At 39.5% G+C, this 72089-nt stretch overlaps 1 protein-coding gene across 1 annotated transcript; it reads left to right on the top strand.

The window, feature by feature from the left end:
• Positions 1-27215: 27215 nt before the first annotated feature.
• On the top strand, positions 27216-70730 carry rgmb (repulsive guidance molecule BMP co-receptor b). Its single transcript, XM_028805742.2, has 3 exons — positions 27216-27817; positions 52063-52580; positions 69254-70730. Exons 1-3 carry the CDS (start codon positions 27706-27708, stop codon positions 69962-69964), a joined length of 1341 nt encoding a protein of 446 aa, XP_028661575.1. The 5' UTR covers positions 27216-27705; the 3' UTR covers positions 69965-70730.
• Positions 70731-72089: the final 1359 nt, after the last annotated feature.

The following is a 72089-nucleotide window of genomic DNA, read 5'->3' as shown; positions in this document are numbered from 1 at the left end:
AATACATCTATTGAAACCAAATCAAATTAACTTAAACTACATTCTGATACTAGAAAAATAAATATAGAGTTAGATAAATGTCGATAAAAGTTAAGTAGGTATAATAAAATATGCATCTATGATATATCATTAATTTAAAAAGAACAAATTTGTATTAGTGGGCTCCTTTCAAAAAAACGTTAGGGGGGGCGCGATTAAAACTGTTATGAAAACTCGGGTCGCAAATACTTAAAGGCTGAGAAACGCTGCATCAGACCACGAAGGAGCCGATGCTTGATGGTTTTAATCTCGCTTTAATTCTGATTTTCAATCTCACAGATTTAAAGGATTATTTATTTATTGAACTTTTTTTTGCACTGCACTATTTATTTGGACACTGTTTGTTTTTGATTTGTTTTAATAAAAGCAGTAGCACTGTTTCACCTTCCCCTTGTTATGTTTGTGTGTTGTGTCCTCATCTGCTGGCTCATCCTTGAGTGTTTTATCAGTGGTGACGGATGGCTCCAGGATGCAACTGGTAGCATGGAGCTGACCCACACTGTCACATATGTCAGATGTCTTAACAGCAGATTGCAGGAGCCAAATGTAGACATTAAGACGTTCCATCACAGAATACACTTATTTGCGGTACCTGAAGTGCAGACACATATGTGCTGCTACTTTCTGCAATTTTATGCTCCTCCTATTTTGTTGGAAATTTCACACATTTTCTTAATCAAGGGGGAATCCTCCTCTGAGTTTCAAGCAAAATGATTTATGTAAGTTATATTGGACAGCAAGGCAGAGTGGGGACCCTTTGGAGTTTCAATCACAGTGATAATCGTACATTGTAGCACAGAGTGTTGGGGAGGTCCCCCTTGGAGTTTCCATCAGGATTACTAACGTACTTTATATCAGTGAACTGCGGGTGCTTCAATTACTTTTATGCATACACATTAGACTGCCGAGTGGTGGGGCTCTTTGAGTTTTAATCAGGTTGATATATGAATATTAGATTAGGAAGGGATTTTCCTTTGAATTTTGATTGGGATCATATTCATACATTTGATAAGACAGCTGGAGGGTGTCAGAGTAGGACATGCCAGTACACAACCATTTACTACTGGTTCACTACCGCTAAAAGTGGAATAATAATAATTCATTACATTTATATAGCGCTTTTCTCAGTACTCAAAGCGCTATCCACACAGGGAGGAACCGGGAAGCGAACCCACAATCTTCCACAGTCTCCTTACTGCAAAGCAGCAGCACTACCACTGCTGGTGAGGCCTACTTGAAGCCCTGCTTATTCACTATCAGCCAGTTTAGTGTTAGATATGAGCCTAACAAATTAGATTAGATAAACTTTATTAATCCCAAGGGTAAATTTAGATACATACATACAGTAGCAGAAATGTAAAAAAACAAGGACAGGACCATTAATGCAACCAATCAATATATAGATATATAAATAAATTAATTAAATACATTGCAAAAAGAACTTAAAAAGTATAAACATTTAGTCTGAGATTGTCAGGAGGAAGCATTTGGATTGCCTGAGAGCAGCAAGACCCCAAGAGGTGCTTCTTAGCACACCATGGTGGAATGAGCCTGTTACTAAAAGTGCTCCAAAAGAGCGCATCCTGAAGGGGATGGAGGGGATTCTTCATGATGACATCTAATTTTTCCAGCATTCTCTTTTACACAACAGCTTAATGTGTGTCCTTGGTGGTCCTGTGATGGAGTAAGTTTTCCTGATAAGTTTGTTCAGGCATTGTTTGTCTTTTGAGTTACATCCCCAGGAGACCACAGTGTAGAACCACATGCTCTCTACTGTGGACTGATAGAACATTTCCAGCAGTTTGCTGCACACATCAAAAGATAGGAATCTCCTCAGGAAGTTCAGTCTGCTCTGACTCTTCTTGTACAGCCCCTCTGTGTTATCAGACCAGTTCAGTTTATGCAGACCACCAGGTATGTGTAGCTAATGTGGTAGAGAGCCACAGTACATGGATGGATCTCACATGAGCAAACTTCACTCATGTGAACTGGAGTCTTAAGTGCAGTAGAAATACTACCTGCTGGAACACAATTCTATCCTTGTCTTTGCATAACTTAACATTCTCAAAATTACTTCATACATTCGTGGGTTCTGGGAAACCAGAACTTATCCTGGCAGTATCTCACTCAGGACAGAAGCCAGCCGTAGACTGGGCACCAGTCCATTGCAGGGCCCACTCATGCATAAACTCACTGGGGGACAATTTGGAAACACCAATGGAGCATATGGAGATGTGGGAAGACAATCCACACAGAAAAGGAAAGAATGTTCAAACTTCATACAGAAAACAGCCAGGTACTGGAACCGAATCATAGATTCTTTATTCATCAGGCAGTAATGCTAATTTCTGTATCACTCCCATGTCTATATATTATATCTTACAAGGAAACTTTGAAAGGAGCTGCAGTAGTTAAATAGAAATAACAGATACTGATGGGTATTGTGATTCACTTTACAGATTTGGTTCTTTTGAAATACCAGTTTGAGTGAATCAATTCATTTGCACTGGTTAAAGTAGTAAATGATTTGCAGATTAATGCTGACAGAGGCCGTATATCTATTCTTGATCTCTAGATATGTGGGCAGTATTTGACACCATTGACTAGAGTATTCTTATAAATTGCCTTAGACAAAGGGTGGGCTTCTCTGCCAATGTCTTAAATTGGAGTGTTTCCCTTAACATGTAGAAAATTCTCTGTTAGTTGTGGTGATTGTAGTTCAGAGACCCATGATAATTTATATGGTGTACCATAAGAATCTATTCTGGGTCTGCTGCTTTTTTCAATCTACTTGCTTTCATTAGGGCAGATTATCTTAAAGCACAAGGTGAGGTACCACAGCTATGAAGATGACACACAGCTTTATTTATCGATAGCGCCTGATGACCCCGATGCTCTTGGCTCTCTGATCCAATATCTTAGCAGTATTTCCAATTGAATGAGTGGAAATATTCTCAAACTAAATAAGAAAAAAATTAGAAGTCTTTGTGACTGGCAAATATGGAAATAATGAGGGTAGTAGAAATAAACTTAATCACATAGGCTTAAAAGTCAAGAATTTAGGGGTAGTCATAGCTTTTTGACTGAAATAACATAGAGAAGAAAATTATGTAAAACATCAGCAAAATACAGTATGTTCGTAGCTGCCGCTCAAAATCTGATGATTGTATGAAGTTAATGTGCTGTCTTAAGACTGATGGTGTGCCAGAACATTTCAGCTGAAGCAAATCTGGTGTACTACTAACATGGGAATCATCTTTTGAGAGGACAAATGCTTCTCTTGGGAGTTAATGTCTGAGAGTCTGTGCTGATGTTAAATAGCACACTAGGTTCCTTCTCAATGGAACACGACTGTGCAACACCATCTGCTCCTGATTATCAAACACAGCTTAATGTAACTGTGATGCGATTTTATTTTATGTTTTTATTAATAACAATATGAACTATAAGTTTAAAGCCACATCTAATGCTGTGTGTTACATGACAGGAGCTTAATAAGTTATACAACAAAATGAAAAAAACTTTTGAAACAGTACGAAGATAAATGGTCACTAGCAGTGTCAGTTTGTAATGCGGGGCATTTCTGTGCCACAAAATATTTTACAGATTCTACTTAAATTAGGTAAATGCAAAATAATTATGAAATAAATTTGTTTATTTTCACCAATTGGCTGGTGTCAAAACATATCAAAATCTATTAACAATTGGTTTTGACTTGCATTTGTTTAAATTCTGTGTGACTACTTATACTTCCTGAGTGAAGGCCACTGGCCAAATCAGAGTCAGTGTATGTCTTTGAACTTTTGGCAAGCAGGTAACTTGAGGCTCCACTTTAATTGGTTGTTTTCAGATTTTTCCAGAGATGCAGCTCTCTTCATTCCGGACACTCCCACATTTATTAGCAGCGAAATAGTGTTGTTTTATGTTTTTTTAATCTAATGTGATTGGACAGTCTTTAACATACTATTTCAGTTCACGTCAGTGGTTCACAGTTCACTCTTGCTATTGAGGAGCGAAAGCGACTTTACAGCAATGGCAACTTCAAGTGGAACTTCAGAAGTCAATCAGAATTTGGTTATTTCTTTAATAAAACACCTCTTCATAAATGGTGATCGAGGACAAGCTTACATGTTGACTTTTTCCTGCTCTTGTTATGACAAACGGAGTTGGCTAACTGGGCGTGATATAAGTAATGCTTTTCTTTTTGCTTTCCCTGTTTGCTGTTTCAAAATGTTGTTACTGAAGCATTGTGGACAACGATGGGGATACAAGACCAAAAACATCTTTCTGAAATTTACAAGCAGCATGAAAGTAGCCGCAGACATCTAGACTAAACTCAGACTAAGTTTTTGGCAGACTTACTATTGCTGAGCAGCTAGATGAAGGCTGCAGGATTGGCATAAGAAGGCACAACAAAGAGGTGACCAAAAACCCTGTCCAGAATAATAGACTGTGTGAATTTTTGTAGAGTATTTGAATTGCTTTACATGGCCATGATGAGAGCAAGTGCTCCGATAAGCCTGGGATTTTCCATGGGTTGGTGGATTTTGTTGCCTCTCTCAATGGAGTGTTAAAAGAGCACCTTGAGAACATCACTGTATGTTTTGTCTTGGTAGAGTTCTATATTACTCTACTTTCCCCTTTCATATTATTAATATGTAGCCTTTGCCTCACATCTCACAGACTTACCACTGTTTATAAGGTATTGTACCATATAACTTCTCCCCACCTTCCCTTCTACATTTAAAACCTCAGACAATTAGGTGTAGTAAAGACAAGCTGGAGTTAAGTTACACTTTAAATAATGTATTATTGATAATATTCATAAATAATAACAATAAGCAAAATACATTTGAATATTGGCAACCATACAACCTGATAAATGGTGATGTGTAGCTTCAGGCAACTCACAGACTTGTTAGTTACTTAAAATGTCTCTAGTTAAGGCATCATTTTTGGTCAGCTTTCTTCAGAACAGGCCGCATGCCTGTCTCAATATGGCTGTTCGAGCTGTGCTCTCCATTGTGTTGTGCTTTTCAGTTCATGGTGTGTGAGATGCTCTTTCATCAGATGTTTCTAAGAGAGAGGGGGGGAGGGTAAAGCAAGTAAATTTATAGACTTTCTGTCCAACCCCTACAGCTAATAGGGTGACATGGTACTTAAAGGCTTCTGATATAAGCCAGTTCCAAACAGCCATACTTCAGACCAATGGGGCAGAGAATACCTTCACACCTGCCCCCAAAACCATTTGTTAAGGTGAAGCTTGCCAGGTTGGTAGATTGGCTTTCCTGTGGGGGTTGATTGAAAGAGTCCTGCAGAGAAACATTTGCCAAACTTGTTTGAGGCACTTTCCCCAATCCTGTCGTAAAATTGCAAAGAGACTCAATCCTTAAAGGGGTTCTTAACCATCTAACCATTGCTGCTCTTATCAATGATAGACATTAGTGTTATAAGTTGCAAATAAAGACATACAAAATATTTATCAGTTTATATGCAAAATTTCACACCACAACACTATTTAAGGGAACTTCAAAAACTGTACAGAACGAGCTTTTGGATTTCCCAGAACACTCGGCACCATGCATACATCTTCTAACTTAATTAAAAAAAATAGCATCTGTTCGGACTGGGGGCGGCACGGTGGCGCAGTGGTAGCGCTGCTGCCTCGCAGTTGGGACACCTGGGGACCTGGGTTCGCTTCCCGGGTCCTCCCTGCGTGGTGTTTGCATGTTCTCCCCGTGTCTGCATGGGTTTCCTCCGGGCGCTCCGGTTTCCTCCCACAGTCCAAAGACATGCAGGTTAGGTGGATTGGCGATTCTAAATTGGCCCTAGTGTGTGCTTGGTGTGTGGGTGTGTTTGTGTGTGTCCTGCGGTGGGTTGGCACCCTGCTCAGGATTGTTTCCTGCCTTGTGCCCTGTGTTGGCTGGGATTGGCTCCAGCAGACCCCCGTGACCCTGTGTTTGGATTCAGCGGGTTAGGAAATGGATGGATGGATGGATGGATGGATGTTCGGACTGGCACTTGGGTAGTGCTGTCATCTGCAGGTGTTTTTATATTGTCATTGCTCTGTATTTTGTTTTAACATTTCATTTTATTCTATGATTCATTATTCAGCGCTTTGTGACTTTTGTCTATGATAGGCTCTTTATAAAAAAAATTTTTACTACTTAAAAAAAAAAAACAAGAAGGTGTTTATTACGCCACAAGTACAACAAATAAACCAAAAATAGAGTCATTTCAATATTGCAAATGGAACTTGTATAACTTTTCAGAATTTCAAAGTTTTAAACTTGTTGTTTTAAGTGTAATTTGTGTTATATTAACTTTATATTACAATTTATGACACGTGATATGAAGTTGTCACACATGTGCACATCGGAAATGGTTTATAAGCTCAAATAGTGTTGTATCACAGTCTGACCAGGGGTTGGCGCTGTCATCCTTTCTCCTTTTATCCCTCTGCAGACCAGCCAAAGACTGTGCCTCTCAGTGACATCACCACAGGTCCACTCACTGATGACGTCACTTCTGGCACCTTCCAGCACTCAGAACCCATCTATTTGCCACATCAGTTCCTGTTCCGGCCTCCCTGACTCCAACTCTTCCTCTAGTCCACCATATTTATAAACCAGTTAGTCAGTGCTGAACTCGAGTCTGTGAAGATGTATATTCATTTTTTCCTGCATATTTTCAAGGATACGGGGTGGCCACCCTCAAACTTTTTTTTCTGTTTGCTGCCTATTTTATTACAAAATAAATATCTTCGAGTTCTGTTGTGACTGTTCTGTTGTTTTTTTTAAATGGCTTATCTGCCATCCATTAAGCAGCCTAAATTTCAAACTGTTAATCTGCTGGTGTCCTGCAGCCCATCAAACATTACAGAGTTATATATTTTTCTCCATATTACACAGACTGTAGCTCTTATAGTAAATGCTTCACTTTAGAATACAATTCCCTTGGGTGGGGGTTGAATTTTGGTTTGTTAAGTTTGACTTAAATGTATGGAATGTTATTTGCTTCTAATTAAAATCAATTAAAAAAATAATAAAAAAAATCCAACTTCCTGGGACAAACTAATACATACAGTAGAACCTCTGATCATGAACGTTTCCAAATACATGCAAATCGGGTTACGATCAAAAAGTTTGCCAAAATTTTGCATCTGTTCACGACCACACACTCTGGTGGCGAACAAAAACACTGGCGGCCAGTTTCCCAATGCGCATTCGCACGTGCCAATGATTTGCCATTCTCCGTTTCCCATTTTCTTTTGTTTGCGTATACAGGGCCTAACAAAGCAGCTGATTTTGCTAAAGGAGTTACAATGTTAACCAAGCAGAGGCCTCAAGTGCTGGAAGAGGTGAAAAAACTGTTGCTAGTGTGGTTGAACGAGAAGCAATGTGCAGGAGATAGCGTAAGCAAGCCAATCACATGCGAGAAAGCCAGGAAGATTTATGGCGATTTGCTGAAAAAAAATCTTTCTTTGAGTGGCGAAGATGAGGAATTTAAAGCCAGTAGAGGATGGTTTGAAAAGTTTTGCAAGAGAAGTGGAATTTAATTTTTTTTTCCCTGTGCTTAAAACTCATAGAAAAAGTGTTTACAGCAGTAGCGTAGTGTGGGTGTCAGCCGCCCGGGGTGGAAGAAAATTCCACCGCCCCCTTATTTAGGTATGGTTCAAATTTTTACAAGATATTATTATTGTTTATTGTGAAATTTTGCCGCCCCCTAAAAGTGCCGCCCGGGGCGGGCCACCCCTGCCGCCCCCACTACGCTACACCACTGGTTTACAGCGAGCGGTTCGTAAGGGTCAATCGCGAACTCTTACAATGTTAGTTTTCTCTGTTGTTCAAGGTTTTCTCAGTGTTATTCAATGTTTTTACATTTAGTTTACTATTACACATTGCATTCTATGGTATAATTAACTATTTTTGTGCTTTAAAAAAAAAATATTTACATACAGTTCGTATGGTCTGGAACGGATTAGTTGTATTTACATACAATCTTATGGGGAAATTACACTCGGTTCCCGTCCAGAGTTTTGGAACGAATTATGGCCATGACCAGAGGTACCACTGTACAATGATTGTGAAGAAATAACTTTAACTTGAAAAATACCAAAGTTATTCTTTAAAACTGCTTTAAAACAGCAATTTCAGAAGACACTCAGCATCCATTAGGTGGTAAAATATGAACACATCTTCGAAAAGGACTTCATCACATAGAGATATTTCAAAGCTATAATAAATCTACCTTCTGCCTAGCTTTAAAAGGAGAGGCAAAAAACATCTAAAATTGTGTTCTTGTTTTGAGGATTATGACATAATCATTCACCTCAGACAAAGACAATAACATATTTCATGTGTATATGTGTCCTTATTCCTTTTCCACATCAACCTGACAATTTTATTGTGATATTACCTAAAAAAAGTACGCTATCATATAATAAATTGTGTAAAACACACTGTAGTAGCAAGTACTTTTAGGTAATGGTGCAGCTTAGTGCTTCAGTACATTCTGAAATAATAGATCTAGAAATGAAAGGGAAAGAGCAGATAGCTAAAAGTCTCTAATCAATCAATCCATCTTTATATTTAGAGTGCATTCCATGGCACTCGGCTTTGCAAAGTGCTTTAAGCTATACAATTTATAGTAAGGTAGCAAAATATGTCAAAATAGGAAAGCTATTTTTCTGTTAGACTATGTGAAAGAAATACCACTAGAGTATTATTACATTTAACTAAAAGAAAATTCTAATCTAAAGTAAATAATTCAAATCACATTAATGCCAGGTGAACAAAAAACAAAACTGATAGTAGCTAGTGGACTGTACATATATTTTAAAAGTAAATTGTTAAGAGACTTCAGGCACCACAATTAAATCTAAAAATGACAAATATTTAAGTCAACATGGGATGCACTGCACAAACTCTTAGGAAATTATTACAGGTCCGGTAATAATGGCAGAGATGATTAAAGGAAAGTCGAGAAGCAGGTCTTTTGTTTAGTCTCAGTAATGAAAATTGGGACAGCTCCAGAATAGGAAACCACAAAAATGAAATCATGCATTTCTTTTTAACTCCACTCAGTGGTGAACGCCACGACTTCAGCTGAATTATTTCTATCTGTCTCTTTAGAGCTCTAGATGGACGAGAATCTGTTTTAGGGCTTGGCTGTTAAAGCTCTTTGTAACAGAGTTATTATATCATGAGCTTTTGGAAGGACTGCAGACGTGCCGTAGTCGTTTCAAAATCTCAGCAAAATAACATTCAGACCTCTGAGATCATACATATTATTTCTGCACTCCTTACTGTCCACTTCTTGGAGGCTTCTGCAGATTTGTTTCCAATTATTTAACCAACCATTTGCTGAAACCACTTAATCCAGTTATAGTGTTGCAGAGAGCAGCAGTGATTGTACATGCCAGCAGCATCAGGCACACTCCATTGTGGGATGCCCTTGCTTATTCATATCAGGCCAATTTAGTCACCAAACCTGCACTTGTTTAGGATTTAGGAGGAAACTACAGCACCCACAGAAAAATCTACACATAAACTATCCAGGCCTGAATTCTAACCCAGTCTCCTGAAGCTGTGAGTATGCACCCCTCACCACATTACTTTTGTACTGCTCTGTGCTCATAATTTTATTTTTAATACATCTACATTAAGAACATAACCACTACACTACACTTTATTATTATAAAATCATAATAAATGTAAACAATTTGTATAAGCTCCAAATCAGGGAGTGTGATGCAGCATTGGCTTTCTGCCTGTCTGCCCTAACCTCACCTTTGAATAAGCAGCAATAGTCCTGGCTTAAGCTCTTATGCTGCAACCTGTTTATAAGAAGATCTCATAACATTTTGACATCCTCCGTGGCCTGTTTTTCTCTCTCTCAGTCTAAACAGCATGTTTAACAGTTTAATGTGTTACAAGTGGTTCAAAAGCAATGCCAATTGGTAATACAAGATTGGAGACACCATCCCACAGAAAGCAACCTCTGAAAAGGATTTAGGGGTTTGTGGTGGCATAACATTTTCATTGGCTATGTAATGCACAGCAGCAATTAAAGAGACAAATAAAATGTTAGGTTATATTGTAAAAACTGTTGAATATAAAGGGATGTTATGCTTATACTATAAAACACACTAGTGACATCACATCTAGGGTATTGTGTGCAGTTCTGGTCACGATACTACAAGAATCACATGGCAGTGCCAGAGGCTGTGCAGAGGAGATCAACCAGATAGACAGACAGACAGACAGACACGCACACACACACACACACACACACCCACCAGAATGACTAAAAACAAAACTTCTTACTTGAAGGTCAGAGTCCCAGTGAGGTATTACACAGGCGTGTTGCCATTGGTATAAAGGAGCCCCAGTCACATTTCTTGACACACTTCTGCTGAATGATTCATTTTCTGAAAGTCCTCAGTGTTAGTGTGTCAGAGAGAGGATGTTCAGCATTGTTGAAAATGGCACTCAGTTTCGTTTTAATCTTCTCCTTTGTTATGACCTCCTAGGAGGTCCGGAGTGTGTCCCATAACTGTGCTTGCCCTTTTAATTAGCCTGTTGATTCAGTGGGTCTCTCCTGAAGTGATGTTACCAACCTAGCAGAGCCTAGTATAGAAAATCACATTGGCCATCACAGAGTTATGGAAGATGTGAAGGATGTCACTTCTCATTTTAAAGGAATGCAGTCTCCTAAGAAAAAGAAAGCCTGCTCTGCAATTTCTTATATTGTTCCTTTTTTGTACGAGACTAGTCCAAGCTGCCATTAATGTGGAGCCCCAAGTACTTATAGTAGTACACCACCTCTACATTCACTCCCTGAATAGTGACCGGACATAGACGCTCTTTGGTGCGGTGAAAATCAATAAACAGTTCCTTAGTTGTTCTGATGTTAAGTTGCAGATAATTCTTTCTGCATAAAAAAAAACATATCCCTCCTCTGTCTCATCCCCTTTGTCAATACACCTTATAAGTGCAGAACAATCTCTGGTATTATATTTAAAGTTGGAGGTGTCCAGAGTTAAGAGAAAAGGAGAAAGAACTGCTCCTCGTGGTGGTCTGGTATAGTTCACATCCAAATGAGACACACAATATCCAGGACACCATCAGCTCATTCAACTGCATATGTCTGAGTCTACAGTACCCCTTAATAGGGATGGCTGGATGGTACTGAAGACACTGGAGACATCAAAAAACATAATCCTCACAGTGCTGCCAACTTTGTCCAGGTGAGAGTAAGTCTAGTGGAGCAAAGAGATAATTGCATCCTCCATTCCAGTCTTTGTCCAACAGGCAAACTGCAGTGGGTTCAGGTGGTCTACCACTCATATAGTCCAGGACCAGCCTCTCAAAGGTCTTCATGAGGTGCCACTGGTCTGTAGTCATTCAGCCCACCTTCTTTGGAACAGGGACAATGCAGGATGTTTTCCACTGCAACGGCATGGGTACATTCCAGTATTAAAGGACATGTTGTATGCCAACAGACTCAGAGAATTAAACCTGTTTAGTCTCAAGCACAGGAGACTGTGAGGGAACCTAATCCAGGTCTTCAAAATTCTCAAACACATTGATAAAAAAGATCCAGCAGAATTCTTTCTAGTTAAGAGTGAATCACGTACTCAAGGAAATGAAAGGGAAACTCATTTTAAGACTGAAACCAGACACTTCTTTACACAAAGAGTTACGGGACTCTGGACCAAACTACCAAAATATGGAGTTGAAGCAGACACCTTGACAACCTTTAAGAAGTATCTGAATCATATCTTGGAACAGCTTAGCTTCTCTGCTTTGTCAGATTTCTTATGTTCTTTGCAATGCTTTCAAAAATTCTGACATCCGGTAAAACGCCAGCATGTTTCTACCCAGATGGCATCTCTCTCTCTCTCATTCTTTCTCTCTCTCTTTGAACAAAAGGTCCAGCCATGCTTTCGCACCCTCTAATGCCCTGGTAAACAGTGGTATGTTCCTACCCAGATGGCCTCTCTCCCTGTCTTTCTCACTTTCTCATGCTGGCACCCTTGCCCTTGAAGGCATTCACTACACATGCGAGACTTGCTGCCCCATCATCAGTCAGCTCTCTGTCTTTCTGTATTTCTTTTGCTACCCTTGATGGTGGTGCCAGTTTGACAACAGTGTGTTTTTGATTCTTTTTATTTACTTAAAGTTTATGAGTCTGCTGGTCCACTTGGATTCAATGCAACTCGTGACCTTGAACTGAATTAAGCAGTTTTGAGAATGTTATTTTGTATTATAATAAAACTGCAGTGAACCATTTTAGCTTACTTCCACTCAAAGAATAACTTTAAAGAAGGCAGAAATTTTAAAAGATGCATTTTTATTAAAATATTAACAAATATAAGAAAGTAAAGACAGGAAGAGCACCAAGTATCAAAGTATAAGTTAGACAATACACACATTGCATAACATTCGGGAACTTAGTTAACTGTTTTGAAAGATGGAGCATTTCTGTTTTTTGTTTATTTATTTCATCAAAGAGACGGATATCACATTTCTGGTTATTAACTATTTTTGTAACAATGAGTCATATCCAGAAATAACCACAATAACAGAATGTAGTTACATGCATTAGTAAAGTACATAAAACACATGTTTTTTTGTAAACAATTTGTATTATTCTTAAAGGGAGTAAAAAGGGGAACAACGGGATAAGAAAAGTACAACGTCAAAAAGAGATTAAAGTCTCCATCCCACCGGTGCCCCCCAACCAACTTTGGAGATGGCTGAAACAAAAAAAAAGCAACAGCAGCAACCCCTACACATCCAGATTAGAACAAAGTAAGCAATTTTTAATAAGCGCGCTGAGAAAACTTCATTAAGCAGAAACAACTTGCTTCTGCAGAGGTTTCCACACGCGCTCATCTGGACTTGCCAGCAGAGGCTTGTCCACCAACTGGCACAAGAACCTCATGACAGTGAGTAACTTCCTGCCCAAGCATGGAGTCTGTTGGTGTTTCATTAACTTGTACTGGGGATCTGTTTGCCATCAGTAGTGGCTATTGAAGGAGGAAAAGAGGAAAATATGCAAAATATACAAGTTGGTGTAACTGCTGTCAAGATAAAATTGAAACAGTAAAGTCATTTAGAGTTGTTGAATTTTTCTTTGTTTTCAGACAGATGAATCTGCAGAGTAGCTAATGTTTTTCAAAGGGAGACTTTGAAATATCAGATATTTGTACAGCATTATCTGTTTAAGATATCTCAATGAAAATTGAACTATCATGACAAATTTCCTTGAAAAATAAGTGTGACACATTTCAACAAAATTGCTCTACTGTGGGACGAGTTGTTTCATGTGGACAGACAGACAGACAAAAAGGTGTTTTGTGCAGTATAAACAAGCACACTTAAAAAATATCAATTTTTTGGGTGGACTATTCCTTTAAACATTTTGTGAGAAGAAATGAATTGGTCCGCTGTGGGACGAGTTGTTTCATGTGGACAGACAGACATGAGCTATTGCAATAGGTGCTTTGTGCATTATAAACAAACACACTTAAAACATATACATTTTTGAAATGAAAAACTAAAGTAAATTAACATTAACAAATACAAATTAAAAAATATGGTCTAATTAGAAATGCAAAAACATCATGACTGAACACAATGCCTCTCTAAACTCTATTTGCTGTTGTTATGCCATGTAGTGATGTAATTGTCAAAATGACAGAAAGATATCATAGCAGACAGAAGCACTTCTCAAACACATGGAGCCAAGTATCTGTAGTGGTCTACGTGAGTTTGTGTGTATCTTTTATAATCATTACACTATACAGGGGGTCCTCGGGTTACGACACAGTTCTGTTCCTACAACAGTGATGTAACCCGAATTTTGGTGCAAGTCGAAACACACTTTAGCCTAAGTCCCTTACCTATCCTAACACATTAGTAAAATCACAATCTAGAACATAAAAACACAACTAAGCCACAGAAAAAGGAAAAGGACATAAATATACTGTACTGTACACTGTACTGTAGTAACAGAAAAAATGACAAAAAAAAGAGTGTAAAAAAAATTCCTTACCTTTATTCCATCTGAACTCTAAACAAAGTCTAATTTCACTTCCATCGTGATGGCTGTCCTCTTCTTCGAAGCACTATCATCTGAAGACTCACTTTCGTTTAGGAGCCATGGTAAGGGCCAAAAACTTGCCAAACAAAGCAACACAAATGGAACTCTTGTGCCGCATGCAACCAAACAAGTTCGCCAACACCCTCACTCGTATGCCACTTACTTTCGCTGCACACAACCAAACCAGTTCGTCAACTCCCACACTCATTTGCCACGTTACTGCATATTCTTCCGCCACACGCAACCAAATTAGTTCACCCACGTAGTCTGTAAGTGTGATGCTAATGGCACAACACTCATGTCTCAATTTTTTATGGGAGTGAGCGTCGTAAACTCGAAACGTCGTATGTCAAGACGTCGTAACCTGAGGACCCCCTGTACTAATTAATCACTGAGCCTCAGTTACCTTGTGCAACTGATAACGGCAATTCTAGCTTTATGTTTTTTGTTTAGTTTCTTTTACTCTCCACATCTTTCCATATTTATTTTACTGTCTAATACATAGGTAGAAGTGGGACCCTGCAGGTTTAAAAGTGTACAGACTGGAGGAGATTGGGGGCAGGCTTTTAACATAAACTCTGTAGGCGGAGCCTTTTGACCTGCAGAGTTCACCGCTGTTTACAACAAAACTTTCTAGCAAGTTGCCCCCAGGTGTGTGTCCTCTTCTGAGAATCACATCAGGCACTGTGAGACTAGTTCTAATGCATTTACTACAGGAACACCAAGTTAAATCCCTCTCTAGTGGCTTGTGGTGTCTCTGCATCCCTGTTTATTTCAGTTGCCTTAAAAGGAGGCATTTTTCCTGCTTTCTGACTAGGATTATAAGTATCATTTTTTTTACATCATGCTTCTCTCATTGACCAACACAAATCAAAATCTTAAAAGAAGCTACAGCAGCATTTATCTTCCTTACTGAGTAGAATTCTTTGTCTTTGTCACCACCTTGTTCTGTTTTCACAGCTTCTTTCATCAATTGAATCTGAGAAATAGCATGTGGGTTTGGTGTTTGCTGCTGCTGCCACCAGAAACTAGCTAAGTTCTCTCTTTGTGCTGTATTAATATTCTTCTTCCCTTCTTTACTGTAAAAGATGACTGAATCTTAAAGAGCTAAATCAATTCCACCATTAAAGGCTCTCAGTATGATTCATTCTCACTCAAGAACTTGATTATCAAATGACCTTAATGTGAGCATTATGATGTAATGCAAGGGACCCCTGACGTTTTTTGATTGCCATTAAGTGTCACTGATTATGTGCCAAGTTTGGAAATGATTGTGAAGTATTACAGTTCCCTGCGATACATCAAGGACTTCACATTAAGAGCCTTTACTTCATGATTAACGGGAAAAATAATAAGTGGTACATAATGACAAGAATATAACGAACATTGCATAATTTGGAAAGCAACTGCACAGTAACACCTGAAATGTCTGACACATAACTTTTGTACCATGAACCAATGAGAAGCTATTAATTCCAAGGAAGGTTCTGTGCAAATGCTGAGCACAATAAGAGAAGACATAAACATTGCAAAACAAATAAAGTTGAAACTATAATGCATGCTTGGCGTGCATCAAGCAGTTAGATCAGAAAACATCCTTGGTAAATAGGGGTTAATGTAGCTAAGGGGTGGTTAAAATTGTGAGTACTCTGCCTCACAGATCTGGAAACATGGGTTCAAACCCCATACCTGGTTCTTCTCCATGTTGTACCTTTTCTCCATGTGCTTGCATAGGTCTTTTTCAAAAATGGAAAATAAGTGCCTTGGAAGAAAGACAGGCTTCTTGTCTGGGATGGAGGATGATTTCTTACTCAGCCAGGAGGCCATAATGGATGGACAGAGCATACATGGGTGCTGGGAGCAGTTTGCTCCCCCACACGACAGGTGGCAGTGTTCCACATGGCTGATTCCAATTAGGACACCTGCAGGGTGGCATAGAAATTGGAGTCCAGAAACGCCAGGGTCTTTGGGCGCTGCCAAAAGGGACTTTCATGGAGGACTGCCATGGTTTCCACACAACCTGGAAATGGACTTGTAAATGGCATGGGAAGCAGTTCGCGCAGCCTCACCTCAGGAAGTCAGAGCCGGGAAGCAGTAGGTGACATTCACTTGGAGGAAGGAAGGATGGAAGAACTTGATTGCTTATTGTATTCTGGTATTGATTTTGTCTGGTGATTATTGGAAACACTTTGTTAACAAATAAATACCCTTTATTTGAACCTGGAGAGTTGTTTGGTGATATTGTATCTGGGATTTGGGGCTCAGTGGCACACCCTTGTGATTACAGTGTGTTAGGTTAATTGGCAATTCCAAACTGGCCTAGTGTGAGTTTGCACATGTATTTGTCTAATGATGCCCTGGTGTTCTGTCCAGGTATAGGTGGAGTACTTTGATTCTTGTTTCAAAGAGAATTGTCTGCATCTTAACATCTGCAAAACCAAAGGAATGGTTATTGCCTTTTGCCGCAATAAAGAACCTCTATGTCGAGCCTCTAAAGGGGAGGTAGAGGTGGTCCACTCCTTCAATACCTGGAGTTCCAAATCAATGACAGGTTAGACTAGTCTTGTAACACATAGTAGCTCTATAAGAAAGGGCAGAGCAGGCCCTTCTTCCTCAAGAGACTGTGTTCCTTTAATCTGAGTACTGATATCCTTCACATCTTCTACAACTCTGTGATGGCCAGTGAGATTCTCTATGCTGTGGTGTGCTGGGCTAGTAACATCACTTCAAGAGAGGCCCACCAAATCAACAAGCTAATTTAAAGGGCAGGCTCAGTTATGGGACACACTCTGGACCCTCTGGAAGTCATAGTGGAGGAGAGAATTAAAAAAACAAACTGAATGCCATTATGAACAAAGCTGCACATCCTCTTACTGTCACACCGACACTGAGGACTTTCAGTCAACAAATCATTTGGCAGGCATTTGTCAAGAAGCACTTGGGGGGTTCTTTATGACAACAGCAATACACCAGCATAATGCCTTACTGGGACTGGAACTGTCACGTCAGAAGATTTGTTTCTTTTTAACTTGTCTTCCTTTTTAGTGATTCTGGTGTGTATTCAAACTTTAGTGTGTGTGTATGAATTTGTCTATCTATCTATCTATCTATCTATCTATCTATCTATCTATCTATCTATCTATCAATCTATCTATCTATCTATCTATCTATCTATCTATCTATCTATCTATCTATCTATCTATCTATCTATCTATCCTTAATTATATAGTGCATTTTACTATCCATCTATCTATCCTTATTTATATAGTGCATTTCACTATCTATCTATCTATCTATCTATCTATCTATCTATCTATCTATCTATCTATCTATCTATCTATCTATCTATCTATCTATCTATCTATCTATCTATCCTTATTTATATAGTGCATTTCACTATCTATCTATCTATCTATCTATCTATCTATCTATCTATCTATCTATCTATCTATCTATCTATCTATCTATCTATCTATCTATCCTTATTTATATAGTGCATTTCACTATCTATCTATCTATCTTTCTATCTATCTATCTATCTATTTATCTATCTATCTATCTATCTATCTATCCTATTTCTATATCTATCTATCTATCCTTATTTATATAGTGCATTTCACTATCTATCTATCTACTATCTATCTATCTATCTATCTATCTATCTATCTATCTATCTATCTATCTATCTATCTATCTATCTATCTATCTATCTATCCTTATTTATATAGTGCATTTCACTATCTATCTATCTATCTATCTATCTATCTATCTATCTATCTATCTATCTATCTATCTATCTATCTATCTATCTATCTATCTATCTATCTATCTATCTATCCAAAGAACATTTGGTTTAAAAAATGAATCTACCTGTATCTTATATCATTTGTCCTGTGAGGAGTTATAGCTAAATAAATGCTGTTCTAGAAAATGCCATATATACTTTAAATTGGACCAATGGCAACCTAAATGCATGTTTAGTGAAAATTGAATCAGCTGTTTTTGCTTGATTGATAAACATGCAAGCATAATGATGACTGTATATGTACTGTATGTTGCATGCTAAGTATACTTGTTATTTATCCATGCTTGCACTATGTATTATGAACTATGCATAGATAAAAATAAACTTGGCTTGACTTAACTTAGTACTTGTGACTGAGCCATGCAATGGGCAGTTGTTCATCCAACACTGATTCCTGTCTTATGCTCAATGCAGTCTTATGGGGCTCACATGGTGAAGAAGAGATGCCCTCACAATCACTAGCAGAAGCCTGATTGGTCACTTGAGCCCATGATATATTTGGTATGTTCTGTATTTTTATATTTTAAATAACCTATGAAGCAAATTGCAGCATTGGAACATGGTTGATGTCGTATGCTGATCGAGCATGCAAGTAAGAATCTGATTGTACACATGACAATAAATGTGTACTGAACTGATCACACTGTATTACATTCAATGTCAAAACAAAAAGAGCCAACGCCATTGGCCTCAGGCATGTGGTCACTATGTTTGCAATACTAATTAACACTAATTTTACATACTCTCTGTGGTGTGTGCACTCACAATAAGTGAAATACAGAAGGGACAAAAAAGGCAGATGATGCAACAGAGCTAATCCACAAAGTGAAGTGCTAGAAACTTATTACCCAAGTTTTTGATATAGTGCATGCTGAGTCGCTCTAACTGAGAAAATCATAGAGAGAAAGAGAATGAGAACAGCAGGGTTGAGGTGAGTAAAAGTAATTAGTAAAGCCAATATTGCATTACACAACTTCTAGTCGTAGAATATGATAGACTTACTGACTACGGTTGCCAATCTTGTTGCTGTTCCATATCAGTTTACATGACTGAAAATCACTGGGCTGGTCAAATTTAGTGACTGCATGCCAACTTTCCACCAGTCAGTCATTCTCACCCGTTTTCCTGACAGCCAATAGTGTGCTGCCTGACAAAGCCAATACTGTAGTAGAGGTTACTGGGTGTGGCCAATCTTTGCCCCGCCCCTTTTTTCTTTCTTCCATTGTATCATGGCATGTAAAACACGAGTCATCATTCAGACGAGCTTCTCTTCTATTTGCGAGGTCTAAAACACCTGCTTTTGTCATTCCTCATTGTTGCATTATATGCATTGTTTGTCAGCTCTCATTGACACAGTGCCCACCATGAAGTTGTGGTTAAGTTGGAGTGAATCACTGGGTATGTCACACTAGGCAACTGTAGGTTGGAGGGCCTGTGTTTTGATTCAGCGGGTTGGAAAATGGATGGATGGATGGGCCTTAGGTTGGGCTCAAGGGCTCAACAGAGTAGAGTCACTTTTGGCATTTTACGCTATTCAATCAGGCAACCTTCCGATTGCCAGCACAGATCCCTTGCCTCAGAGCCACCACTCTGTCCCCATTTTTGGGACGTACTTTATATTATACAGGGAGCCAGGACCTATAGCTCTATAACATCATGTGCAAGGCAAGAGTTAACACTGAATGGGGCGTCAGCTCATTATCGAGCACAGTAATGTAATAACTGATACAGTGGCTAAGACATTGGACGTTAACCCAAATTTACTTGTTCAGACCATGGATCTACCCTTTTTTAAATAAAGGGATAATCGTTTACCATTTTCAAGTCTGTTGAAATTTCCCCATTGCGCACTGACATCCTAAAAATATGCCTCAGGGGTTTATATGCGTACTCACTAACCTCCTTATAAAACAGCAAAGGGCCCTAGGCATAAAGCATACCCACAGTGTACATGATTTGCAACTTAATTATAATTAACTAGGCAGTACAGTGGTAGAACTGCTGCCTTGCAGTACGGAGATGAGGCTTTGGGTCCTTCCTGCATGGAGTTTGTGTGTTCTCCCTGTCTGCATGGGTTTCCTGCAGGTGCTCAAGTTTCCTCCCATGGTCCAAAGATGGATTGGCAACACTCAATTAGCCCTAGCATGTGTGTGTGTTTGTGTGTGTGAGTTTGTGTGGGTGTGAATGTGTACACACTGCAATAGACTGTCACCCTCTCTAAGGATTGTTCCTGCCTTACTGGGATAGGCTCAGGTTTCCCACGACCCTGCTCAGAATTAAACGGGCTTAGAAAAACGGTATGGTGTATATTGAACTAAATGTACATTCTCTGCTCCATGTTTAAAGGAAATTCAGAGCAAGCAGAAATGGCACATCACTTTATTATTCACTGTTAGTGACAGTCAAACTTAAATCTGCAGCTTAAGTACGATTTAGAAAAGATCCCCAAATAGCATAACCCTTAGACCACCATTTGTACCTTACGGTTAAGGAATACAGTCCACAAACAGCTCTGTGCTTTATTAGAAACGCTCGTGCGCCCCCTTCAGGTGTTAAATATTATAGCCAATTCCCTAAATGTCTAATGCAAAATTTTATAAAAAAAAAGTAAAATAAACCTGTTTTGTGAAACAGATCACTATTTCACTGCCCATCCAATTAAGATAATATATGTAAGATTATATATAAATGTTAGTCGTCAAAATACCCAGAGTCATTTTCACCAAACGCAAATCGGGCAGTATCAGCCGCGCAGTAGGAAGCAAATGTAACTGGATGCCGATTCAACATTAAACAGATTAAGCATTATCAATCACACCAGGACAAATGTTAACGCTATGCACTGTATATATTTGAACGCTAACCCCAAATTTGCATCAGATCAGCCGGTACAAGCTCTCTGTTGAGCGAAGGACTTGCAAATCACCGACAACAAAGGGTGTAAAATTCGTGCTGCGATGCAGCTGGAAACACAACGTACAGCTTAATCCGCACTTTAAATGTCATTTGAAAACCCAACAAGGAGTATTTCGTGTGGGCGACTATCCTTCCAAAATGTTCAGTCTAAACTGAATTAAATTTAACATTAAGATCGAAGTAGTTTTATGGCATTTGACACTATTCACGAAGTTCATTACAAGTGCAGTAGACTTTACATATAAATTAAGAATGCATTATACAGAATAGTCTCCCGTTTCAGAAAAACGAAGTTGTAATAAGCAAAAATATGATATTTTTTCTTTATAAAATATAATACTGATTAAATCATTCAGATTTTAGTAAGGAATTAAAAGAAAAGAAAAAAAACGCGAATTATTCTGCCGGTTCTGCGGAGCGCATTAACTCATGGGTGATGTGCAGCAAAGGGACAGCCTACCCTGTTGATGGAGCTGTCACCACGCCCATAGAATGGGCTGATTGACACTTCCGTCATCCAATAAGAACACCGATGGGCTGTGCCGCCACATAAGGTATGTGCAATTTATTTTAGAGGTCACCATTACCAATTAGCTTTAAATAAACTTGGAATATTAACTGCTATTTATTTCCATTTTTGTTTTTCGATATCTGTAATACAGACTTACTCGATCCTACGAGCTTGGTTGTGTTTTCCATAACGACTCTTTACACCTGAAACATCGTTGGAAGTTTTTGTCATTAAATGAGGGTGCCAGGTGTACGCTTAAAAATAAAGGTGCCACAGTGGTTCTTCAGAGCTACGTCATAGAAAAAACATTTTTTTAGTTCACAAACGAGCCAATCACAAGACGGTTCCGGAAATAACTTTTATTTATTTAGAAATGTATACAGGTTCCTTAAATAACTATGAATAATGTTAACAGATTTATGAAATCCTAAAGACTATAAGTATTTGGACAGAGAGTGTGACCTAGTGGGTTACTCTTTTCAAGACCTTATGTACTTTTTAAAATATATTTTTATTTTATAAATTTTATACTCTTGACTCACAGCATAACTCCATCCATCCATCCATTTTCCAACCCGCTGAATCCGAACACAGGGTCACGGGGGTCTGCTGGAGCCAATCCCAGCCAACACAGGGCACAAGGCAGGAAACAATCCTGGGCAGGGTGCCAACCCACCGCAGGACACACACAAACACACCCATACACCAAGCACACACTAGGGCCAATTTAGAATCGCCAATCCACCTAACCTGCATGTCTTTGGACTGTGGGAGGAAACCGGAGCGCCCGGAGGAAACCCACGCAGACACGGGGAGAACATGCAAACTCCACGCGGGGAGGACCCGGGAAGCGAACCCAGGTCCCCAGATCACCCAACTGCGAGGCAGCAGCGCTACCCACTGCGCCACCGTGCCGCCCCACAGCGTAACTCATGACATGTTATTTATTTTGCCTGTGCATAGATCTAAGGGAGCGTCATGGTGGTGCAGTGGGTAGAGCTGCTGCCTCGTAGTTAGGAGACCCGGGTTTGCTTCCCGGGTCCTCCCTGTGTGGAGTTTGCATGTTTTCCCCGTGTCTGCATGGGTTTCCTCCGGGTACTCAGGTTTCCTCCCCCAGTCCCACAGGTGCATTGGCGATCCTAAATTGTCCTTAGTGTGTGGGTGTGTGTTTGCTGGCATCCTTCCTGGGGTTTGTTTCCTGCCTTGCACCCTGTGTTGGCTGGGATTGGCTCCAGCAGACCTGTAATTAGGATATAGCAGGTTGGATAATGGATGGATGAGTAGATCTAAGGTGGCAGAGTTAAAGATGTTAAGATTTGCATTGGGTGTGACGAGGATGAACAGGATGAAAAATGAGTATATTAGAGGGTCAGCTCAGGTTGGATGATTGGGAGACAAAGTCAGAGAGGTTGGTTTGGACATGTGCAGAGGAGCGATGCTGGGTATATTAGGAGAAGGATGCCAAGGATAGAGCTGCCAGGCAAGAGGAAAAGAGGAAGGCCTAAGAGAAGGTTTATGGATGTGGTGAGAGAGGACATGCAGGTGATGGGTGTAACTGAGCAAGATGCAGAGGATAGAAAGATGCGGAAGAAGATGATCTGCTGTGGCAGCCCCTAGCAGCCCAAAGAAGAAGAAGAAGTAGATCTAAACATTGTAACCTATCCCGATCTTTAGGGTCATCTTATGGAATGGTATTTCACTGTTGTACAGTGGTAACAGTAGATTTTAGTATGGGTTATTCAGTAATTATGGACAAATAAAGGGAAATGAGGTCACTAGAATAGGAAAACACATTGATATGAGATAGTCTTAATAATGTGAATTGATTTTTGTTATATTTTTATATTATGTAAGACGTTCATTCAGTATCTGATCAGTTACAAAGAAGAAGTGCCTACAGAAGTAAAAATGAAGTGATAATACCTACATAGATAGATAGATAGATAGATAGATAGATAGATAGATAGATAGATAGATAGATAGATAGATAGATAGATAGATAGATAGATAGATAGATAGATAGATAGATAACCATAACGTAGCCTTTCAAAAAATGTGTTGACATTTATTGGACATTTGTTGCCATTACTAGCAGCTATCTACATTTTTCCAGAATAGGATAACATCCAGCTGAAGCAATGGAGGAACCAACCCCAGATGGGATGCAAGTGCACTTCAAGCCGCACTTAGTCACATACATACACTCATCCACTTTAAGATCACAAATTCTTCACACAACATGTGTTTGAAGTGGGGAAGGAAACCATAAGAACATAACAAACTGGATAAACGAGAGGAGACCATCCAATCCATCAGGCTGGTTTGTTTGGTTAAGTTCTCCCAATATCTCATTCTTCTTAAAGATTATTAAGGTTTCTGTTATAACAACATGTCTTGGTAGTATGTTCCAGATAGCCATAACTCTTTGTGTGAAGAAGCGTTTCAATCGTAAACATCCTTCCTCTTAATTGCCACTGTTGTCCTCGAGTATGTGATTCACCCTTATGCCAAAAGAATTCTGCTGGATCTAATTTATCAAAGCCTTTGAGAATTTTGAAGAGCTGGATTAAGTCCCCACACAGTCTCCTCTGCTCAGGACTAAACAGGTTTAATTCTCTGAGTTTGTCAGAGTAGGGCATGTCGTAATGTTCTGGAATACTTGGTTGCTCTCCTCTGCACAGCTTCAAGTGCTGCTATGTCTTTCTTGTACCGCAGTAACTAGAACTGCACACAATACTCCAGATGTGGTCTTACCAGTATGTTGTGTAATCCTTCGACTTATCTTCAGCATTTTATTTGCCTTTTTAATCATTTCTGCATGTGGAAGAAAGAATGAAAATTTTCTGCCAATCTAAATCCCTAAATCCTTTTCAGAGATTGCATCCTGTAGGACAGTGTCTCCCACCTTGTATTTATAATTCAACCATGTACGGTTCACAGAGAAAAGAATCCAGTTAGCCAGAATCCATTGTGCCAATTATTATTATTATTAGTAGTAGTAGTTTTATAGTAGTTAGTATAGTATAGTTAGTATTAGTACAGTAAGAAGAAGAATTGTCAAATATGCAGCAAATATAGAGTCACAAGTCACATTGCAATGCATTATGTTTTAAACTTCAAGGATACATGACTTTGGAAATTAGTTCTTTAATTATAACTTAACATTCTCAGACCTCTTTAATTTAATAAATCATGTTCGGGACTGAAGCCTATCCCGGCAGCATCAAATTTAATGCAGCAATCAGCCCTGGACAGTGGCAAGGCCTTTGATTTTGGTTATTTTTATCTGCTATTATTAACATTGTATTTCAATACTCATTTCTAAAGACTAACTGCCTATTATGTTAACTTGTTTAGAGAAAAAAATTTCAAAGTTAAAAATGTACTGTATTTTAAGATACATCGATCAGTGGTCTAATAAAATATGTCAGTTATTGTTGTACCTCTTAAATTAACACATTTGTGTGGATGAAGACCTTTGTTATTACAAAGACTTTTTGGTAGTTGTGTGTGTATATATGAGAGTAGACAGTGTGAATGAAGACATGATGAAGAAAAAAGAACTGGGGCATGAGGAGGTGATCCTGTTTAATGTCCAATATGATTGGCTGTTGAGAAAAGAAAAGGAAGGATACATCACTGCTGACATTCAGAGATGTCTGCTCTCCTCGAAGTCTTGGCTCAAAACAACGAGGACTTCATGGGTCAGGTGGTTTAAGGAGGGAGGCAGAAGTGGAAGGGGAGGAGCAACTGTCATCCTAGGTGGAAGTGACATCATTAGATGCTTCTCCTCTATTTTAATGTAAATACAAACTGGCTTAGTGGCAGCATTGCATCCATTTCCTTCCCTGTAATATTAGATGTCCCTGTACCTATGAGACATGCCCTAAGCTTGCATGTCTGACACCAAGTAAAAAAGGGATAAAAACAAGCATTTAGAAAGGATGACTCCATGACTTACTATTACTTTTGAAAAATTAAAAAATGTTCAATAGGGAGATGAAACTGATAGAGAAGCATAAAGTTGTCAATTGTGTGAAATTTCTAATACGTGATGTTAAAGTTCCAGATGAGCGTACACATTAATCTCACAGGGTTTGAGAAACAAATGAAATGCAATAGTTTAGAGATTGAGATTTGTAGGATGTGGAGTACAAAGACAAAATTGGCACCTGTTGCCACTGGAACAGTAGGAGGCATCAAGATTGGCTCGAATAATTTCATCAAGAAGCTCAAAGCCAATGTGAGCTATTATTTCATGCCAAATGAAGAATTTACCTCTTTTAAGGACAGCACATTTTCTTATGATGGTTTTGGATATACCATTCTAACCCTAATAGACACCATCTCTGTAAATAGTTTCTTTTTTTCCATTTCATTTTTAATATTTTTTTCTTTCTGTTTCTCTAAAATCCATTGTCATTCTACCTGCACTTCAGACCAGATAATCTACCTGAAGCTAAACATGTTTGGGTCTAGAATAAGAAACCTGGGTTTCTGTTGGAAGAGGTGTTGGTGAGTCCAGCAGGGGGCACTTACCCTGTGGTCTGAATGTGGATGCCAATGCCCCAGTGCAGTGACAGGGACACTGTGCTCTGTACTTCAGATGAGATGTAAAACAAGGTCCAAACTCTCTGTGTTAATAAAAGATCCTTGGGTATCTTTCAAAAAGAGTAGAGTGTTTCTTGAAGGTCTTTCTAAATTGTCCACCACGATCTGGTCATCCCGTTAATCATCCCCTGTCTCTAATTGGCTACTTCTTTCACCACTTTATCACCTAATAGCTAATGTCTGGTGAGTGTACTCGAACAAGAATGGCTCCATCACATCATCCAGGTAGATGCTACACATTAGTGCCGGTTGAAGTGGCTCCCCACTCTCTATGCAAAGCAAGTTGAGTAGGTTAGAAAAGCAGTGGACAGTATAAATGTAATAATAATAATAATAATAATCCAGGTTAGGTGCATTGGCGATCCTAAATTGTCCCTAGTGTGTGCTTGGTTTGTAGGTGTGTGTGTGCCCTGCGGTGGGCTGGCACCCTGACTGGGGATTTGTTCCTGCAGACCCAGCAGACCCCCGTGACCCTGTGTTAGGATTTAGCGGGTTGGATAATGGATGGATGGATAATAATAATTATTATTATTAATCTATTATCAACCCCACTTAATCCTTTTCAGGGGTGCAGGTAATGGAGCACTCCATGCACACATCCACACTGAACAAGTTTGGAGCTAATAATTAACTGTATGTCTTGATGATGTGGTAGGAACATCTAAATTCCCAGGCCAAGTTTCCTACTCCAGGACTCTGCATATCTGAAACAATAGTGCCAACCCCTGGACTGCAATGGTGTGTTTTTAATAGGAAAAATGTGTTAAAATTACTGTATAAAGAGAATTAACTCATTAAACTTGCATTTAGTGTGTCTTTTAGCCATTTATCACCAACATAAACACAGGCCTTTTACTAAATAACAGTAGCATGAGAAACTGTCAGATGCAAGCAATTTAGATCTGTCTCTTCATCTTGGATATATGCATATATCCATGATATTATATATATATAAAAGTGTATCTCAATCATACATTTTTAATGTTATGTTTTGCTTGCAGTCAACACTTAACACGGTGTTGGCTAGGCTGGAGAGCTCATCTCTCAATGGACGACCTAACAATACTTTAATATAAATTGTCTTTTACGCCCTCGATACTCTTTCATATTAATTTTTATGCGAAGCGTTCGTCCAAAGTATGCGATTTTGCTCCCCGCGGCTGTAAATCGAGGATCAAATCAAAGACATCTCTGGCACGGGTCGAGGTCCTGACTCCCCGAGCTCTGTCTGCACGGATTCTCGCTTCTTACTCCAGGAGACTCCAGAGGGAGTGGGCGGGCGCTTGTGTGTGTGTGGGAGGGTATTGTGTTAAGCGTCTGGACGGGTTTGGTGGATTCGCAATCGTGAGAAGGAGGGGTCGCATTTTGTAAGTGTGTCTGTAAGAGAGCGAGAGGGATGTACGGTGTGCGCTTGTGGAGGGAGAGGAGAGCTGAGATTGATCGCAGCGAGAGTGACTGCATGGGAGGCGGATTGGTGAACCCAGCCGAGCGCTTTGTGGTGAGGCTAGCAGGGATCTGAGCATACTCCTGCTTCCTATTTTGGTCAGCTGCCCCCACCCCCCATCGCTGCCGTTTTCGCTGGTTGAGCGCTGCCTCCTTAACTGCGGAGTCACAAGGGAGAGGAGAGGCCCGACTTCCCGGTACTGCCGCATCTCCTCCGCAGCTGTGAGCCTCTCGTGGAGTACTTGAGCCCGCACTTCGACCTGGATGGATGGGTATGGGGAAAGCAGGATTTTATTACCACGGGGCTAAGCGCCTCTGCTACCCTCCTCCTCGCCTCGCACTTCTGCTGCTCGTTGCTGTCTCCTTCTGTTTTAGAAAAGGTAATTGTCTTTATCCTTTTCTTTGCTCATTTATTAAAGTCATCTAAAGTTTTGCGCCCGTCTTCTTTTCAATTTAGCGCACTGATATACGCGTTATAATCGCCAGGCTTCCATGCTCTTTGCAGATGCTTATCTGTGCCAGAGCGTCCCAGACTTGCGGATTGTGTGATCGTTATCGAAGAAGCCACAAATTGAGACGGTGCTGAGGAATCTGTCAATGTAGGTTGTGACGGAACATAAAGTGATAACGTGTCTTGGTATGTGGAAATTTTGCATATTCTCGGCTAGATTTAGGCGCACGACCATTTGTTTCTAAGCCGATTTGTTCGATCGTTATTTTTTTTTTCCTGTTGTACGCGGTTGTGTGTCATTCAGGGCTCGGATCAAGTTTCAGCCTCCTAAGAGCTGAAGCGCAAGTTTCGACAGCCTACGCTTCCACACAAACGCATCGAACCTTCATTAGCGTCTTCGAGCTGAAGAAAGATGACACCTCGCCCGCTTCTGTCCCGAATCGAAACCTGCGTGATAGTTAAGCATCCGGTCCGCTTTTACAAACATATTAATTTTCAGTTAAATCTGACTTTTGCAATTGAAATGACACCTCAAAGTGCGTGTAACATGTTGTACATTCCGAACGTGTGTTTTAGAGTGTCGGTCTGATTTATTATTGTAGCTAAGAGCTGAAAGAAGAAACAAACCCGAGACGGGACGACAGGCACACCTTCGCGGTACACTCGCGGTACTAAAAGTAAACGGGCAACACAAAAGAAGTAGTCGGAGGAAGCCCAAAACATATTAAGGGGAACACGCGAGGTCACTCCGCAGAGAGTTAAGCCGCAGTTCAACGGTTACTAGTAGCCAACATAACCACCGCAACACCGTATGTTCCCTTTTAAAAGTGTAATGGGCATCGCAAACCCAGAATATAAACGATTTAACTTTATGTGTCAGAGTCAAAGTGCAAATCGCTTTGATTGGATTAGTTATGGAACAAATCATCAGAATACTAATCTTCACAGGCATTTCTGCGCTCCCTTGATTTAGTTTTCCTTTTATATGGCGCCGGGCATAGCGCTTCATCTAAACACGCTTTAGATTATCCGAATTTAAAAAAGTGTTAAAACAAAGAAAGTCGCGCTTTTAACCCTGTAGTTTTTTAAAGAAACGAACTGGTTTAATTTTGACCTTTACAGTGTTGTGCTTGGTTTGATCCGTAAAATTGTAAGAAAAAAAAAGCGGGGATCTATAAAAATAATTACATTTCGCGAACAGAAATTTGCTGTTATTGACGAAGACAAGGGTAATATTGAGGGAGGCATTATGTTAACATGCCTTGTAGCGTTAATAGAAAAATGTCTAATTTCATATGTGTACAGAGACATTTAATATTGTTTATTGTTCTTTGACTGACAGGTACTAATAGCATGTCATTTACATTGGGTGCGGAGGGAGTGTTAAAGCTATAGCGAATCTGTTCTAAACTAAATAAAATCTGATTTTTATTAGTCGTGCAAGCGGCTATGGAAGAGTCCTGTAGGGCTTTATTTTATAAGCAATAACATTGCAGTTTTATTGTTCCCCTCAGGACAGTACATCTTCACAGCTCTCTAGTGCTCGTGAAGCGATGTATAACCCTTTAAAAGCTTTAGATAAATGACTTGGCATTCATGTTTTCATTTTGAAAATGTATTTTGAACTGGATATGCTATTTCATCTCTAACTACTTTTGATGCATTTTTGATATGCTTTGTGTGTGTGTCTAGATGGAGAGATAGAGAGGTATTTGTCTCTTACATGCGGTGAAATCATAAGTGTTGAGGTAATAAATGTGTATAGGGAAGGTGTGTTAAATTAACATTGTCAATTTTGCAGTGTTATCCGGCAGCACATGCCCACATACTCGGATATGTGATGCTGTGTTACAAATCAGTTGGAGTATTTTATTGACCGCTGAGGTCTACAAAGTTTCCTAATTTATAGTGCAAATCGGGTGTTAATGTATGTCAATATACCTATAATACTCATTATTGCAAATCGGTTGAAAAACAGCGTGGTTGACAGTCGGGTCGGGCTGAAACACAGCTGTGTATGGCATAGCCTCCTGTTTGTGTCCTGGCTGTATGTATGTGTGATGGTGTCCCTAAACTGTATGGGTAATTAGGTATTGATCCAAAGCAGTTCAACAATGGCTGACCCTTGGGATCCAACTGAAATGAAGCATTAAATGAAAAGCAGCGTAACGGAAAAGTGTGTTGTGTAAAATATTCAAACTTAATACAGAAAAGATAGCAAACAATGTGTAGTGGGAGCGATCGCGCAGCTTTCAGACACGGCAACAAGACTGGCGCTAAACTCGGGGATACCCCCTCAAAAAAGGTGCAGGCTGTTCGGTTGGGGAAAAGTAGGCTGGACGTCGTTAACAAACTTTAATAATAAACCACATCTTAGGTAAGACAATCGTTGCGTTTATTCTGCTGAATAAATAAACGTAAAGACGCTTCAACATAGTCTGCCGCGACAGAAAATCTCTTTATTAAGGCTGTTACTCAAATTGTTATTTTTAAAATTGATCATTTGAATTAACGCCGCAATTTAATTAAATAAACTTCATGAGACCTTATCCTAAGCTTTATTTAATTCAGAACAATTAAGTGGTTTTTAAACCGTGCAAAAAGCTATATAGATTTTGGTAATTATTACGGACTTTAGGGAGCCCCAGTAAGGCTGGCCGTTTAAAGTCATTCTCGCGTCTTGTTAGTCGTTAACGCTCCCCGTAAAGCTAACCTGTTTTGGCCATGGCTTGGCAGCTCAATGAAATTCTGTTTTTTTTGTATACATTTGCTGCCCTGTTTTCAACTTGGCTTCCTGACAGCTGCTCCACTTTGGGTGTTCTGGCCGCACGGAGCTCTCATTGCCGTTATAAATTAACGAAGAAGGAATGCCACTGGGTGTCCGCCGAACAGTCACGCCTTAATAATTAATTTTACATGGTCTCGGCCAGCTGGACATAATAAACTTTGATTGGTTTCACTTAGAAGAAAGGAGCGGTTCACTGAAGGGTGCCTAAAAGGAGAAGCCGAGGTTCACTTTAGACCCGAAGGTTGACAAATTGTCGAATATCGCGGCGGAGAGCAGCCTGCTTTTAAAATATGAGGCTCTTCTGAAGAATTTTCCTTAGGCGATGGTCCAGATTTTTTTTTTAATCACTTTTCTAGGGTAAAACAGCTATATTTTAGATTTAGAAGAGTTTTTTGTTTGATTAACTCAAATTCTGGACCATAAAATTAAAACCAGGGACCACTCCAGGATGGGGTGCCAGTCTAGTTCATTATTGCCAGTGTTCAGTTAACACTTTATGTGTTTATATGGCTCCTCTATTGAAGGAAAACATCCATATAAACACTTCAAAGTGTTATTTTAGCACTAGGGATTTTACTGGACGATTTCAGAGCAAACTTTCGGAATGTGGAAGGAAACCAGAGCACACAAAGAAGAAAGCGGGCAGACACGGGAGAACGAGCACACTCCACAGACGATGATCCGACTGGGATTTTAGGAACACAGGGAAGTGTTTTTAAAAGAGCTGGCGATTCAGACCAACAACACCTTTTCAATCAAAATTCTCGAAACTTGTACAGAACTCATTAACCTTGATCAGTGAGTCCATTTATAAAAATGCATTAACATCAGTGTGCAGTGTTTAATCGGAGGAGTTGTCACGCAGTCTGTACTGATTTTACTAAAAGGGGTAAATGAGGTTTTAACCACAACAGTGGTTTTTGTACCACAAAGCTCATTGCCTTACCAACTTAAAGGCAATTTACAATATAATTACTGACATTTGTAAAGTTATAGGGTCTGGGCCAGGGTTGGTTCATGCCTTGCAGTTTGCACCCATCATTGTGTCAGTGTGGGTTTTCACTGGGTAACGAGGTTTTCCTTCCTAACCTCAAAGTTATTGCGCTTTGGTTAATTAGCAGTGTTAATATGGATGGGTATGGGTGTTTACATGAGTGTACCCACTCTGTGTGATGGACTGGCATCTCACCCAGGGGTTGTTTCAGGAGGAAGGTGCTTTAGACAATGAATGGAGGTGTGGATTTCTCCATCCATCTATTTTCTACATCTGCTTTATTATGAGCAGGGTCTCAGGGGTGCTGGAGCCTGTACCAGCAAGCATTGGGGGCAAAGCTGGGACAATCCTGAAGGCAAACACACACACACACTAGGGCAGGGGTGGGCAATGTTGGTCCTGGAGAGCCACAGTATGTGCAGGTTTTTGTTCCAACCCAGTTCCTTAACGAGAACTCAATTATTGCTGATGAAGCACATATTGCTTAAGTGACATTTTGATGCTTCATTTTAGTGGTCTCGCTTGTTAAGGTTCTCCGACCTTAATTGCTTATTTCAATCTTAAACTGCTGCATTCAGTGTTTTAATTGCTCCTTATTAGCAATAAGATGTAAAAGACAAAGCAGCCAGCAGTTCTCCAGCTAGCTTTTTTCCAATTACAACTGTGTGTGTTCATCATGCACTGTTTGATTTAATAAAACACTTAATAGAAAAATTTGACAGACTGAAAATGATCTGTTTCAGGCTTCAAATCATTTGGATGATATCCCTGGAAAGGAAAAAAATCTACGATATAAGAGCCTTACATTGCACAGACTAACAAGCCATAAAATTAAAGAAGCTCTGAGATTGTCAATGATTGGTTTCTAATTAAGCAATTGGGTTGGAATGAAAACCTGTAGCCACTGCGGCTCACCAGGACCGACATTGCCTACCCCTGCACTAGGGTAAATGTAGCATTGCAACTCCACCTAACGTGGAGGTCTTTGGACTGTGAGTGGAAACAAGAGCACCTGGAGAAAACCCACTCAGACATGGGAAGAACATACAAACTCCATGCAACACTGGTCTCCTTACTGTGAGGCCAGCAGTGGTGCCACTGTGCCCCCCATTATACAAATACATTTCTAGTATTTTGCACTGAGTAACCATTTTTTAATATGTTGCAGAGAACTGTAACTGCCACTAATGCTCAATGAGTAGTTTATTAAGAAATCCACAAATCGTTAATTTTTAACATATAGTCAGTGTTTTATAAAGGGACAACACTGTTGCTAGAGAAGGAGCCAAATCCATGAGAGAAGCTACCTCCCAATTCTCACTCTCTAAAAAGAATTAGATTTTGAGTCCAGGCTGCTGAAATGAGGTCTTGTGCAGGGTTGTTAAAGATTTTTTCCTTCAATTATGGGCCACAAGCTGGCAGGAGAAATACTCCCAGTCCAGATCAAGAGGAGAAAGTTGAGGTTGATAGATAGATAAGTTTGTTCCCAGGTAGTTTGGGTATGTAGTCAAGATAAGTCTGGGAGACCCCTTTTGGCAGGTGTACAAAGCAAACCCCAGTGAGAAAATACTTACTGGCAGACCCAGGACATGCTACAGGGATTACATTTCTAGACTGAAATGGAAACACCAGAGGATTTCCCAGGAGGAACTAGGAAGAAATTGCTTAGGATTAGGTGGTCTGGCCAGTCCAGTTTACCATTCTGCCACTGTGAGCCTCACTGGGCTAAGCCTGGTGAAGGTCAAGCGTTTTTTCACAGAAGCAGCTCGGTTGTGCAATGGCACATTTATATTTTCATTTACATTTATTTGCTTGGCAGACAAAGTGACTTACAGAAGAGGTTAACATAATCTCTTCAGCATCACTGTGGGTTCTGTTTGGGGACAAGTGTTAAATTTTAGCACCAATGCTTTACAACTTGGGTGTCCCCGACTAGTCACCGAGTCTGTGGGGAATGCATATTCTCTCCTCGTCTGTGAGGCTTTTTCTCGGAGTTCTTTGCGTTTCCCTTTTCACGTTCCAAAGACTTTTACATTCAGTTGATTGGCCTTGCGAGTGTGTGAGTGCACCCTGTGATGGACTGGCATCCTGTCCAAGGTTCACTCCGGCCTACGCAACATTCAGCCGCATTAAGCAGATTTGAAAATGGATGGAACGACTTGCAGACGCTGCTCTGCCTCCAAGATCTTTTACTAAACTCTTACAGATTCAACGCAGTGTAGTTCAGCTACAGGAGCAACAACGTTCTCTGCGTGGACATGAATTGAGCATTCAATAGCAAAGACCGTGGGATGTAGAAGAAGATAAAAAAGAGTAAGGAAAACAAGCACAAGAAAAATAAGTAGAAAATCCTGTGGCAATGGGGTACAATTTCCAAAAATAGCAGCAAATCCACTGAAAAAGAGACATGAGTAAAAATAAATGCTTTAAGTAATTATGAATTAATTTTGTTTTCTTTTTTAAATTATTGGCCAATATCCAGCTCCGTGTAGAATTCATGCAGCCATGTAATGTCTTGACCACACAGCCACAGTGTAGGCAATTCATTATGGCCTTACATAATTCATTATAATGAAGGACAGTGTTCATGGCTGACATGCAATGGCTACTCAGTAGTACTCTTTTTAACCCTTTTAAAGGAATTTTGTTAGAAATCAAAAAGTAGCATATATGGGAGTGTGGCAGGGACATGGGGCTTATTGTAGCGTTTGCTGAAAAGAAAGCCAAATGGGTTTAACTAACCAATGTGTGATTATGTTAATGTAAGTTATGCTTATGAATTGAGACCTGCAGTTAGTTAAATACTGAAAATTGATTTCCAAAGGGATGTTTGTGGTGTGGGTTTTATTTATTTATTTTTTTCTGTAAAATGGAGAGGATGCAATGTTGAAAATGGTATTTAGTGATGGTTTGGTATTTCTTCCAAACATCTTAATTCATCATATAAATCAACCGCTGCATTATTTAATGATGCATATGCTGACTTGCTTTTTGTAAATAAGAAAGTAAACTTTTATTTACACAGTATAACACTACTCAAAATATTTATGAAAGAATCTCATATTAATTGTGTTGTATACTCCACATGTCAAATCATCCAGCTCTGTGCTCACAATATCAGAAACGCATGCATTTTTACTAAAATGTTGTTAAATAAAACAATTTTCATAAAATATTAAAAACGGAATACACTCAGGGATGTCTGAGAATTTAAATTGCAAACCCGCCTCCCCACCTCATTCATTGGTCAGGAGTACTGCCCTGTAACTGCTTATTCATTGGCTAACATTGCTATTCACGTAATGTCAACAAAACACATGCGAAACTAAACATTATAATTGGGGCAACCGGACCTCTCGTTTTTACAATACAATACAATACAGTTTATTTTTGTATAGCCCAAAATCACACAGGAAGTGCCGCAATGGGCTTTAACAGGCCCTGCCTCTTGACAGCCCCCCAGCCTTGACTCTCTAAGAAGACAAGGAAAAACTCCCCAAAAAAACCTGTGTTTTTACCAGAACAGTCGTGATTTCAGGCAATATGTCCTATTTGATTATTGATTTATATAACAAAATGTCCTGTGTTTACCAGGCTGGCCATTAAATAAAAGGAATTTTGTACCACAAATACAACTCCCAAGTGGGAAATCTTTGATTTAATTTTAAAAAGTACTCATAACGCCAAAGAGAAGCCCACTTGCCGTCTGACCACTTAATTCTTAAGTGGGGGTCCCGTTTTTAGGACTTTGAAAATCTGGTCACACTAATTGAAAACTAAAGGAAAATGAGTGAAAACTTTACCACAAAGAGTATCTGCCTCCTACTTGAGCATATTTGAGGTGCTTCAAGAAGCAGAAGGTCAATTTATGTGTGGAGTTTTACAGAATGCTTCTAAATAATCTTGAGGTTCACCAGTTGTGGATATTATGAACAGAAGAAAGGGGCAAAAGGTATAGATTTGGGGCTCCAGGGGAAACCCCATGTAATGTCCAAGGTGAAATAGTTTTTCTTATAAAGTTTTTGAATGGTTTTTTAAAAAGATTTAAAGCTCCTGAGGTTGTCGGGGCCAGGGTTCCAGATTGAACGATGACTTCCTTTCAAGTTGGTGTTTTTATAGAGGGCGTAAGTGTAAGGGGCGAAGTTACTGCCAGCAAAAGCTGCATTTTTAGTCTTCCGGGGAGTTCCCCTGTATTCCAAAGTTAATGGTGGCACACCTGAAACCTTCCTCGTATCTTGATGTACAGGCAGACACATGAGACACTCTCTACGCTTGTGTTCATGAAAATATGAATATAAATGCAACGGCTAGAGGTGGGTCTAAAGTTCAGCACTTGTTCACATCTGAGCACGTTCCCTTTTCGTTCACGAGAGGTGGTTTATTTTACAATATTTTAATAAAAATACATGTGGTTGGGAAGTTGTGAGCATGCGACTACTGTAGATGACTTGATATGCTAATTAGGCAACATGATTAGTATGAGATTTTTTCATGTATGTTTTTTCTATTGTTTGCTGTTGCACAGTGTTAGTTGCCATTGACGCCTATTATAATTTTGTTATCTGTGTTCTTCATGAAAACATGAGATTAAAAATTTTTCTTGGCCATCACTGCAAAATGTGTGGGTTAAGTAACATATTAAAATTTTTTTTTTTTTTTAATGTCTTTTTGAAACGGATAATCTTTTACAGGTATCAGGAGGAAACTCCAAAGCTTGGGGCATAGATTGCAAATGCACAGTCGCCCTTTAATTTTAGCCTAGCTCTAAAACGAGTCTAAAAGCCCTCCATTACTGGATCTAAGAGATCTCCTAATATTATACAGTGCCAACAATTCACAATTGTGTCCAGGGGCTTCATTAGTTAGTGCTTAGTATGTACACATGAGGTTAAAATCAATGTGGTACCTCACTGGCAACCAGTAGAGTGATGCAAGATCTGGGGTATTGTGATATCTGTGCTTAGGCATGCAGTAGTAAGAAGACAGGCAGCCACAGTTGAAGATGAGTGACCGCTCCTTAGCTTGAAGCAAGTAAAAATGGCATTACAAAAGTCCAGACACAGTGACACAAAATTATGAGTCATTTTGGGAAGGTCTACAGGACGGTAGTGAGACCAGCTATGTTATATGGACTGGAGACGGTGGCACTGACCAGGAAAGCAGGAGACACAGCTTGAGGTGGCAGTGTTAAAGATGTTAAGATTTGCACTGGGTGTGACGAGATGAACAGGATTAGAAATGAGGACAATAGAGGGTCAGCTCAGGTTGGACGGTTTGGAGACAAAGTCCGAAAGGCGAGATTGCGTTGGTTTGGACATGTGCAGAGGAGAGATGCTGGGTATATTGGGAGAAGAATGCTAAAGATAGATCTGCCAGGAAAGAGGAAAAGAGGAAGGCCTAAGAGAAGGTTTATGGATGTGGTGAGAGAAGACATGAAGGAGATGGGTGTGACAGAGAAAGATGTAGAGCAGGGGTCCCCAACCCCCGGTCCGCGGCCCACTACCGGTCCGCAGCCGTCTGACAGCCGGGCCGCGAGAAAACTGCCGGCAACGGCGACTCACTCAGACTTTTCAGAACGCTTGGCGGGCGGGGCTTTGCAGCGGTGCAGAGAGAGGAGAGAGACCGAGGTGAGAGAGTATTACAACAAAGTATTTTTATGGTCCCGACAGTTTCCCCATATGACATGAGTCTATAGAAATCACGTTACTACGAAGTACATTCAACAAATGCTTTCATTACAACGAAGTGACCTTGAAATGCTTGAACGAATCATCCACAGAGCAGTTAGATCTGTGGTCGCAGCTCAGTTGTGCACATTTGCACAACGATCCCCAAACAGAAACATTGTAAAAAAAATCTCTTTCTTCGAACTTTCCTCGTACTGTTTTTTTTTTTTTTGCTGTTTTTGTTGTCTGTGGTTTTCATTGATTCCTTTTGCTTATTGCTTGTCAACATTTGAAAAACATCCATCGGAATTTAACTCATTGTCACCCTCCTATAGAAACGGCAGACACGAAAAAAAGATAGCAGTGTTAATGTTTGTGATGTGCAAATGTAAAGCATATGTCTTTGTTATATGCAAAAAAAGAAGAAAAATCTCAGATTGCAAATGTATGCGAACTGCTTAATAACTTTAATAATAATAGAAATGTTATGTAAATTGTAAAACTGCCCCCACCCGACCAACCCAACCCCCCCCCCCAACCCCCCCCCCCCCCCCGACCGGTCCGTGGAAAAATTTGCATCTAATAAAGTGGTCCTTGCTGTCAAAAAGGTTGGGGACCACTGATGTAGAGGACTGGAAGATATGGAAGAAGATGATTAACTGTGGCAACCCCTAACAGGAGCAGCCGAAAAAAAGAATTTTCTGTGTCCTGAAGTTACAGAACTGTCTTGTATGGAATAACCCCAAAAGTACCAGCAAGATTTATTATTGACTGTCACTTGGGTGCATGTAGGAATGCGCTGTGTGTTGCACTGGCCTCCCATCCGGTGATAATTCCAGACTTTGGCCAGTGTTTCTAGGACAGACTGCAGCTCCTTACATCTCTTTAATGGAATTAAGGGGAACCTGGAAATGTACAAATGTCCCCTGTGATAAACCGGGGTCTCATTTATAGTTAGTTGCCAGTGCTGCCAAGAAATGTTTCACTTCCTAATGACTGAAAATGGATAGATGCGAAAAAAAAGCACTGCGTTTTAATTCTTGTAAATATTTTTATATGTTAACATATTTATTAATTTACTGATTTATCACAAGACAGTTTGCTATTATAGAAAATTATCCAACTACGCAATGATCAGATGTCTAATGCCTATAAAGCTGTCATTCTACTGTGCTGAGCTGCATTTCACTTATTATTTAATGAAAAACACAATTGCAGATGAATATCCATCTGGTGATCTTCAAATAAGCAGAGGCTGCTACATCAAAGCACAGAGACACAAAAATCAAAGCTTGGAAAATCAAAAGTGCAATAAATCATTTAGCTTAAATATGCTTCTGTGTTATCACCTACATTCATTATATGATATTAATATACTTGCCTCTGGTAGTTTAACATTCATTATTAAAATAATCATAGCTTTAGTGTGCAGAGTTATATTAATTATATAGTATTTGATCAATGCATATGTTTTGAAGTAGCAGCTTAATATGGGCAGCATTGTGTCCCAGTGGATAGTGTTGATGGCCCATAGAAGGCACCCCAAGTGGAAATTAAAATCAAAATGCTGTGTTCATTCCACGCTTCCTTCTGTCAACACCAGTTTCCTTTCAGGGGGAAAAGAAATGCTGTCAGGATAAATGGTGACAGTTAGTGTAGCTTGTCGGTCCCATCCAGGGTTGATTTCTGCTTTGCACTGTCTGTAGCTGGGTTTAGCAAATGGGTGAGTGGTCCAGCTCAATATTAGACGAAATGCTATGGCTGCTTTACTTGGTTGGGGTCACAATGGAGCTGAAACTAAATGTGTATGTTCTGTGGGAGTGTGTGTGCGTTCATTGTGATAAGAGTGTTTCTGGGTGTGTCGGGCGTCTACAAAGGCATCAAAAGCAGGCATAAGGTAAATAAAAATGGTCCCTTTATGACCAAAGTAAGTATTAACCAAAAGGAAACTCTGCTGTCTCCCTGGGTTTCACATGTCTTGTGCACCCTGTCTATCTGTCTGGAGTGGTCCAGTTCACTGTGCTGCCACAACAAATACCTTTGTTCCTCTTTCTGTCTCTGTCTTTCTGTGTTTGTTTCACACTTCTCCCCTCTCCCTAGTGTCCGGTTAATGTCTGAACTACTCTCCTCCTGACTTTGTACTCGGAGGACCTCTTGCTATGTAACAGATTTAAAATTTCATCCTGGAACACTTCTGAACACTCCAACATGTTAAGTTATGTAATTTGCAACAAAGACAACGGGTTAGAACTCCCTCTAGTGGCTTCTTGTGTGAATGAACACCAGTGCTTTTCAATGCCATTAAAGGCTCCTTCTTGTAAGGTCAGGCATACATTGTCTGATTTTTGTAATGTTTTCTTCCTTTTTAGTCATTGTGATATCTATCTATCTATCTATCTATCTATCTATCTATCTATCTATCTATCTATCTATCTATCTATCTATCTATCTATCTATCTATCTATCTATCTATAATTGAGTTTCTGTGAAGACCGAATTCCCCTGGCAACAAATAAAGTTCTGTCTATCTACTTGCACTCCATGATAGAATCAACAATCATATAGATAGATATGTTACACTTCATATGTCCTCAAAGTGAAAGTAAAATGTTACATAAGCTCCTAAAAATAACAACAAATAACATCCCCCCCAGAAACACATAAAAACTTTTGGTTAGAAATGTGCTGAAACTGTACAAGCCCATTCGGTCTGATTGCCAAGCCATGACATGAGTGCTCAGACTATACATGTACAAAGTGAGATCCATAAAATCCTAGAATTGTTAAAAACAGAAACAAGTTTATTATACAACTTATTTGAATTCAGTTTTAGTCCCCTTCAAAATACTCTTCTTGTGATGCACTATACTTGTCCCACTGCTTCCTCCATTCCTGGGAATATTTCTTGTACTCCTTTTTTTGTTATCATGTCCTGCTGCGATAGTTTTCCAGATTTCTTTCATGATAACACATCATCTTGTCTTCAGTGTCTTCAGGCATGTTTTTGAATTGAAAACAGGACTCTTCATCAATGACTGAAGTGGGAGATGGGTCTTCAATTCACAGGCATGACCCAGTGTGACGGGGGTTCACCTCTGTATAATTAATTCATTTTCCAGACATATTCATTTAACAATAGTTTAGCAAAAATGCATGTGTTTTGTATGTTGTGAGCATACAACTGGATGACTTGACGCATGGATTATTAAACACGAGTATGGTGAGGACATTTTACAGACATTTAATATCGCTTGCTGTTTTCCAGCATTGGTCAGATTCATGAAAATATGAGGTTCAAACATTTTCTTAGCCACAACTACAAACTATAATGGGTAAAAAAAAAACATTAACAATATCAATTTTGGGTGGAGTATTCCTGTAGAGCAACATTTCATTCATATTTTTAGAACATTTGTCAAATGTTATCAAGAACAGGCCATTCAACCCGACAAAGTTTGCTAGTCCTACCTACCTCATTTCTCCAAAATAACATCAAGTTGAGATTTGAAAGTCCTAAAGGTCCTACTTCCTACCACACTGCTCTGCCATTTATTCCTTATTGCTTCTCTGCATGAAGAAAAACTTCACAATTATAAAAATTATTCATTATCTGGGATCCAACTGTATTTTCCAAATTCCTGGAAGTGTAAGATTGGACAAAGTTGAGTGTAGATGCACAAGCATAGATAGAATCAAACTAGAAATCCAGAGTTTTTTTTTTTTGTTTTTTTAAATAGGCTCAAGGACCTATTTGAAAATCTTTAGTTGCTGGTTAGTAAATGGAACCCAAGGGGCAAATGTTGATTTTCCATTGTTTGTTCTTGTAAGCAGCAAGCTGAAAACAGCAACTGTGATCTGGCCAATTTATTATTATTTTTTTTAATTAATGAATGAATTAATGTATTTTTGGTTGGGTGCCCCACAGTCAGGGCCGGATTTATATGAAAAGAGGCCCTAGGCTATTCCACTTATGAGGCCCTTTCACCTTCCATTTTTAAGTTTGTAAATTACATGAGAGATAATAAAATACGTAATACGCGTTGATCTTAACCAATACATTTTTATGTTTGTTTATTAGTCATATGCGTAGAATTTCTCCTTATTTTCGGTTCAGTGTTTTAGTGTTCACTGTTTTTAGAATAGTGTAATTTTGATTTTGCTAACAATTTGAATGTAGGCCCCTCTTGATCTTGAGGCCCTAGGCTGAAGCCTAGTTAGCCTATAGGAAAATCCGGCCCTGCCCACAGTGAGAGTACCTCAGATCAGCACCTCCAGAACCATCGGTACCACTGAATCTACCATATTAGATTTTTTGGAGATCTCTAATGATAAAGCGTTACCAAGACATGGCAGGGTTGTTGTGTGTGTGAACCTGGAATTCAGAACTCTCTGGATTCATCAGTACTGCTTAACTGGCATAATTCTAATAATAATAATTGTTTGCATTTATATAGTGCTTTTTCTCACTACTCAAAGCGCTTAACAATTGCAGGTTAAGGGCCTTGCTCAAGGGCCCAACAGAGCAGAGTCCCTTTTGGCATTTTATGGGATTCGAACCGACAACCTTCTGATTGCCAGTGCAGATCCCTAGCCTCAGAGCCACCACTCCACCTCTAGCATGATGTCTCCCAATACTCGATCACTTGTGCTTTAAAAAGCGATTTGGAATGTCCACTAGGAAAGCCAGGAGAATGCAAGAAGAAGCTGGTTGGAACTAGTTAAGGGTTGTATGGTTCAATGATTTTAGGAAAAAAAAAAGAACTTCAGGCTAGTTACCTAAAAGTCAGCATGGCACCTTTTACGAAATAAAAAAAAGCAGAAAAAAAAAAAAAAATCCAGAGGTCTTCACCTCCCCCACCTTACATGTCAACCACCACTTTTGGTGGGATGAAGGAGAGCAGTGCAAACAGAAATGTGATTTGAGCGCCACACACACACACAGAGCTGCCTGCCCACACTGCCCATATTTACATAGGCTCACAAGTTTACAGGTTTTTCTGAAGGGGCCTTCTCTCTGCTGCCTCTGGGAGTGAAATTTCAAGATGTGGAATTTGGCCAGGGCTACAGGGGTCAAGAGCTCTGCTTGATTTCAAGGGGCGGACACTTAAAACTGCCAGCACAGAGTAAGACTTGTCACAGCTGTCCCCTCTGAGCCAAGTAATGGCACACTTCCCTAAATATTCTGTCGTACTTCTGTTTCCATTCCTGAGGGACACTGAGGACCCAAAGGGACAATTTAGGTGAATGGCAGACAGATTAGAACAAGAAATCCCACTGTTTGCCTGATCATAATTTAAAAAGGACACACATGCTAATGTCCGTTTATCTCACAGCTCTATAGAGAAAATATTCCTTTATATAAACCTGAAGACTTCTTTAAAAATCTGACAAAGAGAACGACTAAATTAATTTAGCTGGTGAATGATGGTAGGATTACGGCTGTCATGTGGTAAGTAGACACTTCCTCTCCTCAGGAATTCATTAGTCATCTTTCTGCAAAGCTGGTTGCTTTACTCATCCATAGATCCTTCCATTACTGGCTCAGTTTAATCCGGTAGAGGGTCATGGGGGCCACAGCTGCATCAGAAATAACGTGGGGACCATCCTGCCCATTGCAGAGCTCCCATACTGGCTACGGTGATTTCAGGGCTTGTGTGCAGGCGGTGAATACAAAGCAGTTTAGTTAATTATTTATTAGACCTGTGGAAGTCATGGAAGTTTCTGGGTAGCTCACATGGATAATGCTGCACCTGTGGGTGGGTTACAGATTGGTGGTGATGCAGTTGTGTAGTGGTTGGCACTGCCATCTCACAGCTCCTAAAGGGTGTTCTCCTTATTTGAAGTTTTATCATTATCAACCCGTTTTTTTCATTCTAGTGTGTGTTTTTTTTTTTTTATGACAACACATTTTGGTGTAAGACTTTCTGTAATAGAGCGGCATGGCGGCGCAGTGGTAGCGCTGCTGCCTCGCAGTTAGGAGGCCTGGGTTCGCTTCACGGGTCCTCCCTGCATGGAGTTTGCATGTTCTCCCCGTGTCTGCGTGGGTTTCCTCCGGGTGCTCCGGTTTCCTCCCACAGTCCAAAGATATGCAGGTTAGGTGCATTGGTGATTCTAAATTGTCCCTAGTGTGTGCTTGGTGTGTGGGTGTGTTTGTGTGTGTCCTGGGGTGGGCTGGCGCCCTACCTGGGCATTTGTTCCTGCCTTGCGCCCTGTGTTAGGATATAGCGGACTTTCTGTAATATAAATGAAACTTTGCTGCAGTAAAGAGAACTGATACTGCATGATGGATTTAATAAAATGTAATACTGGATGCCAATCATGGAGTCCTGGGTTCAGTTCCTACCTTAGTCACAGTTCATATGGAGTTTCCATTTTACTTTCTTGTATAGGGAAAGTATTGTAATCGTCCAAAGATTAGATGTCGAGATTTTTTATGAATCTCAATGTTTTAGACCTCCCTGAGTCCGAAAACACCATTTTTGGAATTGTCTGTGTGTCTGTCTGTGTATGTGTGTGAATGTAAGCACGATAACTTGAGTACGCTTTCACTTAGATCAACCAAATTTTGCATACAAGTATTAGGTACAAAACATTGATTTCTGTCAACTCTTGGGCTATTTCTGCTAACCGCAATTGGTACATTACCTTTTATTCATGCAGCTGATTCATGCAGTCCGATTTATTCAACTTTACTTTTATAATAATTGTTCAGTATGTTATTCATTTGATTTGATTTGTTGTTGATGGTTCTTTATTGTACATAATATAAAAATATAATCATTGTCTTACGGTTTACTCCTCAAATATCCACCCGCATATCTGAGTATACGAGAAAGTCGAGGGGAGACCACTCCCAATTTTTTCTTAGGTTTCCAAATTGGTCCTCCCATAGTCCCAAAATGTTATTTAATGATTAAATTTGAACAGTACGAGTGTGGGTGCGAGTGTGCAAGTTTGTCACATTACCGTACTTTATATTGCTGAAGTAGTTTCTGCCTCCCCACAACCCCAACACAATATTAAATCGGCTCAGTTAAGCGATGACTGGTCATGGATTTCTATTCATTACTACAATAACAGAAACAACAATTTATTTCTTCTATTAAGCCAAAATCACATAAGGAATGCCTCAACGGGCTTTAACAGACCCTTTTTTTTGACAGCCCCCCCAAGCCTTGACTCCCTAAGAAGACTAGAAAAAACTCCTTGGAAAAAAAAAAACCTTGTAGGGAAAAAAATGAAAGAAATTTTGGGAAAGGCAATTCAGAGAGAGACCTCCTTCCAGTTAGTTTGTTCAGTGGGTGTTAACAAATGAGTTAAATACAACACATAAAACAGAACACAAGTAAATCCGCTTCACAGAGCCAGATGGCCAATCTGTCATGGCTACCTCAGAAATACAACATGACAGTACAAAATGCCGAGTGCTCCTCACCAAATGCAGGCACAGAGCAGCACAAAAACTCTCAAATGTAAAATGCAAGAATAGTTTATGCTATTCACTAAATAGAAAGCAAATAGATCAAAAGTAGAGTAGAAACTAATTGTCCTAAATGAAAAACACCAATATCTGCTCATTAATTAACTGTAGAACCACAGATTCCAGAAGAGGAGTCAGACAAGCCAGACACAGTCAGAGTCCTGGAGACCTTGGCCATCAAACTGCTTCCCCCTACTGGTCATTCTACAGCTGAGTCGGCACTGGGATGGCCAATCAGATGAAGGCACCCTCCTATTCAACGACTCCAGTGCTCCTTTATCTGAGATGACTTTTCCATAGGCAGACAAACAACACGACTGTACAGCAGTGGCACAGAGTGCCACGTGAAGATACCAAGAAGAGAAACAGAATAGAGGAGGGTTAGTAATAGTTTATAAATATTGTATTACTTATGTTGTACTACTAATGCTTACTAGATGTGGTCCTGTCTAAGTCGGGTTGTAATCTAAGTAAAGCACTGTAGACCTCATGTTTTTTATTTGATTATGGCAGTTGTCAATTTCATCTGATATCATAATACCCACCTTTTCCTAAACTGACACAGCTTCCTTTTTTCACCACTTCTGCTTTGCACCACTCGTCAGACAGACCTCTTTTACCGTTGAAGTGTTTTGATCAGAAAATGTGGCAGTGGTCGCTACTGCCTTGGCCTGGTTTAGCGACTTTAGCCTAGTTGTATTAGAGCTTTCTTTTCCCGACATGCATGTCAATTTATCATTATTTTCACCCATCCGTTGACCAACACACAAAGTCATCAGTCATTCGTGATACAGCTTGTTCACATTGCCCAAGTGCATAGAAGAAAGTAGCTACTATGCTGCTGTTGCCAGCATATAACGTTGGACAATAGAATAGTCCGCTAAGAACAATTATGTTTTTAGACCCTTATTTGGTAATTTTATTATCAATTTTGATTTTTTCCCTCCTTTTACATGTTTTGCCTATTTGTAAAATTTTCTTCCAAAGTCTGGCAACCAGATGGGCATAAAGATACATGCACACGCACACACACACATAGACACGTCTCCTTTTATTAAGGTTGATATATGTTCTCACACTATGTTCAAATTGGTTCTCTGTATGATTATACATGAATGAAGTAACACAATAAATGAAACAACACAAAGGCACATCCCTTTGTGCTGCTGGCGCACGGTAGATTTTCAGCACATGCTGCGCACGGAATTCAGCGATGCATGTGTCGCCTTATATCCAAAGTCAGTGTGATAAAAGTGACATCAGAGACAGAGGCTTCCCCCTGCCCCCTTAATGTACATCAATTCACTTAACGACCAAATTGACTAACGACACTCTAGTTGGAACCATGTGGCGTCATTAAGAGAGGCACAACTGTGTGAGCATATATATAATTGTATAATCGTCGTGTCTTGCATAATGACAGCATATGGTTCTGACCAGAGTGTATATAAGGAGATAGATAGATAGATTTTATTTGTCTCTATCTATCTATCTATCTATCTATCTATCTATCTATCTATCTATCTATCTATCTCTGTTTGTCTGTAATAAAGGACAAGGAATGTCCCATTTAATGTTCAATTTGACAAAAAGAAGAAACGGAAAAATACAGCACAAATGCTAGACACAGCTCTTTAGGTGCAAAATTAGCTGTTGTCCAGAGGAAGGTGGTCCCAAAGTAAATACTGATTTCTGGTCAGTAAGTTCTTTAAATCAGGGGTGTCTAACTCCAGTCCTGGAGGGCCGCAGTGGCTGCAGGTTTTCATTCTAACTATCTTCTTAATTAGTGACTAATTTTTGCTGCTAATTACTTCTTTTAATTAACTTGACTCAGGCCCTTTAGTTTTTTTCCTTAATTACCAGCCAAACAATAATGAGACAAAACAAGCCGCCACATCACCCAATATCTGAAAATAAAGAAAGGTGATGGTCTCAGTAAGATTAATATCTCAAAACACTTTGACGATGTTCTTATAAAAAACAGAAAATCAACAGTTTTGGAAATGTCTGCTGTTGCAGAACGAGAGCAGCAACAAGCTGTGGAATTAAATAACGGGTTTAATTAATAGCAAGCAAGCATCGGCATCTCATTAAAGAAACTTGTTGAAGTTTGAAGCCCCAGTTTAAGATGGTCATCTGTTGGCTCGTTTCACATCTCATTTCTGTTTGGCTGTCATTTAATCAATTCAGAGAACTGAATCCTTCTAACATGGCTGTTAAAATAAAAGGGGAAAAAAGTGAATTAGCAGTGAAAACTGGTAACTGATTAGGAAAAGGGTTAGAATGAAAACCTGCAGCCACTGCGGCCCTCCAGGCCTGGAGTTTGACACCTGTGCTTTAAATAATGATTCAGACAGGAGGGGCGGGGCTACATTCAATTTCCCAAAGTGATGTCAAAGCTCTTCCTGTTCTTTTATCCTAGGACAGGAAGTGAAATTTGTTTGTGCTGATGTCACTTTAACAATCTTCCCCCTTTTGTTACTTTTGGCACAGACCCTTAAGACACTACCTACACTTGCATGTGTGACATAGATAAAAAAAAGTCTGAATTTGCGTAAGCTGCTCTAATTCAGAGTGTTCATAAAAAAATATAATGATTCACTTCAGGAGCTGGAAGTACATAATAATCTAAAAATAGTTGCATCAGATATTTGAAATGTTAAAATATGTGCTTCAGTTTAAAAGTTGAAAGTCTAAATATTCTCAATTGTAATAGAAATCTTTCATTTTTTCTCCCTCTGTGAAAGGTCCATAGAGGGCTAGATTCCTAGTAAAGGATCAAAAATAACATCATATTTGTAATCACTGATCTTTATTGTCTAAAAAGATGCACCACCGGATAAGAATAAAATATCAAAAATATCATGTTAGTATTCAGCAACCTTGAATCCACATAGAACGTCACTCCACATTTTCATTTTTTGTTAGTTTTGTGAGAAGAAGTAACTTTTACCCCTCTTATCCCATTTAGGGGTGAACCCTAAATGGGGATAAGAGGGGAAATGCACAACTTCAAGTTATTTTTGCTGAAGACACCTATTGGTTTATGTTTTATCATAAGGGTGTAGTTTTTCTGGGCAATATATGGTCCAAACATGGCATACAAAATAGGGTTTTTAGTTGCAGAGACCAAAAATAGGGGGTAAAACCCAAAACACTCAAAGCCTTGCATAACTAGACATCATGATGAGTCGAATGGCATATTATATGTGGTGGTGACTGTGAAGTGTCTTTTATTTTGTTTGCTTTAAAACATAGCAGCCTGGGGACGTGAGGTGTTAAAAGTAACACTGAGTTACCCTTTCCTGTTCCTGGGAGATCTTGGTGAAGTGGAGGATTTACAATTGGATTCCATTTTGTGATTCATTGCTGCCACCATATGGTTATTGGTGGCAGTGCAGGCACTTTTACACAATGGCACAACCTCGGCTGCCGACCTTATTAATATTTAACAACATTTAAGTGCAAGTGGCCAAATTCATCACCCAGACCAGCAGCACAGCGCCTTTTTTATTCTGAGTATTTTTTTTAATTCATTCATTCTTTAAACTGGATGAGGACAAAAGAAAACCACGTTTTTAAACTCCAAACTTTAGAATGATAACATCATGCCTCACATCCATCAGATGAAAGTATGCTTAGACCTGATGTTCCTTTTTAAGCCTTTCCCTTTTAGATAAAGAAATAATGGGGAAGATGTGGCTGACATGATGAGTCACATAAGTAGAGAGTGTTAAAGGAAAGAAAAAAAAGAAAAAGATTGGTTGACATCTGTTCCAGTAAAAAAAAAAAAAAAAAAACAGATGTTATTGATTCCAAAGCATATTTAATTTGCGACTCTGCTTGGGCATTATGATATAACTGCATTAGAAGTCCATAACTGAATGAAAATGCTGCCGAGATTAGTGCGAAAGGTATTGAAGTGCACTTTATTGGCATTAAAAGCATCTTTGTTCCGACGCTGCTTCTGGTAAAACTGTATTGGCTACGCAGCTTCTGACTGCATCTTGCTTTCCACCTACATTAAATGCTCTTAAAATCTTTTTAATGTACCACTGGCACTTTTCAAGAAGGGAAAGATGGGTCTGGATATATGTTCCTGTGTCTTGCATGACATCCCTAAAATACTGCATTTATAATGTGCCAGGGTGGGTGGGAGCCTATCCCAGCAGCATCAGGGGTAATACAGCAGCCCATCCATCACAGGTCATACTTGTGCGTGCGCACACACACACACATACACACACACACACATATTCAATCACAATTTGCAATTTTAGAGTTGTCAGTTAACCTAACCTGAACATCTTTGGAATGACTAGTAGAGAATAAGAAGGAAACGTCACACATGAAAATGGGGACAACATGCAGTCCCCACAGTCACACGCACTTTGATGGGCTAGTTTAGAGTCCCAAATTATATTTACCTTGCATGTCTTGTGGATTTGGGAGGAACTTTTTGCCAGGTAAAATGCCCACAAAGACATGTGGAGAACATTAAAGTCAAGTGGGCTTTATTGTCAGACCATCTATGCACATACCTTGGTACATTATATACTGTGGTAGGAAATTTTGTTTCCCACAGCCACAGTGGAATATTTAGGCAATATGGATGACAATATAACATACAGACCCTTAAGGTGGGGCGGGTATTGTTAATTTACATAAGGGAATGTAGAGCAAAGGACAACATCTGTACAAATTGCCATCATATAGGCAAATAGCAATCACTGATTATAGGAGGCGTACTTGGGACAAGGAATGCAATGGAATGCAGAACAGAAGAGTGATCAGATAAGAGTCTATGATAAGGGTGCACGTGCAGGAACAGGGGTAAAATTATACTCAGGAGCATGACTGCCTCTGGGATGAAGCTGCTGGTCAGCCTGGCAGTGTTGGTCCACCTTCCAATACCATCTGCCAGATGAAAGCAGAAAAAAGGAGATTGTGGGAAGGGTGATAGGGATCTCCCATGGTGCTGGAGTCCTTATAGATTTGGCACTTTGTGAACATGTTCTCAATGGAAGGGAAAGGAGTCTCAATGATGATCACCACAGTGTGCACTGACCATTGAATGAACTTGCGACCAAATGCATTACAGTTCCCTTACCCAACAGAAGAGCAATGGGTTAGGATGCTTTCACTGGTGCTCCTGTAAAATGTGGTGGAAGGCTTGACAACTTCAGCTGGCGTATAGAGTGGTGCTTTCTTGGTTAAGGAAGAGTTATTGATAGATCCCATTGGGTCTTCCACCAAGTGCACACAAAGAATTTGGTGCTTTTTCCCTCTCTCTACTACAGAACTTTGATGTAAAGTGAAATGTGGGTTTGGGAGGTTTGCTGAAGTCTACAATCATATCTTCAGTTTTATCAGCATTGAGAGACAGGTTGTTGCACCTAAAACAGTCTACCAGCTGCTCCACTTCCATTTTGTACTTTGTCTCATCATCATTGCTAAAGATACCACCAGGATGTTAGTAGACTTGATGATGCTGTTGGAGTTGTACATCACGGTACAGTCATGAGTTACCAAGGTGAACAGAAGTAGGCCAAGTACGCATCCATGGGGGGCATTTCGATGCTGCAGATTTTGTTGCCAATGCAGAATGTCTGTTGTTTATCTACCAGAAAGTCCAAACTTAATTTACAAAGACACATTGACCCTAAGCAGGGTGAAAAGACAATGCAGGAGTGGCTTAGGAACATTGATGGGAATGTCCTTGAGTGGGCCAGCCAGAGACTAAACTTGAACCCAATAAAAAATCTCTAGAAACACCTGAAAATAGCAGCTCACCAATGGTCTTCATACAACCTGACAGAACTTGGGAGGCTCTGCAGAGACAAATACCAGAAAATCCCCAAATAAATGTGTGTAAAGCTTGTCATGCCAGGACCATGAAGACTCCAGGTTGGAATCACTGGCAAAGGTGCTTCAATGAAGTATGAAATAAAGGGTCTGAATACTTCTGATAATGTGATATTCCAGTTTTTTAAAATAAATTTGCAAAAAATTCTAAAATCCTGTTTTTGCTTTGTTATTGTGGGGTATTGATTGTTGCTTGATATTGGGAGAAATTAATGCAAATGATTAGCACAAGGCTACAATGTAACAAAATGTGCAAAAAGTAAAGGGGTATGAATACTTTCAGAATCCAATTTCCTAACAAAAGCATTTGATCAGATATGTGATATTATTTAATTTGATTTTCCAAAAGCTTTTGGTATCATATTACATAAGAGATCGATGAGGCTTCATCTGGAGTACTGTGTGCAGTTGTGGTTTCCAGGCTATAAAAAAGACAGCAGCACTGGAAAAAGTCCAAAGAAGTGCGACTAGGCTGATTTCAGGACTAAAGGGGATGAGTTATGAAGAAAGATTAAAAGAGCTGAGCCTTTACAATTTAAGCAAAAGAAGATTAAGAGGTGACACGACTGAAGTGTTTAAAATTATGAAGGGAATTAGTACAGTGGATCGAGACGGTGACTTTAAAAATGAGTTTATCAGGAAACTGGGGACACAGTTGGAAACTTGCTCAGGGTAAATTTCACACAAATGTTAGCAAGTTTTTCTTTGCACAGAGAACCATAGACACTTGGAATAAGCTACTAAGTAGTGTAGTACACAGTAGGCCTTTAGAGACTTTCAAAAGTTGACTTGATGTCATTTTAGAAGAATTACGTAGTATATGGATAAGACTGGTGAGCTTTGATGGGCTGAATGGTCTGTTCTTGTCTACATTGTTCTAATTAGAGACCGAACATAGAGAAGTGGCAGTTCAAGGTGCTCTGTGTATAGAAAGCAAACAGTTATGGTGCAGCTACGGTTATGGTACGTATGAGCTATGTGGAATGACCAAAGGAAATTAATCTGTTGAATTTGGAGTTTAGAAGTGACGTGATTGAAGTGATTAAAATTATGAATGAAATGAGTACAAAGAATGTTGGGTGTTTTTCTTCATTATGAACACTGGCTGAACTGTTGTTGAGGGTAAATTCCATACAAACATTAGGAGGTTTTTCTTCACAACGTAAATAATGGAGTAAGTAACATAGTAGACACTTTGGGGACTTTCTGATTTGTGCTTGATGATATATTTCTGAATTTACTTCAATGTGCTTGGCAAGCTTTGTTAGACTAAATGGCTTATTTTAATTGAACTGTACTTATATTATTTAATGTAACATGACATTTATTTGTGATTTGACATCTTTAAAATTTGTCCTAATCTCTTAATGTTCCTCCACAGGTGGGTGCCAGGTACAGGCCACACAATGCCGAATCCAGAAGTGCACAACGGACTTTGTCTCTCTGACGTCCCATCTTAACACAGCTCTGGATGTTTTTGACACAGAGTTTTGCAAAGCACTGCGCTCCTATTCTGGTTGCACACACCGAACTGCCAAGGCCTGTCGTGGAAACCTGGTGTTTCACTCGGCTGTTCTAGGCATCAGTGATCTCATGAGCCAGCGCAACTGCTCCAAGGATGGGCCTACTTCTTCTACCCAGACAGAAGTCATCCACGAGCCCTGCAGTTATCACAGTCGCCATCAAGGGATGGGTAAAGACATTCGAACTGGGAACCAGGACCAACCCACCTACCTCTTCTGTGGCCTGTTTGGGGACCCACACCTTAGGACTTTCAAGGACCATTTTCAGACATGTAAGGTGGAGGGAGCTTGGCCCCTGATTGACAACAACTACTTGTCCGTTCAAGTCACGAATGTACCGGTGGTGCCAGGTTCAAGTGCTACTGCAACAAACAAGGTATGAAGTGATCTATTCTGATGCAGCCAGGAGGATGGACATCCTCGCTATCATTTTAACTGTTTAAGCAAGAAATTTTACTTTTGTAGAATGGTTTGCTCCTAGGTATTTTTCTGGCTTATTATGATTTGAAAATTCTACCACAGCCCTGAACTAGATTAGGAGACTTTGATAATGGATGAATGCTTCATACAAACAGAGGTGTCTGGTTGTGTTTTTGAATGGGACAAAATTAGGGATTGTCTCACGTCATCCGGGAAAGAAGGGAATCTCTCCAATGTGTATGTGTTATACTTTATAGTAAAGAAGAAAGCAACAGTAGGTTTTAGAAATTGACAGCTTAATTTATTAATACAATTCCTGTTTATAGAATCAATTATTTTATCCCAGATTACAACGTGGTTATATTTAAGGCAGTGTTGAATTCTTTTACTTCAACTCTGTTAGCCAGCAGCCATACCACGTGAACTTCAGAACAGGTCATTCACCTGAAGCTAAGCCTGTTCAGGCCTGGACAGTACTTAGATGGGAGACCATCTAGGAAAAGCTTGGGTGGTTGCTTGAAGATGTGCTGGAGAGGCCAGCTGGGTGTGCTTACCATGTGGTCTGAGTGTGGATCCCAGTGCCCCAGTAAAGTGATGGGGACACTGTGCTGCAAAAATGGCAGAGTCCTTCAGATGAGACGTGAAAAAGAGGTGCTTACTTTCTGTGGTCATAACAGATCTATGGACATCTCTGGTAAAGAGGAGGGTGTTTCCTGATGTCCTGGCTAAATTGTCCATCACGGCCTGGTAAATCTGGCCTCCTAATCACCTCCCTTCCTAACTGGCTAACTGTTTCCACCTCTTCATCACCTAATAACTAATGTGTGGTGAGTGTATTGGTGCAAAATGGCTGCCATTGAATCATCCAAGTGGATGCTGCACATTGGTGGTGGTTGAAGTGGCTCCCCCTCTGCATGTAAAGTGTTTTGAGTACCTTAAAAAGTGCTATATAAATATATAATGCCATCTTCTTCTTCTTCTACAACAAGTTACTTGAACTTTTGACTGGTAATTGTCTTATTGCTTTATGGTTTCATTTTTACAATTCTGACATGATGAACTCTTACTTGTTTGTATGATAGACATAACATACTACTGTTTAGTAATCAATGTTTTGATGCTATTCATACAAAAGTCAAGCAATGAAATTTTTTTGCCAGTTCTTCATAACTCCAGTGGACTGGTTCAGATCTATCTGGATCGAGCCTACATGTTGTGTTTTTTTTGTTTTGTTTCTCATGTTTGTGTGTGTTTTCCTTTATACTCTGTAGTTTTCCTTCCATATCCTATGTTTTAAGTTAATTGGTGACAGGATGAAGGTCAGCACTCCATGATCGATCGACATCCATCTGGCTGAAGCTCTGAGGCATTTACAGCCATGAAAGTTCATATTCAGAATGAATGGATGATCTTTTTTGGTGGATGCTTTTACAACTTACAAATCACAGCGTGTAGTATGTTTTGATAAATTTTGGGTGCTTGCGGCCCTCAAGGTGGGTTAAGCGAATTTAGTAAATGAACGCATATCACATCAGGAAATTTCCAAGATATGTTATTAAAATGGCTCAGTTGTTCTAACATGCAGTTATCATAATCAATTTATTCAACAGTGTTTAATGAAACCCCTCTTTTCCAATGCTCTGCAACAGGGGTGAGAAACATCAGACCTGGTGAGCTGCAGTGGCTGCAGGTTTTTGTTCCAATCCAGTTAATTAGGCACCAATCCTTGCCAATAACAGATCTTATTTACCATATATACTCGCATTTAAGTTTTCCCGCGGAATAGTTGGGGCTTGATTTTACCGTATAATTTCCGGTATTTAATAATGTCGGTCATATAAGTCGAATGCAGAAAACTCACGCTGTTGGTCCAAGAGATAATGATATGCTAACGCCCACCTGAGAGAGTAACTACGGCGCACGTTGCCTTTTTTTCTATGTATTGTGCCTACGTGACCACATGGTAATACCCGAATTATTCCGAAACAACATTTTCACTGTTTTGTGTTTTTTGTATCTACACCCTCATAAACCTTTATCATAAGATCATCCCTTATCTACGATGGAGCGTTCGCTCAGAAGAAAATATGAAGTTGGTTTTAAATTAAAAGTCGTTAAAGTAGTGAAAGAAATTGGTAACTGCGCTGCTGCAACAAAATTCAATGCATCTTAGAAACTGATGCGTGATTGGAGGAAGGCAAGAAATTGTAAAAAAAAAAAAAATGTCGCATTTTTGAACGGGTATATAACTCAGTCTGATTTTATGATCGATTTTTACGGTTTCAAGACCTGACTTATTACTGTATATACTCATGTATTTTATGGCTTATTAGTGTTTTCATTCTGCCATGTCAGGTCATTCTTGCATTGTAGATTTTTCCTTTCCAAGGATATTATTCAAATGATGTGAAGAATAAAACAGATGAGTAATTCTCAGTCCTTTACTTTTTGTCTCCTTCGAAGTATTTTATCAAACCAGATAATGATGAATTCTCACAAGTGAAAATACAGTAGAAGCAAAGTTAGACAGAATACTGCTGGTTCCTTTGTCATTACATCTTATTGCTAATAAGGAACAATTAAAAACAGGGAATGTAGTTGTTTAAGACCAAATTAAGATTTCACGCTCTTAATTACTTAACAAACTAGACATGTAAAATGAAGCATTAAAATATTGCTTGATCAATAAGTTCTTTATCAGAAATAATTCTCTTCTTTTTTTTTAAGAAATTGGGTTGGAACAAAAACCTGCAGGCACTCAGGCCCTCCAGTACTGACGTTGTTCACCCCACACTACATCATTTTACATTCCTGTCAACCAATATTCAATTTCAAAATTTCTTGGCTGTGGAGCCAGTAGTGAAATGGTGGTCCTCCCTCAAATTCCTTCAGAAATAGACAATCCTACTAATGTCTGAGGCATCCAGTCAGACACCGGACGAGTCTGTACAGAAGAGGATTGAAGGACCACTCACTTTAGCTATGGCGCAGATGAAATGATTTCAGACATTGTCAGATATTGTGTGCTGTAATACCCTGCATTTCAGCTCAAAGACCACGTGTTAGTGTTGCACATGGACAGGCTGTCAAAATTAATGGGGACGACCAGGAGAAGAAAAGGAAATGAGTCAGTAATTTAAAACCTAAAGTTAGTATTATTGTTCATTTAATCAGAATCAGTCCCCAAAAGTTATATCAAGCAACTGAAAAGCAAAATCAGGAATTGGGAAATCTAAAGGGAAATAATTAACACACACACACAAAGGTTGTTTTCTTAAAATATCTGCAATTTCATATAGTGACACATCCAAAGTGCTGATTCTTTTGCCATCACGCCAGTTAATATCAACTGTGTAACTTCTGGGAACACATACTGTAGCAAGCATCGTTATGTCATGATGGCAATTCATAATGGAGGCACCCAGAGAAAAACAAAATGCTGACAAAAGTGATACAAAATAATTTCAAATAACTGAAAACAATTTCTACAATGAAAATAAATGAAACAAAAAACCAGATTAAACACCTCCGAACCCATAATGGGAAATAATCACTAAGAAAAAAGGCTTAAACAAATGCTCAAAAATTGCCAAATGTGCATAATCATAACACTATGGAAGAGTGTCTATACGAAGTTAACACTTTTATTGAAGGAAGGAAGAAAGAAAGTAAGTAGATGATTTGGAAGAGATGGATGTTTTGCATTTTGTGATGAAATATGGTAGGAGGTGAACGTGTCGTCAGCTCTTTTAAAAGTACACTATCTACCTGGCATTGAGTTCAAAAACAAAAACATTCCTGAGTGAGGACATAACATGGAAGCTTTTCTTGATGATCAGATGATGGAAGACAGCCTGGAGGACAATGAGCAAAACTGTGATAATATTTAATGGTAATATTTAATAATATTAAAACTATGGTAATATTTAGTATCAGAAGCAGATGCCGGCTGTTATTATTTTATCAGTAATGCCCACTCCATTAAATAGTGCCTTTTTATGACAAATGATATATCAGGTCTCTAACTGCTTGATAGTTCTGCTGGCTGTGTGTCCTTAAACATCATCCGTATTTAATCAGGAAACCCTAGGACGAGATGTTGTAGTTATAGGAGTGTCATGGTGCAGAATTTCATCCCTCTTTTGCTTCCTGATGAAATAATGAGCTTATTATATTAAATGAATCAGTCAGTATGGTTGCTTATAACTTGGAGGTTGTGACAGTGACAGGGCGAGAAGATCAGAATGCATGGGTTTCATGATTCAGACTTTTAATTGCTGAGTACTGTATGTGTTCAGCAAGAAAACACCCAACTCCCATGATGGATTATGCATTTATGGCATCAGATCTAATAAAAACAAATGTCTTTAAGTGGATTGGTTTGGAGTTTACCAACTCTTGTCTTTGTTTTTTTGCTAAATTCAGAGCAGCCGTTGGCGGGACACCCAACAAATTCCCAAATCCTTACAAAATTGGGAAAACTGGAACAGAGTATAAAGCGTTTTGAATTTTCTGTTTAGCACAATGCTGAATTCCATATGGTTAATGTTTTTGTCCCAATGCTCCTCCCAGATGGGCCAGGCATGATTTGGTATCCCACTCCCCAAGCAAGAGTCAAATCCAAGAAACAAGATGAGGTGCGGTTGTGTGGTGAACTGGAGAATTTGTACAGGCTGATTCTCATAAAGAGGATTCACTTAGAGGAATTTGCATACAGTCATATATAAACAGCAGGGGTCCAGCTCTGTGGTCCTTGGACAATCAGTTTTCCACATCTGTTACTTTTACCACAAAGTCACTTCTGTTATATGGCGGAAAGTCTAATGTAGGCGTTTATTGCCTGGATTCACTTTAACCGCAGTGCCCTGGGAGCCAGGTAATAACAGCAGAGGACCCCAAACACTTATCTAGGCCTACCAGTGCTTTATATCTGAAATAATGGCAATATACAGATGTGGACAAATATATTGGTACCCTTCCATGTAAAAAGGAGAACCTATAATTGTTTCAGAAATAACATGAAAATGACTAAAGTAACTGGCAATCAATTACTTCAAATTTACTTCAAATTACAATTAATTAAAATTATTCCATATTTTAAAAAATCAAGACTTTTCTTTAGAGTTTTGATTATACAATACAATACAGTTTATTTTTGTATAGCCCAAAATCACACAGGAAGTGCCGCAATGGGCTTTAACAGGCCCTGCCTCTTGACAGCCCCCCAGCCTTGACTCTCTAAGAAGACAAGGAAAAACTCCCAAAAAAACCTTGTAGGGAAAAAATAGAAGGAACCTTGGGAAAGGCAGTTCAAAGAGAGACCCCTTTCCAGGTAGGTTGGGCGTGCAGTGGGTGTCAAAAGAAGGGGGTCAATACAATACAATGCAGTTCACAGAACAGAACAATTCCTCAATATACTAAAAAATAAAAAATATAAATTTTAGAATTACATAGCAGAATTTAACAGTAGATGATATATCCCATAATAAGATTTGGATATTGTTAGAGTCCTGGAGGCCTCATCCTTCAAGCTGCCTCCCCCATTTGGCCATTCCACGGCTGAAACAGTGCTGGGCCAGCCAATCCGATGAAAGGACCCCTCTTTCCCACGATTCCTGCGATCCTCCATCTGGGATGACTTTTCCTTAGGCAGGCAAAACAACTTGGCAGGTGGGCCGTGGCACCAAGTGCCACATTTGATTCAACTGAATATTTCAAATAATAACACAAATGAAAATGGCTCGGACAAAAATAACCTCATATTTTGTTGCCCAACCTCTAGAAGCAGTCACTACAAACAAGCCATTCCTGGACCTCTCCATGAGACTTCTGCACCTGTCCACAGGTCATTTGGCCCGCTAGTCCTGAGCAAACTGTTCCAGCTGTGTCAGAGGTCTCCTCCAGACTGCATGCTTCAGTTCATTCCATAGATATTTATCAGGATTCAAATCAGGGCTTATAGAAGGCTACTTCAGAATAGTCCTGTGTTTTGTTCTTAACATTCTTGGAGTGCTTTTAGCTGTTTGTTTTGGGTCATTATCTAATTGAAGGGTCCACGACCTGCAACTGAGACAGAGTTTTCTGACACTGGACATTGCTTCTCACTCCAGAATGTCTTGATCGTCTTTAGATTTCATTTTTCCTGCACATACTCAAGTAACCCTTTGGCAGGCACAGCAAACCAGAGTGTATTTAACAGAGCATGCAACACAATACCTGGTTCATACTGTGGTCTTGTCACATCTGGACCACTGCAACTCTCTGCTGTCACCATCCCACTGCAGATCATCAAAACTGCAGTGGCGGGTCTGGTGTTCAATGCCCCTCCTCTTTTCAGACCTCTAAAATGGCCCCCTGTAACAGCATATATTAACTTAAATTCCTTGATGCTTGCTTGCAGAGTAGTCAATGAATCATTTCCTGTATATACAGTATATTACTGTCTATGCTCCTTCTCGACTGCTCAAGTCTGGTGATGCCATCTCTGTGCGGTATTGAATCTCAGTCCAGACTCTCTTCATGTGTAGCTCCTAGCTGGCGGAATGAGCTTCCCTCCTCCATTTGGAATTGTGCCTCTCTCTATATGTTTAAGAAACATTTTGGTGAATTTCTGTCTAGTTCAGTGGTTCCCAAACTTTTCTATGCTTCGCTCCACTAAAAAATGTTTGATTTATGTTTGCACCCCTTACAAGAGTAACATCACCTTTCAAGATGAAGAACTCAAATTTGTGAACAACAAACTGAACCACATACAGTACTGCAAGTGAACAAATTGAACTAAAAAAAACAAAACTTTTTAACTTGGTGCCTAAAATTTAAATATAAATTGAGCAATTTAAGCTTATATATTAGTAATCTTGCAAATCTGTCTCCCATGAAGGATGGTTGAATGGTCTGGGGCTTGGGGTATCCCATGAAGCATCAAGCACCGCAAGGAAATCGCACAAGATCAAGTATTGAGGTGCTCATGGATGCTGGAGACCCACATGAAGCAATGGGAGCTGGTGTGCCACTAAGCAATGAAACACAGTCGACAAGCTTCGTCCCCCCGATAACACCTGAACTGCAGTTCATAAACAGATGTGCCACACAGTTAAAATTGCTGTGCCACTGCCAGGACTGCCATCAGGAGAGGTGGACTGAGTGTAAGCAGCAGGTGTCATGTTCAGTTCAGTCCCCCTTGTCCCCCCTGGCAAAAATGTCAATCAAACCTCAAAATCGATGACATTTCATGATCAGGGATTATAAAGAACTTCTCGGCCTTCTCTCATTGCCAGGTCTAATTTCCATTCTCATAGAAAAAGTTATTTGCCTTTACGAACGCTACGCCCGCTGCAAGAAACCCACAAGAATCTGCATTTCTCTGCTCATTCACAGGTGACAATTGTGCGCGCAATGCTTGATTCTTTTCATATCATAGAACAGGAGCACTAACTAATAAATGACCTAAAAATTACAGCACCCTGCAAGACACCGGTTGGACCACGATAAGTCTGACAACGCACCCCACACAGCCTTCTTCCTTGTCCCACACCCTGAAATGCCATCTTGCACCCCCTGGGAACCCCTGGTCCAGCTGATGTAAGCTATTAGACTTTATAATCTAGGAATTGTTACTAACTTGTATATTTGTTCTGAGCTCTTCACTTGCGGTGATCAATTTTGTACCCTTGTCTTGTGATACTTGCTCCAAAGCAGTCCCAAAGACTGACATTACTCAATTATATTGAGCTCTTTTTTTTAAGTCGCTTTGGATAAAAGCATCTGCTAAGCAAATAAATGTAAATGTTCACATGTTTTCTCACATTGCACGGGCACCTTGGTTTTATTCCTGAAGGTGTTTATGTACATGTACAGAAGTATTCACAGCCTTTGCTCAATACTTTGTCGATGCACCTTTGGCAACAAGCCTCAAGTCTTGTTGAATATGATGCCACAAGCTTGGCACACCTATCCTTGGCCAGTTTCGCCCATTCCTCTTTGCAGCACCTCTCAAGCTCCATCAGGTTGGATGGGAAGCGTCGGTGCACAGCCATTTTAAGATCTCTCCAGAGATGTTCAATCGGATTCAAGTCTGGGCTCTGGCTGGGCCACTCAAGGACATTCACAGAGTTGTCCACAGAGTGACTGATGACAGTAATTTGGCATATTGTATGGAAGTGTGCACCCAATGTTGCCAGGATAAACTCTATAAGTAAAGCTACAACTGGATTTAGGAGACTCGTACTGTATCCTGTACCTGGTTACGGTCTGTGGTGCATTTCAGTGCACCTGTGTCTGCATGTACTTTTTCTGGATACTTCAGATTTCCTCTCACATCCCAATCACGTTTGCCCCAACTGGTAATTCTAAATGTTTCTGAGTGTTTGTGTGAGTGACCCTTGTAATAGACTGGTGTTTTGGCCAGCATTGTTTTCTGAGAGAGGCTGCGGACCCCCACAAATTCTACTTAGGATTAAACGTGTTGGAGATTTTCATGATATGTAAATGATGTATAGATGACTGATCTCAAGAATGTCATAAAAAAACTCATATTTTATTGTTTTCCAATATTTGAATAAGCATGCTGTTTTCATATGAAGGATTTTGCATTACATTAAAAAAAAAAAGATGTACAGTTAGCTGGAGAGCTAAATGAAATAAATCGGGAAACTCCACAATTCAAAAGATCTTACCTGGAGGAAAGGGAAATTGAAAATCAATTTAGGAGTGACATCCATGGGCACCACATGAAAGTGCTTCTATGTTTAATAATTTAAAAAAAGAAGAAAAAAGTGGACTAATTTATGAATCTCAAGATATTTTTACCCAGATATTGGTGCCTGCAATGCAGTTTCACCAAAAAGTCCTCCAGATGTCTCCAAAATCTTAGTGTTACTACATCATTTTGATGACTTACGAATAAAGTTGGAAGAATATGCTACATAATGTGAATGTACTGTGCATCTGGAAAGTATTCACAGCGCATCACTTTTTCCACATTTTGTTATGTTACAGCCTTATTCCAAAATGGATTAAATTCATTTTTTTCCTCAGAATTCTACACACAACACCCCATAATGACAACGTGAAAAAAGTTTGAGGTTTTTGCAAATTTATTAAAAATAAAAAAACTGAGAAATCACATGTACAGAAGTATTCACAGTCTTTGCTCAATACTTTGTCGATGCAACTTTGGCAGCAATTACAGCCTCAAGTCTTTTTGAATATGATGCCACAAGCTTGGCACACCTATCCTTGGCTAGTTTCGCCCATTCCTCTTTGCAGCACCTCTCAAGCTCCATCAGGTTGGATGGGAAGCATCGGTGCACAGCCATTTTAAGATCTTTCCAGAGATGTTCAATCGGATTCAAGTCTGAGCTCTGGCTGGGCCACTCAAGGACATTCACAGAGTTGTCCTGAAGCCACTCCTTTGATATCTTGGCTGTGAGCTTAGGGTCGTTGTCCTGCTGAAAGATGAACCGTTGCCCCAGTCTGAGGTCAAGAGCGCTCTGGAGCAGGTTTTCATCCAGGATGTCTCTGTACATTGCTACAGTCATCTTTCCCTTTATCCTGACTAGTTTCCCAGTCCCTGCCGCTGAAAAACATCCCCACAGCATGATGCTGCCACCACCATGCTTCACTGTAGGGATGGTATTGGCCTGGTGATGAGCGGTGCCCGGTTTCCTCCAAATGTGACGCCTGGCATTCACACCATAGAGTTCAATCTTTGTCTCATCAGACCAGAGAATTTTCTTTCTCATGGTCTGAGAGTCCTTCAGGTGCCTTTTGGCAAACTCCAGGTGGGCTGCCATGTGCCTTTTACTAAGGAGTGGCTTCCGTCTGGCCACTCTACCATACAGGCCTGATTGGTGGATTGCTGCAGAGATGGTTGTCCTTCTGGAAGGTTCTCCTCTCTCCACAGAGGACCTCTGGAGCTCTGACAGAGTGACCATTGGGTTCTTGGTCACCTCCCTGACTAAGGCCCTTCTCCCCCGATCGCTCAGTTTAGATGGCCGGCCAGCTCTAGAAAGAGTCCTGGTGGTTTCGAACTTCTTCCACTTACGGATGATGGAGGCCACTGTGCTCATTGGGACTTTCAAAGCAGCAGACATTTTTCTGTAACCTTCCCCAGATTTGTGCCTTGAGACAATCCTGTCTCGGAGGTCTACAGACAATTCCTTTGACTTCATGCTTGGTTTGTGCTCTGACATGAACTGTCAACACTGGGACCTTATATAGACAGGTGTGTGCCTTTCCAAATCATGTCCAGTCAACTGAATTTACCACAGGTCAACTCCAATGAAGCTGCAGAAACATCTCAAGGATGATCAGGGGAAACAGGATGCACCTGAGCTCAGTTTTGAGTTTCATGGCAAAGGCTGTGAATACTTATGTACATGTGCATTCTCAATTTTTTTACTTTTAATAAATTTGCAAAAACCTCAAGTAAACTTTTTTCATGTTGTCATTATGGGGTGTTGTGTGTAGAATTCTGAGGAAAAAAATGAATTTAATCCATTTTGGAATAAGGCTGTAACATAACAAAATGTGGAAAAAGTGATGCGCTGTGAATACTTTCTGGATGCACTTTATATTTTAATACAGATGATACGGTAAATTTTATGATATTTTGGGGCTGTGTGTGGTAAGTTCATCGTTGCTCCAAATCAATATTTGTCACATTTTCACAGTATTTGTTTTGAAAAATTTAAATTTCCTCCCACATCTTAAAGATGTGAGTAGTATCATGGAAAAAAACTTTTGTCGCTCCTCAAAGAAGGCCATTATAGAGCCCAGATGAGAATGCAGAACATTTTGTATTTGCAGAAAGTTTTGCACAAATGTCTCAGCCCACGGAATGAGCCCTGAATTAAAAAATTCATCTGCTTTTATACTTTTCTAATTAGCATCATCTTATTTAATACATTACATCCTCTAATTCTTTAAATGCAGAACTTTATCACCTCCTCCAATCAACTAAAGCCACCAGTAATCTTGACTCTTGTCGATTCTCCCATTATTCTGAATACCACTTCATTAAGAGGGTTGTTTTACTGCTTTTCCTGTTGATCTTTGCAATGCTCCATAGTTGGGGCTTATGGGCTTTCTAATCAATTTATCCCTACTTTTTGGGAGGGTGTTTGTTACTAATTTGCCTCATTCTAACCTTGGAAAATTACATTGGTACCTTCTCTAAGACAAAGAAGAGACCTAATGTGCTTAAGCTTTAAGTTACATTTAGTTACTCTTGAGTTACATTCAGTCCTTTTCCTTACATTTAAAAATTCATTCTGTTATAGCTTCATACTATATAAATTGTATACTTGTAATAGATTTTTAAAAGATTATGATATAATAACTAAAATTCCATAGTAGTTAGATAGTTAACTTATAAGTTGTCCAGATGTGAAAGAGCAATTGCGAGGAGAAAAGGCCTTTCAACACAACAAGATTGTCCAGGACTTAAGGATATGTTCTTCTTTGACCGGCTCACAGAATTATTCTTGTTTAGTCTTCAGCAAAGGAGACTACATTGAGACCTAATACAGGTCCTTAAAATTCTCAAAGGCATCAAAAAAGTAGATTCAGCTGAATTCCTTTGACTAAATGGTGAATCACGTATGCAAGGACACCAGTCCTAAATGCATTTTCTCTTAATTTCTACTGAAGTCAGAGAGCACTTCTTTATGCAACTATTTCTGGGAGTCTGGAAAAAACTACCGAGCTATGAAATTGAAGCAGAAACCCTAAAAACTTTTAAGAAGTATCTGGATGAGATATTGGGACAGCTTAGCTATTACCTAACCTGGACTGAATGGTCTCCTTTTGTTTGTCAGAGTTCTTATGTACTTACTGTATGTCTATCCTTTTCCCTATATTGACTAAAATAACATTGAATCAAAGTTTGCAGATCCCTTAAGTTTTACTGTCCATCACACTACTTGGTAGTTTTATTCCATGTGTCTGTGGTTGTTTGCGTAAAGAAAAACTTTCTAAGATTTGTGCAAAATCTGCCCTTACATGTTTCCAACTGTGTCCCTTTGTTCTTGATGAACAATTTATTTTAAAGTAACAGCTTTGATCCACTGTACTAATTATTTTTATACTTTTAAACTTTGATCATGTCACTGATTAATCTCCTTTTGCTTAAACTGAAAATATTAATCTCCTTCAATATTTTTTTTATAGCTCATACCACATAATCCTGGAATCGGCCTAGTTGCTCTTCTCAGTTCTTATTTCCATCTTTTTTGTAATACAGGGACAAAAACTGTACACAGTATTCCAGTTGAGTCCTCACTAGTGCGTTAATTTAAGTATAAACTCCTTTGACTTATTCTCCAAACATTATGCTGACATGCTGCTTGACTTCTTGATTGCTTCTATATGCTGTCTGGATGTAGATAGTGATGAGTCCACAAAGACCCTAAGGTCCTTCTCATGATAGAGTAGAGTACTTTCAAATTTCAAACCTCCCATGTTGTATTCAAATCTATCACTTCCTGTGTGTAATACCTTAATATTGCTTAAATTAAATTTCAGTGCAATACACACAGAAAAGCAAATGTCAAAGAATGTATCAGTTGGCATGTTTATAGATATGAATTTTTTCCAGTTGTGCCAGTGACATACATATTTGTGCCTTCTGAATGTCACATGTGAACAGGCCTAGCATGACTAAACAATAGTCTCATTGTCTATCAAGAGATACAAATGCATATTACTGTCGAGCCTTATTTCACAGTCACTCTTGGTCCACCAGCCCTGAAAACATTTGATGCATAGAAGCTCTTGTACATTCTAGAAATAATAAAGTCGCATGAACAATGCATAAGCTCCTACCCAAGCAAAGCCTGATGATGCTGGGTAGGCCATTTATACTGTCAAGCATGAAGCCTGACTGAATAATTGCTACCATCCATCCATCCATCCATTTTCACAACCCGCTGAATCCGAACACAGGGTCACGGGGGTCTGCTGGAGCCAGTCCCAGCCAACACAGGGCACAAGGCAGGAACCAATCCCGGGCAGGGTGCCAACCCACTGCAGTAATTGCTACCTTGGATAGATTTATGTAGTATCAGCAAAGGAAGCTATAAGGAGGAGGAGGTTGTGAGCTGGCACTGATACACCACATGACGAACCACCTCAGGATCCCAAATTGGGACAGTCAGAGTTGAATTATTGTTACTGCATGTGAATTGGCACAGTGGTAGCTCTGCTGCCTCATAGTAAGGACATCATGGGTTTGTGTCCTGGGTCCTCCCTGCATGGAAACACTTTGGCTAGTGAGAAAAGCACTATATAAATATAATTATTATTATTAATTAAACATAAATGCCATAAGTGCACAGAAACATTAATAATTCTTTGCATTTATATAGCGCTTTTCTCACTACTCAAAGCGCTCAGCAATTGTAGGTTAAGGGTCTTGCTCAAGGGCCCAACTGAGCAGAGTCTCTTTTGGCATTTATGAGATTTGAACCGGCAACATTCCAATTGCCAGTGCAGATCTTTAGTTAGTTATTTTCACACTTCAGTTATGGTAGAAATTAGTCTCTTTTTTTTTTTTTTTCTTAATTGTCCATACTTCCATCTCCATCCCCTTTCTTCTCACTTTCTAAGCCTTAGATTTTAAGGCTTTAAAATGGTTTCTTGCTAATTTAAAAGCTGTTGGTATTATGGGAAAATCCAAATATGGACAACATAGTGACTAAAATGGACAAATGGCTGCTACGTAAATATTTTGAAACACTCCTGGAATTTGAAAGCTGTGTCTTCTCCAGTGCCACAACACATCAGGATGGTGCCCTTGTTGACGTTTCAAAAGACTTTTGATGGTGATTTGGCTAAGTTTGACTGCAAAATGTGAATTAGAGTTTACTAGACACAATAACCTTTCAAAGACAGGTAATACAATAAATTTAAAAATATTTGAGATTTGGTATTTCTTACCTTCAGTGCCCTCCTACTCCTTTCTATGATATCCTTGTGTGCATCAGCTTTTTTTGCCCAGTGCCCCTTCTCCTGATCATGTTCCCATAAAGCCTGCTTCTCAGACTTTTGACACACACTGCTTACCTTCTGTCCACTTTTTGACTACCATCAGTAATAGGCAGGTACCCATTACCTGCTGTGAAAACATCATTCCTATTCCAGCAAACACTTCCCATTATATAAAGGTGACTCTCAGCATTCCTCCTGTACCTTTAGCCATTATCCTTGTGTGTTTCAACCTCTCTTGCCAGGCGCTTTCTTTGTTGATTGTGTCACCAAAACCAAAGTGACCAATCAGATATAAGCCATACTGACCAATCAGATTGTCTGGAGGGCCCAGACATGCGTACAAACTCATACGGGACAGAAGAGTTTTATTATATAGTAGAACTAGGGTGCTGTACCGTGTTAGCCATTATGAATGTAGAGAAAAGCCAAGCAAAATGACACCTTTTATTGGCTAACTAGAAAGATTACAATATGCAAGCTTTCGAGGCAACTCAGGCCCCTTCTTCAGGCAAGATGTAATCATTGCCTGAAGAAGGGGCCTGAGTTGCCTCGAAAGCTTGCATATTGTAATCTTTCTAGTTAGCCAATAAAAGGTGTCATTTTGCTTGGCTTTTCTCTACATTATATAGTAGATTAATGTAGCTACTTTCTCATGTTGTTATTGCCTAAAACAGACCATCATTTACTCTGCAGTTAACTTATTTTTTTACTTATGTTTTAGGATTTAAAGAGGATCCATACATTTGTGAGAACCACATTATTTTTCTTGCTGTAGAAAGTTAAATTTGAGATGCTTCATAAGTGACAACAGCACCACAAGCATTTTCAGTCATTGTTATTAGGGATGGACTTGGATTATCAGTAAATCAATAATCGATCGAGGTGTCTGCTTTCTGTTCTTAATTCGGAAATTGGTTTGTAGTCGTCGAAGTGAGTGAAGGTTATGACAACAGGAGGCTTTTGGGGTACCAATGCGTCCCTCCCTGTTTACTTGCAGTTACAAACAAAAGGAATCAAACAAAAATGAGTCACTATGTAAAAAAGGGTGGGTTCTTTTTAATCTGGCTCTGCTGTGGGGTTGACTGATACAGATGGTAATTCTTTTAGATCGTTTTTCTATTAAGTGACGCCTTTTATAACCCAAGGACTGGATAGGGTGTAGTCAGTTGCCCTAATTGGTTGTTTTCTCAGAACTCTGGAGGAAGAAAATGACAAGACAGTTAGTGGTTGCACCCATTCTCGGCCCAAGGTGGAATCACATTCCTGGGAAGAGCCTGGGTGGTGATCCTCAGGCGTACATACCTCACAGGCTGCATATGATGTTTGTTGAAATACTATGCGTATGTGAGAGAGGGCTTTGGCTGTTGTGCTCATGTAAAATAACATTATCAAAGTGTACAGTTCACAGGAGAGTTACTTTATTAGTAGCGTCAAATATGTGGGGGCTATACAGAAGAGAAATGAGTGAGTGGTACAGTTCTTGATTGATGAGAAATGATTCTGAAAGCATTTTCTTCCAAATGGTATCTCATGGTCGGTCAGACATACACATGCAGTCATGAATCCATTTTTGTACAGTAGGTTACATCTATAGATCTCTTTGTAGTGCTGGAGTTTAAATAATGTAACAATGCTGATAATCTGTTTTACTGCGTTTAAATTAAAGCAGTGTGAGTGCTGGTTGCATAAATGGTTTCTAATGAATCTTTGTTGGCAATTCTAAATTGGCCCTAGTGTGTGCTTGGTGTGTGGGTGTGTTTGTGTGTGTCCTGCGGTGGGTTGGCACCCTGTCCGGGATTGGTTCCTGCCTTGTGCCGTGTGTTGGCTGGGATTGGCTCCAGCAGACCCCCGTGACCCTGTGTTCGGATTCAGCAGGTTGGAAAATGGATGGATGAATCTTTGTATTATATCAGTGCTTGTGATGGCTTTGATTCGCTGCTCCATTGATTGGATTAGATTACACATGTGTATCCTCCAATCGACGACATGTGAAATCAGAATGCATCTCATTTGCCAAAGCTGTATTCAACCTAACCCTTATTAGCCAGAGCTCATTGCTGTATGAGCTATAAATCTAATATTTTCTCTTAAAAGGCATAGACTATGTACTCGTCACCTCTAGAATCATGATTAGATCCACACTGGCAGCTAAACTTTACTGGAAGAAGCAACATTTAGTTTATAATTTCATTGTTTGTTGACCGCCTAATGATTTTTTTTTTTAAACTCTGTGACGCATCATACTCAAGTACATATTCATGAAATCTCTTTTCTGTAAGCCAAAAATGATAAACATACATGTAAAATTGCTGAAATCCAGTAGCTTTTACTGAAAATATGTCCACACCCAAAATTTCTTCTGCACAAAGAAGAAAAAACTTTAGGAGGATCAGATTTCTTTTGAGGTTAAGTCTGTCAAGTTGTGTTTTGGCACTTCAAGATATTCCAGTTCACAGTTGGTATTTAGTAGTCACTTGATAATTGACACTGGCGCATTAGTAATTATACCATCAGGGTATGCATACTTTACTTTCATACAGAACTATAGGATTTACCAGACTCTTACTTTTATTTGACTTATTTATGAAAAAAAGAAAACCTCTTCTGTGATCAGATATTAATTTTGTGGTTTCTTTACAGATAACTATTATCTTCAAACCTTACCAAGATTGCACAGATCAGAAGGTTTACCAGGCTGTGACAGATGATCTTCCTGCTGCTTTTGTTGATGGCACAACAAGTGGAGGAGAAGGCGATACCAAGAGTCTGCTAATTCTGGAAAAGGCCGCTGGGCGGCATGTAGAAATTTTTGCTAGCTATATTGGAGCTACCATCTTCGTGAGGCAGGTGGGACGCTATCTTACTTTGGCGGTCCGCATGCCTGAGGAACTAGCTATTGCTTACGACGAAACCCAGGACTTGCAACTGTGCATGAATGGTTGTCCTACTTTGGAACGCATTGATGAAGGTGGGATCATCCCTCTTCCTGTCTTGAGCCTGCATCAACCAGTTCATCAGCACCAACATCAACAGCATCAGCATCACCGCCATCAACACAGTGGGCCTCATCAATCCCACAATGTGTTTACTTTGGAAAGCGCTACGGCAAAATGCCATGACAAATTGGAAGTGAAGGACATTTATTTCCACTCCTGTGTGTTTGACCTTCTCACCACTGGCGATGCCAATTTCACCTCTGCGGCATTTAGTGCCCTGCAGGACTTGGAGGCACTGCACCCTCAGAAAGAACGCTGGCATATATTCCCTAGTAAAGGGAATGGTGGACCATACTTCTTCCATTGTTCTTTGCTAACTTTAGGACTTTTCTTTGTTGTACTTGTGGTTTTGTAGGATTTTTGTCATTAACAGAAAAAGTAAATATATATTGCCCTAATATATTGAAGAAATGTTAAAATGAACAAAAAAATTATATATATGTATATACCGTGTATATGAAGGGTTGTCCAATACTGAAAAAAAAATTGGAGGAAAGAACCTAAAAAACAAAATCTTCTGATTGGTTGTGTACATATTGTCATAATTTGTGTATTTTTTTTCAGGTACATTGGATATAGTATTATTCAATTTTTTTATTGTATTTTTTAAATGTCCCTGAATTAGGGCTTTGATAAAAGAAAGCACTTTATTTTTATTTTTGCTTTATTTTGCAGTATTGCAAATTTTTCAGACTAGGATTACTGAGTTGTGTGTGTCAGTAGCTAGGAGGTTAAAGAAATGAATATTCAAGTGTTTGCTGGGCAGGGGGGTGTGAGCACTTACTTATATGGGAGGGTGGGCAGACGGGCAGTGGTGAGGTCTTTACAAAGAACGTTAGTAGTCCCACAAACTTACTGATCAGACATCCGCTGAGCGGTGAGGGGGACATATTGGGGACATACGTGTGGTGTGATTCAGAGCTCTCTGACCACAGTTTTGAAGCAGAGGGTCGTTCTGTCACACTTAACAAGCACAAAAAAAATGAACCCAAAATTACAATGTAAAACCCACAAGAACAAAGAAAAACCGAAAACTCTAGCCTTGAAAGATGTTAGTGAAATAAGAAATAGTTAACACAGGAAGAGGTTTTTCTCCAAAGGTCCAAGTGTGACAAATTATATATATATATATATATATATATATATATAAAAATAAGAGTTCCCAATCTATACACAAATTTGGACAAACAAAATAGAAGATAAGAAAAAACAATGATGAAACAGAGGTAACTGCAACTGTATACCACATTTCTAAAAATGATGAAAAGAAAATTGTTACACAAATGAAAATCGAAAAGATATAACATATATATTGAAGACATTTTTCTTTATTACTATGAAAAAGAAAGCTCAGAATATATATGTAAACTACTTCTACATGTGATAGAAATGAGACTGAATTTTTTACAGGGAAGAAATAAAACAGATAAAGTTCATAGAAATTGTAACACAGTGACTGCTCAGCCAGTTTCGTGATCATCATGGGGTTCCAATAACCCATCAACAAACCCAGTATTGTTGTCAACCAATTAGCTGATGCGTTTCGGGAGTCAAGTTCCCCTTTTCAGGGTTTGAGGTTAACATAGCTGAGTAGCTAATATGTGTACAAAAAGAATACAAATTTAAATATGCAAACCTAGTATATGAGGGGAGACCCAAAAAACTTTATTATACATCTTACAGCATTTCCATTTTAGTCGCCATCAACATACTCCCTTTAAGATGCAATACAGCTGTTCCAATGCTTTTTCCATTCCTGGGAACATTTCCTGTGTTCGTCTTTTGTTACCGTGTCTAGAGCCTCCTGCAATTATTTATTTATTTTTCTGGATTTCTTCTACAGTAACAAAAATGTCTTTTCTTGAGTCTCAGTTTTAATTTTGGGAAGTAAAAAGTGGGAAACACTTTAGTTTAGTTACTGTAACAACACCTTAACAAAGGCTTCTTTGGGTTTTCATAAAACTTCTAAGGCGGAGTGGTGGCACTGAGGCTAGGGATCTGCACTGACAATCGGAAGGTTGCCGGTTCGAATCCCGTAAATGCCAAAGGAGACTCTGTTCTGTTGGGCCCTTCAGCAAGGCCCTTAACCTGCAATTGCTGAGCGCTTTGAGTAGTGAGAAAAGCGCTATATAAATGCAAAGAATTATTAAAACATCGGTAGATCGCTTATTCATCTTTGTGCAGTGCGGCATTTGGACATGATGGTTAATGACTTGTTAATATGAAGGATTCACAGGTCTTATACTAAATATGTAGTATCAAGAGAGATGTGTCTCAGTTAAGCCACCTCAGACCACTCCAAAGTGAAGTTTTGTTAGTCGGTCACATTGCAGAGATGAAGAAACACTTTACCGATGCTGTGCAAGTTTTATGAAGACCCAAAGAAGTGTTTGTTAAGGTTTTGTCACATAATAGTAAACCAGTAAGTGATGGCAGTACCTAAACTAAACTGTTACCGAGAAGTCATGGTGGAGCCAGAT

This window comes from Erpetoichthys calabaricus, chromosome 7 (assembly GCF_900747795.2).
Source record: "Erpetoichthys calabaricus chromosome 7, fErpCal1.3, whole genome shotgun sequence".
Classification (NCBI taxonomy): domain Eukaryota; kingdom Metazoa; phylum Chordata; class Cladistia; order Polypteriformes; family Polypteridae; genus Erpetoichthys; species Erpetoichthys calabaricus.
Note: the sequence above shows the minus strand (reverse complement) of the source record. Positions and strands in the feature narration are given on the sequence as shown.

What these genes read in the sequence shown, in the direction of transcription:
- rgmb (XM_028805742.2), top strand. Translation starts at nt 27,706, where the DNA reads ATGGGTATGGGGAAAGCAGGATTTTATTACCACGGGGCTAAGCGCCTC. An exon ending in CTCCTTCTGTTTTAGAAAAG is followed by an intron (nt 27,818 to 52,062) that starts GTAATTGTCTTT and finishes GTTCCTCCACAG; the next exon opens with GTGGGTGCCAGGTACAGGCC. An exon ending in GTGCTACTGCAACAAACAAG is followed by an intron (nt 52,581 to 69,253) that starts GTATGAAGTGAT and finishes GTTTCTTTACAG; the next exon opens with ATAACTATTATCTTCAAACC.